Raw genomic sequence first — 72089 nt, 5'->3', positions numbered from 1 at the left:
TAACTACCCTGAATTACTGGAATGTCGATTTGTCCTGTCCATCCTCATGATCATGGAGCACTATATTTGGTTTTTGCACTAATTCTACGTTGGTGTGCCTTGTAAGAGCGTGGTGTTGACACGACATGCTGTCCACCACCGTGAGCGATGAAGACGTTATTATGGTCCCACTGTTTGGTGTACCTAGTGTACTGCCAAAATGAAAACATGGAACATTATCACGACAGTTCAGTGTCTTGGCTACGCTGATAAATTCTGATGGGAAAAGAACTTCAAATTGTGTCACTTGGTGTTGTACTTCTGTGGAAAGATATGGACTTTCAGAACAGCTGTGTGCAATCTAAAGTGCTACAACCATGATGCAATCCTTCCCTTTCCTATCCTAATAGTGAAAATCATTTTTTGCTAACATCATTTATGTTCATGGGTTACACATTTTCTCTTTCGATTCGCTGAACTCCAGTGCGAGTACACTTATGGCACTTGTCAACATGATTTTTTTGCCATTATGTTTATTTGTTGTGAAAATGCTAAAGACATTTTTTCGATTTGTTCTGAAGTACAGTATATGTGCACTCTTGTCTTTTATATTGTATATACATTTTTATTTTGATGATATGTTCTGAACTACAGAGCATGTGCACTTATGTTATGTGTTAATATGTTTTCTACTGAACTTCAGTGCCTGTGCACTTTTCTCATTTTTCAATATGATTTGTACTCATTCTGCATGTTCAATATTTCAGTGCGTATGCACTTATGTCATTTGTTACTCATTGTATATACATTTCGTCATTTGCTGATATGTTCTCAACTGCAGTGCATGTGCACTCATGTCACTTGTCAACATGATTTTCTGCCATTCTGTTTATTTGTTCTGAAAATGCTACAGAATTTTTTCAGTGCGTATGCACTCTGTTATCTGTCAAATAATTTGTATATACATTTTTCTGATTTGCAACTATGTTTTGTACTCACATTTTGTCTTTGTCTGATATATTTTGTACTTGGTGCGTGTGCACCACATTTAATTTATGTACTACATTTGAATATTCTGTAAATTCCCGGCAATAAGTTGCAACAATTATGCATATAATAAGTTGTTGAAAGTCGTTTGTCGTGGAAAAAAATACTTGAAATAAAACACAATATCACAAATAATATTCAAGTGGATACAATTTACTGAAAAGTTCGGTATACACCCGCACATAATTAACAATTAGTGACCAGAAGTAGCTGGAGAATCACACGAACCAGAGTGATAGTGCATGGGGGCTTAATTATATAAATATGAAATGCAAATTCTTTTTTAAAATTTTTAGTAGCTGTATGTCCGATTACGAAGTCTCGTAAACGGTTGGCCCTGACTATTTTAAGTACGCAATCTGACTGCATAGAATAACAACAAGGAATGAAAGAAAATTTTCGTTAACACAATTAATTAATTAATTAAGTCCCCAGCAACTATAAAACCTACGAAACCAAAACACAAGTGTAATTGTTCTGTGTGTGGAAGTGTGATTCAACGTACACATCTGGCACGGTTCTTCTTCAATAAGACAAGAAATTTTAAATACCATTTATACTGAAGTAATTAAAAAAAATAGAAATACTATAATTGCGCAAGAAAACCAGAATTACACTGTAATACAAGAACACAAGCCACATGCTTTGTTGACTGAACCTGTAATGACGCATTATTTAAGACACTGAAATAATGAAAAAAACAGGGAATATTTTACCTTCATATATATTGACGAAAAGCACTTTGATCATTACAATATCTCCATTCGAACAACATCTGCTGTCTAGCCCATCAAACAACTGCATAAAACATGGAACAAGCACTCTCCACTACGACATCTCAGCAAGCACTCTCCACTACGACTTCTCGACAAGAACTTTTCACTACGACATCTCAACAAGCACTGACTACTACGAGTTCTCGACAAGCACTGCCAGTGGAGGCGGCGGAATAATACTCTTTGGCGCAATCTCTGGCGCTGTGGCTCAGTGTAGCCACCTTTCAATAGTTATCACATAAACATGGAGAGCAGAAAACGGCACGACATCGAGCACATCTGATAAACGATGCGTTTTTACAATAACAATTGTTTTTCAAATTGTCTGTTGGGAAACACACCTGATTGACATTCTGAAAAATTGTTCTATCATTCGTCAGGTTTGATGCATACCACGCGTATCATATCATATCGGCAAAAATCGGAGAAGACAATTTGTGGTGGACGATGGATTGGATTTTTATGCAATCGTCTCTGGAGTTGATGTCACGGTTTCGCTCGATTAAAAAAGCACAATTTTGAAGGCGCTTGATCAAATTTTTTACCTGTCGCTAAAAATACACGTCACACGGTTGGACGAGAGGAGTGCACTTTGGAGGAATGACTTTTATAGTTCACGTTGGTAACTTCTTATCGTCCTGGAACATCTCATTGTATAACGCCGGGTTCGTTTGCCCGCCCCCCCCCCCCCCCCCAAGAGTCGATCAGAAAGTGAAATTCTTTCTTTTGTACGTATGGTATATACATTTGAATTACAAAAAACAAATAATAAAAAAAGTGGCACGGCGCGAGATTCGGTCCGGCGACCATTGCGCCACGAGGCTGTAGGAAATTATTAATCGTAGAGAGTATTTCACTGTAACGGTTTCTTTTAACTGTCGATTTTCTCGAGAACGGCTAAGAAGTGCGTCTTGGTGCTTTGCCACATTACACCTCTGGCCATGAGCTTTTATTATTCGCAGTATGGATAGAATCTGAATTTCACAATTGCCGGCCTCCCCTTGTAAGTCTACAAATGCTAGAAACGTAGGTTTGCCTTTCCTTAATCTTTCTTCTAAGATAAGTCGTAGGGTCAGTATTGCCTCACGTGTTCCAACATTTCTACGGAATCCAAACTGATCTTCCCCGAGGTCGGCTTCTACCAGTTTTATCATTCGTCTGTAAAGAATTCGCGTTAGTATTTTGCAGCTATGATCTATTAAACTGATAGTTCGGTAATTTTCACATCTGTCAACACCTGCTTTCTTTGGGATTGGAATTGTTATATTCTTCTTGAAGTCTGAGGGTATTTCGCCTGTCTCATACATCTTGCTCACCAGATGGTAGAGTTTTGTCAGGACTGGCTCTCCCAAGGCTGTCAGTAGTTCTAATGGAATGTTGTCTACTCCGGGGGCCTTGTTTCGAGTCAGGTCTTTCAGTGCTCTGTCAAACTCTTCACTCAGTGTCATAGCTCCCATTTCATCTCCATCTACATCCTCTTCTATTTCCATAATATTGTCCGCCAGTACATCGCCCTTGTATAGACCCTCTATATACTCCTTCCACCTTTCGGCTTTCCCTTCTTTGCTTAGAACTGGGTTTCCATCCGAGGTCTTGATATTCATGCAAGTGGTTCTCTTTTCTCCAAAGGACTCTTTAATTTTCCTGCACGCAGTATCTATCTTACCCTTATTGAGATAAGCCTCTACGTCCTTACATTTGTCCTCTAGCCAACCCTGCTTAGCCATTTTGCACTTCCTGTCGATATCATTTTTGAGACGTTTGTATTCCTTTTTGCCTGTTTCATTTACTGAATTTTTATATTTTCTCCTTTCATCAGTTAAATTAAATATTTCTTCTGTTACCCAAGGGTTTCTACTAGCCCTAATCTTTTTACCTATTTGATCCTCTGCTGCCTTCACTATTTCATACCTCAAAGTTACCCATTCTTCTTCTACTGTATTTCGTTCCCCCATTCCTGTCAATTGTTCCCTTATGCTCTCCCTGAAACTCTGTACAACCTCTGGTTCTTTCAGTTTATCCAGGTCCCATCTCCTTAAATTCCCACCTTTTTGCAGTTTCTTCAGTTTTAATCTACAGTTCATAACCAATAGATTGTGGTCAGAGTCCACATCTGTCCCTGGAAATGTCTTACAATTTAAAATCTGGTTCCTAAATATCTGTCTTACCATTATATAATCCATATGATACCTTTAAGTATCTCCAGGGTTCTTCCATATTTACAACCTTCTTTCATGATTCTTGAACCAAGTGTTAGCTATGATCAAGTTATGCTCTGCGCAAAATTCTACCAGGCAGCTTCCTCTTTCATTTCTTAGCCCCAATCCATATTCATCTACTATGTTTCCTTCTCTCCCATTTCCTACGCTTGAATTCCAGTCACCCATGACTATTAAATTTTGGTCTCCCTTCACTACCTGAATAATTTCTTTTATATCATACATTTCATCAATTTCTTCGTCATCTGCAGAGCTAGTTGGCATATAAACTTGTACTATTGTAGTAGGCGTGGGCTTCGTGTCTATCTTGGCCACAATAATGCGTTCACTATGTTGTTTGTAGTAGCTTACCCGTACTCCTATTTTTTTATTCATTATTAAACCTACTCCTGCATTACCCCTATTTGATTTTGTATTTATAACCCTGTATTCACCTTACCAAAAGCCTTGTTCCTCCTGCCACCGAACTTCACTAATTCCCACTATATCTAACTTTAACCTATCGATTTCCCTTTTTAAATTTTCTAACCTACCTTCCCGATTAAGGGATCTGACATTCCACGCTCCGATCCGTAGAACGCCAGTTTTCTTTCTCCTTATAACAACGTTCTCCTGAGTAGTCCCCGCCCGGAGATCCGAATGGGGGACTATTTTACTTCCGGAATATTTTACCCAAGAGGACGCCATCATCATTTAATCATACAGTACAACTGCATGCCCTCGGGAAAAATTACGGCTGTAGTTTCCCCTTGCTTTCAGCCGTTCGCTGTACCAGAACAGCAAGGCTATTTTGGTTAGTGTTACAAGGCCAGATCGGTCAATCATCCAGACTGTTGCCCCTGCAACTACTGAAAAGGCTGCTGCCCCTCTTCAGGAACCACATGTTTGTCTGGCCTCTCAACAGATACCCCTCCGTTGTGGTTGCACCTACGGTATGGCTATCTGTATCGTTGAGGCACGCAACCTCCCCACCAACGCCAAGGTCCGGGGTTCATGGGGGGGGGGGGGGGGAGGGGGGGAGCACAGCATTATGATGATGATATTTGGTTTGTGGGGCGCTGAAAGGCGTCGTTACATCGCTTGTACAAATTGCCAATCTTTTAGCTGTACGGACTCGACTCCTTACGACTGATAATGAAATGATAAGGACAACGCAAACACCATTCCCCGGGAGCAGAAAACCCCCCGCCCCTGCCGAGAATTGAACCTGGGACCGCGTGATCCAGAGGCAGCACCCCTAACCACTCGCTGCAGACAACAGCATTATCTTAGCGTATTACATTGCAGAACCAACTTCAACTGATAGTCATGAGTCTAATAGTTCAAAATAGGGAAATGATCACAAAGGACGGTAATACATGATCCGCAACGTATTCCCATGCCAATCACAATATTGGTAAGAAGTTCTTCCTGTATGCCGTTCCATTCCTCGATAAGAGCGGTTGACAACTGCTGGATGCGTCTTCACACTATAAACACGCAGCTAGATAACCAATTTCAGTTTAGCTGAAGTAGGTTACCTAGCAGCTTCTTTGTATTGCAATCAACACAAATACATATGTAGTTATAATCAAGTCTGAAATATAAATACACTGGAAACAAAGGAACGGATGATGAAAACAGTCATTGGACAAGCTGCTACAATCATTAAACGTTATTTATTTTCAACTGTTATTCTTTACGTCTTTGTCGTTCCATAACCTTATTTAATACTGTTCGCTACTGTATCGTTTACTGTTTCTGTTGCATAATTATATCTTCTGGTAGCCCTCAACAAAAGCTACACCAACCGGTCACAGTCGTTGCCGTTTCTCTCTCTCTCTGTCTCTCTTCCTCTCTCCCTCTCTCCCTCCCCCCCCCCCCTCCCCCCTCATCTCTCTCTCTTCACAGTGTGTCTGCTTATACTAACTCCACTGGGAAACTATCTACATCGTTGTTTACGATTTCAGGAGAGTTCACGTATTTTTCCCGGCTGAGTTGGAGATATTCACCGCTTGGGGACTGGGTGTTGTGTTGTCCTCACGTTCGTATCGTCATATTTGACATTCCACTGTTGAGCTGGCTGAATGGGCACCTCCCGAAAGCCAATAAATTAAAAAAAAATCACATTTCATTTTCATACAATCCCAGAAAACGTTTTCTTAGTTACTGGCCTCTGAAACATCAGTAGATCACATCTAATGAAATTGCGTTAAGTAAGCCGTTCTGCAACTTAATTCTTCATTACTTTGGCTTTATGTGCTAACATACAAAAAAAAAAAAGGTTCAAATGGCTCTGAGCACTATGGCACTTAACTTCTGAGATCATCAGTCCCATAGAACTTAGAACTACTTATACCTAACTAACCTAAAGACATCACACACATCCATGCCCGAGGCAGGATTCGAACCTGCGAGCGTAGCGGTCGCGTGGTTCCAGACTTTAGTGCCTAGAACCGCTCGGCCATTCCGGCCGGCAACGTAGTAGTTTTTTCTTTTGATTTTGCTATTATGAGCAGAGCAGACACAAGACTTAAATTCACTGAGTTACTCAGGAAGTACATTTTCGAAGCTCGCCACTAAAAAGAAACAGTTCGTTATATCGATAGTTGATTACTGTTCTTCAGCGTGGGAACACCACCTAGTTGACATTCAGGAAGGAGTATATTTCAGAGAAGATCATCTTTGGTTGTTACAATTTTGCTGAGAGAGTGTGACAGAGTCAGAAAAATACTCGTCTCCAAAAGTAGTCGTTACACGAACGCTGTTGTAAATCACTTGGTTTACTCTTGCGTTGCAAGATGAGGCAAAAAACACATTACTTTCCCAAAATATATTTTAGGTACGGTAACGATCGTGATGAAATCGGAGAAATTTCGGTAAATCGAAACGTTTACACCTAAAATACTTCAGAGCAGCGAGTCTTAAACCAGTTATTAAGAGGCAGCATCATATGGACTAAACTGAGTTTTAAGAGCCCGTGTCATCTAGCTGTAACGTCAAACTAAAGTTTTAAGCACCTTCCACCGATTCGAGAGGTGCGAAGTAAGTGAGAAACCAAACAAGCGAAATTCAGTCTGGCTTTTTTTTTTTTTTTTAAAAAAAAAAGGAAGAAAGAAAAATTGCACTTGCTGGCAATGGACATTTCAGTGCTTTCGACTTGCGACTACGGCAGACGAGCCTTTGATTCACTGAGGAAAATTGCAGTTCGCACTGATTAATGCGCCGATTCGACTTATAATGTCGCAAACGTGTTACGGTAAATCAAAGGCCCCATCAGTCACGACGATTGTCCCTGCGGCAAACAAAACAGCGCAATTACTCGCCCTTCATCGTACCATTTAGTAGGGAACAACAGCGTCCGTTGAATATTCCACACGAGCACCAGGCTGTTGGTGGTTAGAGCGTCCGCAGCGGACTGTTTTCCATTAAAGTATTTTAATTTTGAAGCAGGACTGCCGTCAGAGGAGGAGAAGAGGAGGATCTTCCTTTTTTCCAGAAAGGCACTTACATAAATTGTCTCGCGGCGTTTGGCCGTCAGCGCTGAGGAAACAAATGACGCAAAAGTGGTTTACAGAGACGTGAAGGCTTCTTTGTTCAATTGTTCTCCCTCGAGGGAGAGTGGCATTGTTAGCCGTCAGTCCTCGTCCCTCTGCCGACTCGCTGGGAGACGTAGCCATGCATCCCATCTCATCAAACACACGGCATAACGAACACAGTAATTGCTAGTGATAGCGCGACGACAGTGTTATTCCTTCTGTCCGTCCAGTGGTAAACAGTTTTTAAACCTTTCCGACTTCAGACCTACCACACTCAGTTAATCATAAGAATAAACCTGATGTAGACAAACACAAACGCAATGATTGATCAGAAGTCGTAGCACACGTACGTTGCTGTTGTTACTGGTGTTGTTACGATCTTGGAAGTAGGTCCTACTTATGTATTAGATTTATTGTTACTAAGCTATGTTAAATGAAACTTTAAGATATCCAAATGCATTAACAGCCATCAACGTTTTCCTTCATCACGCTGTAGCCATGTAGTTTTTGTTTAAAACATTGTTTACAGTCACAGGCTCTGGTTTGTTGTACTCTGATTGTCGTGATGTTAGTGAGCAGTATGAAAATGGCTGAGGCTCCTTCGTGTTCCGTAGTGAAGCACGCGTGTGGATCAACGTTAAAAATACCGAGAAATGGGTTGTTCTTAATGTTTTCCGTAAATTTACAGAGATGGTCTGTTTTGAAGTTTTTCGAGGGACTGTATTAAATACAGGGTTATTACAAATGATTGAAGCGATTTCACAGCTCTGCAATAACTTTATTATTTGAGATATTTTCACAATGCTTTGCACACACATACAAAAACTCAAAAAGTTTTTTTAGGCATTCACAAATGTTCGATATGTGCCCCTTTAGTGATTCGGCAGACATCAAGCCGATAATCAAGTTCCTCCCACACTCGGCGCAGCATGTCCCCATCAATGAGTTCGAAAGCATCGTTGGTGCGAGCTCGCAGTTCTGGCACGTTTCTTGGTAGAGGAGGTTTAGACACTGAATCTTTCACATAACCCCACAGAAAGAAATCGCATGGGGTTGTCGGGAGAGCGTGGAGGCCATGACATGAATTGCTGGTCATGATCTCCACCACGACCGATCCATCGGTTTTCCAATCTTATGTTTAAGAAATGCCGAACATCATGATGGAAGTGCGGTGGAGCATCATCCTGTTGAAAGATGAAGTCGGCGCTGTCGGTCTCCAGTTGTGGCATGAGCTAATTTTCCAGCATGTCCAGATACACGTGTCCTGTAACGTTTTTTTCGCAGAAGAAAAAGGGGCCGTAAACTTTAAACCGTGAGATTGCACAAAACACGTTAACTTTTGGTGAATTGCGAATTTGCTGCACGAATGCGTGAGGATTCTCTACCGCCCAGATTCGCACATTGTGTCTGTTCACTTCACCATTGAGAAAAAATGTTGCTTCATCACCGAAAACAAGTTTCGCACTGAACGCATCCTCTTCCACGAGCTGTTGAAACCGCGCCGAAAATTCAAAGCGTTTGACTTTGTCATCGGGTGTCAGGGCTTGTAGCAATTGTATACGGTAAGGCTTCTGCTTTAGCCTTTTCCGTAAAATTTTCCAAACCGTCGGCTGTGGTACGTTTAGCTCCCTGCTTGCTTTATTCGTCGACTTCTGCGGGCTACGCGTGAAACTTGCCCGCACGCGTTCAACCGTTTCTTCGCCCACTGCAGGCCGACCCGTTGATTTCCCCTTACAGAGGCATCCAGAAGTTTTAAACTGCGCATACCATCGCCGAATGGAGCTAGCAGTTGGTGGATCTTTGTTGAACTTCGTCCTGAAGTGTCGTTGCACTATTATGACTGACTGATGTGAGTGCATTTCAAGCACGACATACGCTTTCTCGGCTCCTGTCGCCATTTTGTCTCCTGCGCTCTCGAGCGCTCTGGCGGCAGAAACCTGAAGTGCGGCTTCAGCCGAACAAAACTTTATGAGTTTTTCAACGTATCTGTAGTGTGTCGTGACCATATGTCGGTGAATGGAGCTACAGTGAATTTATGAAATCGCTTCAATCACTTGTAATAGCCCTGTATATATATATATCGCATGTAAAGCGGAACTGGTAGCGTGAAAAACTGTAATTCTTATTACAGTTCGTGGTTCTCTAGTTCAAATCTCGTCTCAGTCATTGTTTTTTCTCGTTCAGTTTGAAATAATTACATATCGTAATTGTGAAAAAGTCATGATTTTTTATGAATAATGCACGTCTTCTTGCTGCTAATTATATATTGCACGCGAAATTACTGCTTTCATTTCGAATACAAATTCTTATTTACCGATATTTTATGAAAGACTGTTACTAAAAGTTGGTTGAATTAAGGAAACATAACAATTTAATTTTTAAGTCAAAAATGAAAAACCAAATACGCTTTATTTGGACTATGTCCACCGTTTTATACCACAGATGTAAATAAGTGTCATAGTAGCATGAAAAACAACGATTTTCGCAGCATCGAGAACTCCATAGAAATGCTGCACTTTTACATTTTCCACTGTAAAATTACATATGAGCCCAACAGAATTGATCTGGAACCAAGTTACGGGATTTGGGTTGAGAAGTAACGAGACTGTTAAGCTGCCAGACGTACTAGAGCTAACGCACGCAGGTTTTTCACGTGTCACTGCCGAACGCTGGCGGGGTATATAACGGCTCGTCATAAAAGAAGAGGAGAAAATGCGGCGCCTGGTTGGCTTCGTGGAGCCTGTTGTTGATAGGCTCGTATCAACGTAGCAGGTGACACTTCCCGACTGAACTGTATTTCCCCGATTCGGATAAGGAAGGAGCTAAGAGATTACCAGACGACTGACTGTCATTGAAATGGAAATGAGCGTTTGGTGTCATTGGCTGGGAGCCCCTTGCGGGGCAAGTCCGGCCGCCTTGGTGCACGTCTTATTACAATCTACGCCACAGTGGGCGACCTGCGCGCCGCATGGGGATGAAATGATGATGAAGACAACACAACACCCAGTCCCTGAGCGGAGAAAATCTCCAACCCAGCCGGAAATCTAACCCGGGCCCGTAGGACGGCAATCCGTCACGCTGATCACACAGCTATCGGGGCATTGACTTAAATTAATACCTTCAGTGGCTTCAGTATTCAGCAGTACGATAAAAGCCCTGTAGTATGCTTTTACAGCGCATTCAGAAAAAAATTACCCTGTGCTTACGTTAGAAATTTTTATCACTCTTGTTTGTAATTAGAATAATATGTCAGGCTGGAACGAGAGCATTTTATGCTTTCGTCTAGTCGCCTAAGAAACGTGTGGTAGTGCTGGAGTTTTGCCGAATATTATTTCATTCTCTTTAAAAATTGAATGACGTTCGAAGCTATATTGCTTCTTTATTCGTCTCTTTTTACGCCTGAAATGCAATTGGTCACATCATTACAGGTTAGTTGGACCGCAAGCTGGCCAGTGCTGCTCGAAGTTTAATGCGCCTTTAAAGCTGTTGTCCCGCGTTATCGCTCAGTTTATGGGCGTGTAACACAGCATAAAACGTGTCCTGATTATCGTACTTGACTGTACTGATCACAGCTTTGCTGTCGCTCCACGTGAAACGAAATCCAATGAGATTCAAGCAGACGTGCAAGAATACATGGCGTGACGTTTCCATCAGGTTTATTCTTATGATGAACAGGGTATAGTAGGTAATTGGTATTCATACTTGATTGATATACAGAGCGCTTAAAAAAGTACGTATCCGATTCTTACACGAGAAAGTATTGGTAAAAACATTAACAGTGGGAATGACAAACGTTCTAAGTGCCTTTTTTTTCATAAAACGCGCTATAAGTGCTGTTCTCGGCACCTCCTTCATGTCCTTAGATTTGTTGCAGGTGCCAAATCGTGGACAAAATGTTTCATTCGTTACTAGAAGGTGCATGATCTTTGTGCCAAGTAGTGCATTCGTCTGGAGTTTATATTTTATTCGTCACCAATTAGTTGATACAAGTTTTGTGGGAAACAGGGTGCATGTATGGTTTTTATGGATCAATAAAACATTTTTGTAATTTAACGACGTGATTTTCCTTTCAAAAATATTAAAAAGGGTAGTAGGAATCAACAGACAAAATAACATTATTGTATAAAATGTAATTTAAATGCAGATAACTGACTCCTTAGATTTTGAATATGCTTTTGAAACATTGTTGAAAATGCAGGCGAGCCAGGTCTCCCAACGTAGTATGATCAAAGTGTCTCATACTCATTCATCTCAACCAGCAGTTAAAAATTCTTACTCCGAAACAGAAGAATGGAAAAAGTTATCGGTACATTCAAAAGAGGAACATGTGTGCCATGTTGTACTTGATCTGCAAGACCAGCCATGTATATCATAAGCAAGCATAGCGAGCTCTACAGTAAATTTTGTAACTTCTGGTAGTAAGTTGTGTAGGAAACATAACACACTACTGAGAGAGTTTTTCTTTGATGTAATTTTGTTATCACGTAAAAAATTAGTGTGTTGTTCATTTATTATAGTGTTGTTCTGCCTAGTAACGACAGATGATTGAGTTAACATGATATATGAAGTGTTTTTTTTTATTATAGTTCTATTAGTTGAAACATTACTGATGTGTTTCTCTTCTTATATTGTCACAAATAAAAGCTTTCTTATTGGAACATAGAACCAGACAGCTCGTTGGTATGACACTTAGAACGTTCTTAATAAATTATCGTAAGTTGTGTAGAAAAAGAGATACATTGTCTTTCGATTCTCCTGACGAATGTGGGATTTGGCGCTTTTAACTTCCGATATTTCCGCTCTCCATCTGTTGGGAAAGAAATACCTATTCATATTGAAAGGTGGCTACACTGAGTCACAGCGCCAGAGATTGCGCCGCCTCCACTGGCAGTGCTTGTTGAGTTGTTGTGGTGGTTAGTGCCTGCTGAGAGGATGTTGATAGCTGTACTATTTGAGGCCAGTCGTGTGCAGTTGTTTTGATGGGCTAGACAGCAGATGTTGTTCGAATGGGGATGTTGTAATGATGAGAGTGTATTTTTCGTCAATATATGAAGGTAAAAAACATTTTTTTTATTTTTTTTTAAATTTCCTAACTAACAATGTCTCTTGGTCACAGGTTCAGTCAACAAAGCATCTGGCTTGTGTTCATGTATTAGACTGTAATTCTGGTTTCTATGTGCAATCATAGTATTTCTGGTTTTTTTTAATTACTTCATTGTAAATGGCGTTTAAAGCATCTTGTCGTATTGAGGAAGAACCGTGCCAGATGTGTACGTTGAATCACACTTCCACACACAGAACAGCTACAGTTGTGCCTTGTTGTTTCGTAGCTTTCATAGTTGCTGGTGACTTAATTAATTAATTGTGGTAAAGGAAATTTCCTTTCATTCTTTGTCGTTATTCTATGCAGTCAGATTGCGTAATAATACTAGTCAGGGCCAACCGGTTACGAGACTTCGTAACCTGACAGCTACTAAAAATAAAATTATTTGCATTTTATATTTAATTAAGCCCCCATGCAATATGTGGGTCGCTATGTCACATGATAGCTACCTGTTGACGCTCTACGACGTGCTCACTGTGATTAATTCACATTCTTGCAAATCTTTCAGGTATCTTTCTCAAACGGTCATTTTTTTTTCCAACATACCTGGTGCCCTCGTACTTGGTCACTTGCATAAGAGAAGCGATTCTGTACCATGTGTACCAAGCGTACATCCACGTCTTCACACTGCGTGACAGTTGCTAAGGAATAACTGCCACTAGCTGCGGAAGAACCGACAGTTGCTGTGGAACCCCCGACCAGTGTCATTAAAAGGAAATGCAGACGGCGTATGGTGTTAACTGCAGCGAACCCCATGCACGAACGCTCTGTATGCATTCGACAGTTCACGCATCACGGTGTTCGAGGAAGTTTGTTGTGAACCGCTTAGTGCGACATTCCGTGTGGTGCGGCAACAAGTCTGCTAAGCATCATCTGAGTGATTACGATAATGGACGAGCACTTGGGCGGGTGGAAAAAGGTCACAGTGTCACTGCTATGGCCAGAGTAATGCGCGTGTCGAAAAGCGTCGGCTCGCGACTAGAAAAGGACGCTGAAGGTAGAAATGCTATGCGAAAGCGTGCCGGTGGTCGTAGACGGAGGCCGGTCGCTGTGGCCGAGTGGTTCTAGGAGCTTCAGTCCGGAACCGCGCTGCTGCTACGCTCGCAGGTTCGAATCCTGCCCCGGGCATGGATGTGTGTGATGTCCTTATGTTAGTTAGGTTTAAGTAGTTCTACGTTTAGGGGACTGATGACCTCAGTTGTTAAGTCCCACAGTGCTTAGAGCCATTTGAACCATTGGCAGACGGACCACCACAATGAATAGAGGACCCATACGTAGCCCTATTGGCGAAGAGGAATAGAGATCTCACTCCTAGGCAAGCTGCTGATTGGTTCCCACTTCTACCACGCCATAGACAGAGTTCGCTGGTATAGGGATAATGTTAGTTGGGGTCAGCGACAGTGATCCAGAGTGATGTTCTCCGACGAATCCCTCTTCACAGTGGTAAGAGATTCTGGACCATCAGTTAGTGTGGAGAGAGCCGGGACACGCTACATCACACGGTGATGATGAATGTCATCGTTATGGCCTAGGCGTTACGGCCAGTCATTATGCACAATGGTGGATCACTGCTACGTGTCTTTGCACGAGGTACCGTTAAAGCACAGCGGTATTGCAGGGGAACTATTCTGCATCATTGCCGACTGTTCAGCGATGCGGCAGGTTCCGACTTTCTCTTTATGGACGACAATGTCCGCTCACACACGACCGCTGAGGTGCCGGACGGACTGGAAAGTGAATATATTGGACGTATCGAACGGCCAGCCTACTCGCGGACCTATACCCTGTGACGCATGTCAGGAATGCTCTCGGCAGATGTGTTTCTCAACAAACATATCCTTCCCCATCCGTGCAGGAACTGAAAACTACCTTGGCAGGGCAGTGGGACAATATCACCTTACGACTTCACAACAATTTGTAGGCAGCATAACGACAGGTGCAAAATATGCATTAGGGTCCGAGATGGGCGTATTTCTTTCTAAGAGTCTGATGTCGAACATTATGTGGGGATACACGAAATGTGAAAATTACCGAACTGTCAGTTTAATAAGTCACAGCTGCAAAATACTAACTCGAATTCTTTACAGACGAATGGAAGAACTGATTGAAGCCGACCTCGGGGAAGATCAGTTTGGATTCCGTAGAAATAATGGAACACGTGAGGCAATACTGACCTTACGATTTATCTTAGAAAATAGATTAAGGAAAGGCAAAACTACGTTTCTAGCATTTGTAGACTTAGAGAAAGCTTTTGACAATGTTGACTGGAATACTCTCTTTCAAATTCTGAAGGTGGCAGGGGTAAAATACAGAGAGCGAAAGGCTGTTTACAATTTATACAGAAACCAGATGGCAGTTATAAGAGTAGAGAGGCATGAAAGGGAAGCAGTGGTTGGGAAGGGAGTGAGAGAGCCTACCCCGATGTTATTCAATCTGTATATTAAGCAAGCAGTAAAGGAAACAAAATAAAAATTGGGAGTAGGAATTAAAATCAATGGAGGAGAAATAAAAACTTTGAGGTTCGCCGATGACATTGTAATTCTGTCAGAGACACCAAAGGACCTGGAGAACCAGTTGAACGGACTGGACAGTGTCTTGAAAAGGGGATATAAGATGAACATCAACAAAAGCAAAACGAGGACGATGGAATGTAGTCGAATTAAATCGGGTGAGGCTGAGCGAATTAGATTACGATATGAGACACTAAAAGTAGTAAATGAGTTTTGTGCTATCTGTGAAGCAAAATAACTGATGGTGATCGAAGTAGAGAGGATATAAAATGTAGGCTTGCAATGGCAAGGAAAGCGTTTCTGAAGAAGAGAAATTTCTGAACATCGAGTATAGATTTAAGTGTCAGGAAGTCATTTCTGAAAGTACTTGTATGGAGTGTAGCCATGTTTGGAAGTGAAACGTGGACTATAAATATTTTAGACAAGAAGAGAATAGAAGCTTTCGAAATGTGGTGCTACAGAAGAATGCTGAAGATTAGATGCATAGATCAGATAAATAATGAGGAGGTACTCAAAAGAATTGGGGAGAAGAGAAATTTGTGGCACAACTTGACTAGAAGAAGCGATCGGTTGATAGGACATGTTCTGAAGCATCGAAGGATGACCAATTTAGTATCGGAGGACACGTCGAGGGTATAAATCGTAGAGGGAGACCAAGAGATGAATACACTAAGCAGATTCAGAAGGATGTAGGTTGCAGTAGGTACTGGGAGATGAAAAAGCTTACACAGGATAGAGTAGTACTGAGAGCTGTATCAAACCAGTCTCTGGACTGAAGACCGCAACAACAACAACACGAAATGTATTCGCAGTTGCAAATATGGACAACCATCAGCTGTATAATGGAAAGACTACAATGAAAATAGTTGTCGAACCAGGACTCGAACCTGGATTTCCTCTTTATAGTGGTCGGTCGCCATTTTACTTGAAAGTCGATTGCCAGACGTCGGCGGATAAATATGATATTGCACTGCATATGTTATCCAGAATTACGATGCAATGCGCCTTTGGACTTGCATCGCATTCATAAGCCGACACCGGGCAAGCCCTTTGAAGTAAAATGTCTACCTGTTCGGGAATTACATGATGGACGTACGAGTACAAGTTAAACACACATGATGTCGATATAAGGAAGTTTGGGTCTCGCCGTGAGTCGACCTCGGATAACCAAATGGTAAGTTGATTGCTCGCGATAATCGGGAAATCCGGGTTTGAGTTCCGGTCCGGCACAAATTTTCATTGGTGTCTTTCCGTCGTATAACTGATGGTTGTCCATATTCGCAACTAAGAATACATTTCGTGTACTTCATAGCTGCTGTAGTCGCTGCAATGTTCGTTCCTTCGGACTTGCATGCATATCCGAATTAACATTGCATCTTAAGTCGAAATAACACAGACACTTCAATATCATATAATGTTCGGAGTCTGATCTGTGTCGAAAGTGAACGTCCTGCTTACCCACGTGGTGAAATCTGTGTGATTTTTTGTTATAATTATTCCATTCCACCTCTATTACATATGTAATGTGTTTCATGTCGTCCATTATTGCCTGTGACTATTCCTGTTCAACAACGCCTCTGCTCCTTAGCAATTGGAAAGCAGAATATAGGGCGCAAGCCACTTCATGAAGTGTGCCGGGGCGTTTCTGGTACCATCATTCCCCCTTCCCCGCTCACAGTCAATAAACCTATCTTTTACCACTAATTTCTTTGATTTCCTCGTAGTCGTCACGGGAGCCGTACATAAGAAGAAGTAACATATTTACCGACACTTCTCAGAATTTTAACAGTAAACCCCTCCTTGGTGCACAACGGTACTCTTGTAGCAGTTACCACTGTAGAATATTGTAACAGTCTCGTCCTTACTAAACGATGCCATGACGGAACGCCCCACGCTTTGTTTGATTTTTTCTGAGCTCATCTATTAATCCAGTTCGTAAGGATACCACACTAATGTGCAATAGTCAAGAATCCGTCGAACATGTGCTTCAATTGCATTCTCTTGAGCTTACGCTAGCGCATCTCAGTCTGGTATCTGCTTCCCTACAATTAATTTTAATTGATCATCCCACTTTAGGTTGCTCCGGACAGATTCCAGAGATTCTTCAGTAATAGTGTAGTCGAGTAACGGATCTCTTCGCCCATTTACGGGAAATAAGTCGCATTAATTTACGTTCAGGGTCGACTGCCAGTTCCTGCACCAGCCATGCATCGTATGTCCGGTCTATCTGCATTTTACTTCCGTCTTGTGTCGTTGAATTTATGGATCATCCGACATTATCAGCTACATCATTTTTATGTATTGTAAACAGGAACGATCTTATAACACTCCCTAAGATCTATTTCGAGCTCTGTAGATTTTGTCCAGTTAAGAACAATGTATTGGATTCTTGTCTGATAGGATTTCCTGAATTTGATGACAAATCTGATCTGATTCTCTGTTACGTTCGTATTTTGTCTACTGCACTGTCAGTCTCATGGACGAACGGAGCCTGTTGTGTTTCGCGAGATTTCTGTTTGCAGAATCTATGAGCCGGCCAGGGTGGCCGAGCGGGTCTGGGCGCTACAGTCTGGAACCGCGCGACCGCTACGTTCGCAGGTTCGAATCCTGCCTCGGGCATCACACGATGTCCTTAGGTTAGTTAGGTTTAAGTAGTTCTAAGTTCTAGGGACTGATGACCTCAGAAGTTAAGTCCCATAGTGTTCAGAGCGATTTGAACCATTTTCAATCCATGATGATTTTTATAGAGGAGCTTTTCGCTTCTTGTTCTCCCAAATCGTCATAATGTGTGAACATAAAAAATGTTCCGTAGTTGTACAACAGATCAGCGATATCTACCTATACATGCCACAAATTAAACTCGACTGCCGCGTTCTTCTGTCAGTGTGTGAAGGGTAGTCTCACCAACTACTATAGGGGCCTTCCAATGGTTTTCAGTAAGTGACTGATTCATGAGAAAGGGTTTTGTATTCGGCATGATTTGTAATTATAGTAATGATGAGTGCATAATACTACGAGCTGGTCAGCCACACACGAGAGGGTCTACATCTGCATCTACATCCATACTCCGCCAGCCACCAGACGGTGTGTGGCGGAGGGTACCATGAGTACCTCTATCGGCTCTCCCTTCTATTCCAGTCTCGTATTGTTCGCGGAAAGAAAGATTGTCGGTATGCCTCTGTGTGGGCTATAATCTCTCTGATTTTATCCCCATGGTCTCTTCGCCAGATAAACGTAGGAGGGAACAATATACTGCTTGACTCCTCGGTAAAGGTATGTTTCTCTGACGGGAAAGGCAGTAAACAGCTGCCGCAACTTCAGTGAGCGGCAAAGCTTGAGCGGAATCCATAGATATCTATACATCTTCACTACATATAAATTAAAGTACCCTCGTTTTTTTCTGTCTGTATGCAAAGACGCACCCGTAGTCTAGGGATAATATCTTTGATTTGTAATCAAAACATCCTCGGTTCCAAGTTTCAACACCGCCAGCGATTACATATTCAGTAGCAGCAATGGCGGCCGAAGACTTCCGCCATAAGAAGTCACCCTCATTCATCTAACGGTCAAAGAGGGTGGAGGAGGGGACAGAGATGCCGGCCACATTTTTGCCTTTGTGGTGGGAAACTGCCCCTAAAGGCTAAAGAATCGGCAATAATCATGAGGATGCAGAAAGCAATGGAAACCACTGCATTAAAGACACGTAACGTGTATCCAAAGGGCATGCGACCTGTAATTGAAGAAGTGTCAGGATGATTTCTCCATTGGCAAAAGATTCCGAAATAGTCCCCCATTCGGATGTCCGGGAGGGGACTGCCAGGTGGCAGGTTACCATGAGAAAAAGACTGAATGAAGCTTGAACATGGTAGGGAAACTAGAAAATCTTGAAAGGGAAATGCAAAGGCTCAATCTAGATATAGTAGAGGCAGTATAGTCGACAAGGGTTTCTGGTCAGATGAGTATAGGGTAATATCAACAGCAGCAGAAAATGGTGTAACAGGAGTAGGATTATTTACTATCAAAAACACCTTGATCACAATTTATTTATTACGGTTATGAAACGTCCCCTTAGAAAAATTATTGAATTACTGTGCTGATAAATCTCTTACATTATTTGATATTCAAACAGCTGAGCAAAACTGAATGTACTCAGACTTTTCGCTCTTTACCTATTCTGATCGACACTAAACTGATACACAATATTTTTTTAGCGCAACGCAATCTGACTTTCAATAATCCCTACAAAACAATGGCCCTGACTGACATTAACCTATACCTTTCACAAATCACTTACCTCACAAAAATCTTCGTTACTCGAACTACTGCAATACAGCGAGCGCCACTACTGCCAGCTAAATAAAAGATTCAAACTACTGAAGGCACTAACTACTGATAGGCATAGTTAGCAAATGAAAGATTTTGATAGAGAATAAACAATGTAGTGTTCAAAAGTCATAATATATATAGCAGTTCATGACATCCATTCTTACGGATGTACTGTTTCTGATGGACACACGTCCAGATCATCCGCTCTCAAAAGTCCGCCATCTCACTTTCCCACATCCACCACTGCTGGCGGCTCACCTACAACTGCGCAACGCTACGCGCCGTTAACAGCCAACAGCCCAGCACTACAATAGCGAATATTACAACAATGCCACCCAGCCACAGATTGCACACAGCATATCCAGTGACTTTCATACAGAGCGCTACGTGGCGTTATCAATATAAAAACCTAAACAGCCTACTTACACGGTGATCGGTTTCGACCACTACTGTGGTCATCACCTACGTATTAGAGGGCTACATACATTAAAGAAAATACATAAAGTTATAAAGCTATAAAACGATGAATTACCATCTCCTTCTGGTGGTAAATCGCTACTGGAGAAACCAGTACACGCCTTACTGTATATAATGGAGGCTACGCCCACTTCTGACGGAATGATGTCATTACTAACCAGTCGTTTATAGGTCGAATAACAAAGTAAAATTTCTTGGTTAAAAGAACATTGTCAAGAAAGGAAAATAAACACACACCAAACTTAGCTTGTTTAACTGCTATTGTCAATTAACAATATTTAAACATATGGGATAAATGAACTTCGTTTTGACAGTACATGGGTTGCCCTCTCAAGGCCTGTTAGTGAACCATTTGTAACCACTGGTTGCCATGGTGAAGTTGGACGCCGTTCCAAAGATGTGGCAGCAGGCTTCTTTCCGCTGAAGTTGTAAAGTCTATAGGCAAACTAGTGGTTGCCATGGTAAGGATAAACGCCAGTCCAAAGATGTGGTAGCAGGCTTCTTTCTAACGAAGTTGTTGCGAAAGTGGAATGGCAAAGACTGTCATGTCAGACGATGTACTATTGAGCAGCAACATGTCTTTTTAAAACGATTTTCAATGAGTGGGCTGCAATAATCGTTAACTGACATGTATGGTACATGGTTTCTCCAGCAGCGATTTACCACCAGAAGGACGTTCTTACTCATTGGTAATTCATCGTTTTATGGCTTTATAACTTTATGTATTTTCTTTAATGTATGTAGCCCTCTAATTAAAGCTTTGTATACGACTTGTAGGTCTGAAGATGACCACAATAGTGGTCGAAATCGGTCACCGTAATAAATAAATTGTGATCAAGACTGTTTTTTATTGTAAATATTTGTAACACATTGATCACTGTTTACTCTCACAATGCAATTAAAAGTAAAGAGTAGGATTGGCTATGAACAGGTAAGTAGGGAAGAGAGTGTTTTCTGTGAAAAGTTCAGTGACAGAGTCGTTCTTGAGAAAGTGTATGAAGATATTGAAAGGGTAATGCAGTATGTAAAGGGGGATGAAAATCTAATAGTCATGGGGGACTGGAATGCAGTTGCAACGGAAGGAGTAGAAAAAAGGTTACAGGAGAATACGGTCTTAGGACAAGGAGTGAGAGTGGGGAAAGACTAACTGAGTTATGTAACAAGTTTCAGCAAGTAATAGCGAACACACTGTTCAAGAACCACAAGAGGAGGAGGTATACTTGGAAAAGGCCGGATGATACGGGAAGATTTCAGTTTGATTACATCATGGTCAGACATAGATTCCGAAATCAGATACTGGATTGTAAGGCGTACCCCGGAGCAGATATAGACTCAGATCACAATATAGCAGTGATGAAGAGTAGGCTGAAATTTAAGACATTAGTCAGGAAGAATCAGTACGCAAAAAAAAGGGATACGGAATTACAAAGGAATGACGAGATACGCTTGAAGTTCTCCAAAGCTATAGATAGAGCAATAAGGAATAGCGCAGTAGGCAGTACAGTTGAAGAGGAATGGACATCTCTAAAAAGGGCCATCAGAGAAGTTGGGAAGGAAAACATAGGTACAAAGAAGGTAACTGCGAAGAAACCATGGGTAACAGAAGAAATACTTCTGTTGATTGATGAAAGGAGGAAGTACAAACATGTTCCGGGAAAATCAGGAATACAGAAATACAAGTCACTGAGGAATGAAATAAATAGGAAGTGCAGGGAAGCTAAGACGAAATGGCTGCAGGAAAAATGTGAAGACATCGAAAAAGATATGATTGTCGGAAGGACAGACTCAGCTTACAGGAAAGTCAAAACAACCTTTGGCGACATTAAAAGCAACGGTGGTAACATTAAGAGTGCAACTGGAATTCCACTGTTAAATGCAGAGGAGAGAGCAGATAGGTGGAAAGAACACATTGAAAGCCTCTATCAGGGTGAAGATTTGTCTGATGTGATAGAAGAAGAAACAGGAGTCGATTTAGAAGAGATAGCGGATCCAGTATTAGAATCGGAATTTAAAAGAGCTTTGGAGGAACTTAGATCAAACAAGCCACAAGGGATAGATAACATTCCACCAGAATTTCTAAAATCATTGGGGGAAGTGGCAACGAAACGACTATTCACGTTGGTGTGTAGAATGTATGACTCTGGCAACATACCATCTGACGTTCGGAAAAGCATCATCCACACAATTACGAAGACGGAAAGAGCTGACAAGTGCGGGAATTATCGCACAATCAGGTTAACAGCTCATGCATCGAAGTTGCTTACAAGAGTAATATACAGAATAATGGTAAAGAAAATTGAGGATGCGCTGGATGACGATCAGTTTGGCTTTAGGAAAAGCAAAGGCACGAGAGAGGCAATTCGAACGTTGCAGTTAATAATAGAAGGAAGACTAAAGAAAAATCAAGACATGTTCATCGGATTTGTCGACCTGGAAAAAGCGTTTGACAATGTAAAGTGGTGCAAGATGTTCGAAATTCAGGAAAAATAGGGGTAAGCTGTAGGAAGAGACGGGTTATATACAACATGTACAACAGCCAAGAGGGAATAATAAGTGTGGATGACAGAGAACTATGTGCTCGTATTAAAAATGGTGTAGGACAAGGATGTAGCCTTTCGCCCCAACTGTTCAATCTGTACATCGATGATGCAATGGTGGAAACAAAAGAAAGGTTCAGGAGAGGAATAAAAATTCAAGCTGAAAGGATATCAATGATACGATCCGCTAATGACATTGCTATTCTGAGTGAAAGTGAAGAATACATGATCTGCTGAACGGAATGGACTAATGAGTACACAGAATGAACAGAGGGTAAATCGAAGAAAGACGAAGATAATGAGAAGTAGTAGAAATGAGAACAGCAAGAAACTTAACATCAGGGTTGATGGTCACGAAGAAGATGAAGTTAAGGAATTCTGCTACCGAAGCAGTAAAATACCCAATGATGGACGGAGCAAGGAGGTCATCAAAAGCAGACTAGCTATGGCAAAAAAGGCATTCCTGGCCATGAGAATTCTAGTAATATCAAATATCGGTCTTAATTTGAGGAAGAAATTCCTGAGAAAGTACGTCTGGAGCAGTGCGTTGGATGGTGGTGAAAGATGGGCTGTGGGAAAACCGGAACAAACGAGAGTCTAACCATTTGAGATGTGGCGCTAGAGACGAATGTTGAAAATTAGGTGGACTGATAAGGCAAGTAATGAGAAGTTCTACGCAGAATCGGAGAGGAATATGTGGAAAACACTGATAAGAAGAAGGGACAGGATGATAGGACATCTGTTAAGAGATGAGGGAATGACTTCCATAGTACTAGAGGGAGCCGTAGAGGGCAAAAACTGTAGAGGAAGACTGAGATTGGAATACATTCAGCAAATAATTCAGGACGAAGGTTGCAAGTGCTACTCTGAGATGAAGAGGTTAGCATGGGAGAGGAATTCGTGGCGGGCCGCATCAAATCAGTCAGAAGACTGGTGCCAAAAAAAAAAAAAAAAAGGGTATCCACAGGACATCCGACCTGAAACTGAAAAAGTGTCATGATGATATCTCCATTGGCAAGAGATTCCGGAATAACCCTCCATTCGGATCTCTGGGAGTGGATTTCTAAGGGGGAGATGACAATGAGAAAAAGATTGTAAAACCATCGAAAGGGTAACGTTCTAAGAGCGGAGGAGTGGAATGTCAGAAGTCTGAACGTGGTAGGGAAGTTAGAAAATCGGAAAAGGGAATGCAATGGTTCAATCTAGATTCAGTGGGGGTTAGTGAAGTGAAATGGAAAGAAGACAAGGATTTCTGGTCAGATAGGTGTAGGGTAATATCAACAGCATCAGAAAATAGAATAACGGGAGAAGGATTCCTTATGAGCAGAAAGGTAGGGCAGTGCATCTGTACTATGTACAGTTCAGTGATAGGATTGGTCTCATCAAAATAGGTAGCAAACCAACACCGACAAAGATATTTCAGGTATATATCCCGATGTCGTAAGCTAGAGACAGAGCATGTATATGATGAATTTGAAAGAACATTTCAGTACATAAAGGGAGTTGAAAATCCAATAGTGATGGGGGACTGGAATGCAATTGTATAGGAAAGAGAAGAAGAGAGTGTTACAGGAGAATATGGGCTTGCTACTAGAGATGAGAAAGGACTTTTTAGTCAATTTCAGATAGTAATAACGAATACTCTGTTCAAGAATCACAAGAGGAGGCGGTATACTTGGGAAAGGTCGGGAGATGTTAGAGCGTTCTGACCTAATTTATTGTGCATCTCTGCTCCCAAACAACAGCGATAATCACAGCCACTGCAGTCACCGGCCTGCTTCTCCGCGTATCGTCAGCTAACGGTGTTCACGCTTCAGCTTCGTTATAGTGACGACCCCATCGACTAACTGTGGTGTGCGTACTGTAAGAACTTCGGTACACACACCATCAGATTATTTGACTTGTCGCTCTAACGAAGTAGGCGAGTGTCAGCAATATGTCTCGTGGTCTTATCATGGCGTGTTTATCTTCTGCCATTAGGTCAGACGATAGAAATGCCACTTGCACGCTTAGAGTAGCAGATTGACGGTGACCAACTTTAAACAGAACTTGATTACTTTTCACACACATTTATTAAAATAATAAAAATCATAGATATTACGTAACTTGATTCTGGATGCTGTTTACAATTGACAATCTGAAGTTCCTTTGGTCTTGGTACGTTAATCTTATTCTCACATATCTCTGATACTTGACAAAGTGTCTAGTCATTTATCTTCATGGCTATGTACAGGAATATGGTAATCTTATTAGGCGCAGGCTGAAACTTGACTACAGACTAATGCAGACTAATGCAGACTGGTACAGACTAACGCAAACTGACAAATCAGAGGTCTGTACACTCGTTATGATACCTCGAGCGGTCAGGTATCACTGCTTGAGTGTGATCCTCGAGGAGAAAAGGTTCTACGTTAGCAGCAATCTCATTGGCTGCGTTACATATTAATACGCGGATCGGCGGAAGCAGAATTTGGTCCGTCTCTAAGACAGCGCCATCTCGTAGTGCGGAGACGGACGAGCACTGCGCCTGCGCTGTTGTGCGCAGCGGGGCGCGCTCTAGTGGTAAAGTTGTGTACGCGCTGACTATGCGGAACTATGTACACAACACAAACAGTGGTGATATTGGCTGTTGCGTCACCGTACACGTTCATTCTTTCATAAATGCGAGTGGGTGTTTCATCTTCAGCTTTCAAGAATTCTATCACGGTGCGCTGTCTAATAAGAACATCGATGTCAATCATTTTGCAAGCGACAGCAGTACTAGCATCTATTGACACAGACTGTTTGTTACTACTGCAGTGGATTGAAGAAGTAGTATTGCGCAGTAGCGCAGAATTCAAATTTTTGACGTAAAAACTATATTTAAGGAGAAAAAAATAGGAGACACTACTTTTTTACTGACTCTCGTATTTAGCTGCAGTTGAATTCTTCTAATGATGACTGATAAACAGTATTTCCAAATTTTTAATGCTATTCTGCGCCATGTGGAGCGTTAATATTGTTTTCCTTTCATTATTTTATTTCCAGCAATGTAGTTAGCCTGCTTAATATGATTTTAGTGCTTTTAATATTTGACAAAGTGAACCCGCAAATCATGAAAAGGCACACATTAATTTAATTATATATTAGTACGTGTTATTACTTTTGCACGCTAAAATGGCGTTCTGCTAACTAACATGCTCGAACACTGTACCAATACGGACTACAATGGCAGCTCGGCGTAACCGTGTTATAATACGGTGATGTCGGAGACACGCATTTCTTTAAATTGTTTATTCACTAACGCAACCACACAAAACTACAACAGAAACTACCGTTTTCGGCCGTCTTAATATTATAAAGAAGCCATCACGCACGAATATTGCCGAATATTGTCGAAGAAGCCACATTGTCAAATCCAGTTTTCTGTGTGACCTGATGATGATGTACGACAGCCAAAACAAGTAATTTCTGTTTACTCATGTGCAAATGCGCCAAGCGAATAAAGAAATTTAAAAAAGTTTTCATCGTTCTCCAAAAGAAAAATTTTCTAGCGCGGTTTCCTTCATTTTCCCGCAATCGCCCGAGAGCGACTTTAAGTGGAGTGACCACATGAAACAAATAGTAGGAAAAGAGGATGTCGGACTGAGGTTCATAGGAAGAATCTTATGGAAATGGCTTGCAACGCTCTTGTTCGGCCAATTCTTGAGCGTTATCCATCAATCTGCAACCCTTACGAGATGGGAATAATTGAAGAATGATTGAAGACATTACAAGGGAGACGTTGGGCGCCAGGAAGAGATTTACTATTGAAATTTCAAGAGGCACTTTACGGGAAGAGTGGGACAACGTCTTACTTCGTTCGATGCACAATGAAGGTATTACACGAATGACACGGAAATGGGTAGATGTGATGTACATGCACAGCTAGACAAATGATTACAATGTCAGAAAAATTGGACTATTTATTTAAGAGAAAGAGCTCCACAAATTCAGCATGTCAATAACGCGTTGGTTCACCTCTGGCCCTTATACAACCAGTCATTTGGCTTGGCATTGGTTGATAGAGTTACTGGATGTTCCCCTGAAGGATATCGTGCCAATTTCTGACCAATTGACGCATTAGATCGTCAAGATTGAGAGCTGGTTAGAGAGACCTGCCCATAATACTCCGCCGGCTGTGGTGGCCGAGCGGTTCTAGGCGGTACAGTCTGGAACCGCTCTACCGCGATGGTCGCAGGTTCGAATCCTTCCTCGGGCATGGATGTGTGTGATGTCCTTAGGTAGGTTAGGTTTAAGTACTTCTAAGTTCTAGGGGACTGATGACCTCAGCAGTTAAGCCCCATAGTGCTCAGAGCCATAATGCTCCAAACTTTCTCAGTTGGGAAGATATTCACCGACTTTACTGACCAAAGTAGGATTTGGCAGACTCACCGTGTGCAGACGGGCTGCTGAAGTGTAAGCCCAGGATGGTTTGCCATGAAGGCCAATGAAACGGGGCGTAGAATATCGTCGACACACCGCTGTGCTGTAAGAGTGTCGCGGGTGACAACCAACAGAGTCAGATCATGAAAAGAAATGCACCTGGGACCATCAACCTTGGTTGTCGGGCCGTATGCCGAGCAACAGTCGATATACCACCCCTCTCTGGGGCACCTCAAGACGCGTCTTCGGCCTCAAATCTCATTGACTGGAGTAGAACTGTCTTCGGTAATGAGCAGTGCTACAGATTGAGCTGGTATGACCCTACCTTGGGCAGCAATTTCGTTGGATCTCTCCACAATTGAGAATGTCTGGAACGTTGTATGAGGGCGCTCCAACCAATTCGGGATTTTGACGATCTAACGCGCCAATCTGATGGAATTTGACACGATAACCTTCAGGAGGAATCCAACAACTCTGTCAATCAGTGAGAACTCGAATAACTGCTTGCATAAGGGCAGGAGGTGGACCATCACTTGCTCAGTTTGTGAAGTTCTTTCTCTTGAATAAGTCATCAAAATTTTCTGCGGTTGCAGTCATCACGTCTACCGACCTCCGACCCATTTGGATATTTAATTCGTGTCTACGTGCTTAGCTGAGTGGTAACGTGCTTGCCTCCCATACAGCGAGCCCGGGTTCGATTCCCGGCCGGGTGGGAGATTTTCTCAGCTCGTGGACTGGGTGTTGTGTTGTCCTCATCAATATTTCATTCTCATTAACGGCAATCAAGTTGTACAATGTGGCGCTGCCTGATATAAGACTTGCACTCGGCGGCCGAAATTCCCCTAATTGGGCCTCCCGGCCAACAGTGCCACAAGATCATTTCATGGACTGTGAAAAGACCGGCACAGAAGAGAATCGAACCATTTGAGATGTGGTGCCACAGACGAATGTTGAAAATTAGGGGAACTGATAAAGTAAGGAACGAAGAGATCCTGCGCAGAACTGGAAACGAAAAGAATAAATGTAAAACACTGACAAGATGAAGAGACAGGATGGTAGGACATCTGTTAAGACCTGAGGAAATGACTTCCAAGGTACTACAGGGAGCTGTGCCGCATCAAACCAGTCAGAAGATTGATGATAAAAGGAAAACGGTGGGGATCTCGATACGGCTTCCAGTAACAGACTGCTTCCTGAAGAAGGTTTGTGTGTATAAAATACAAGACGTCTAGTAGTAGGAAGTTAGTGCCAACCGGTCGAAGCTGAGCTGGGCCACTAGCATCTTTATAATTATGTGAACCTGAACGACAGGCCTACTTGCAAACGGTAATGACTTGCAATGCTTTCCAGTCAATTTGTACCGTTCTCTTCATCCGCTGAAAATTCTATTCAGTTTCCTCATAGGCAGAAATGCGAGGAATTAAGGTCAGGTGAATGGTGAGACCTGGTTACTGGATGTTCTCAGTTACCCACCACTCAATAACAGTTTGTGTTGTGCCTGTTATACGAGGCATAGAGAATGCCTTTGGCTTTGGTACTCCATCGTGCAGAAATCACGTCCCTTTCTTATAGGGTTACGCTTGAAAGGTGCCTCACTACATTTTTATTTTGAGCGTGATCACGTAAATATCATAGCTCTCCAGTGTTAATAGCCTCAAAATATTCTCCTTTTTTCCAAAACTTTACGTATTAAAAGCAACGCCATATACCTTCTCATGATGAAGAATTAGGAAGACCCATGGGGGCACAGAAAGCGATGCGCATAAAGCAACGTGTTTTCTGAGTTGTGCGCATGACGTCACGGTGGAAGCAGCTGTGCCAAACAGTACACAGTTCGAATTGTGTGTGATTATTTTTCTTGTGTTGTTTTGTGTTTTAAGGAGTATTTTGATTGAGTTCTTTCTTCTGTGGTACTCAGTCAACAGCGGAAACATTCGGAATTCGGGGGTGTTAACGGTTTTTGCTGTAATCGATATCTGATTCGGAAATGAAATAGTTAGCGATAGTGGACAGCGGGATCAACATTGTGTTCGCCAGCTCTATAGTTCGTCCTGTGAAATTCTTATTGGAGAATCTACAAGTGAGGGAGAAAATTAATTTTTACAATACCAAGCTGTGCTGTTACGGGCTGTTTTTCCTACAACCGGAACACAAAGAAAACTGACGTAATGTATCACAGTTTCCCGCGTAATGAAACTTTACAAAAACTATGGTTGTTGAAATGTTGTAGGAAAGACAGTGTAAATGTTGCGCATGCACGAATATGTTCTCGCCATTTCGCAGTAACAGATTACTTAAGGGATTTACAGTCTGAATTGCTTAATTTGCCCCGAAAAAGAATGCTCAAGCCAGATGCAGTTCCTTCGTGCAATTTGCCGTGCAGTAGTGCGACTGTCAATGTGTCACCCGTAACAGAAGACAGAGCCAAACGGCATAAGAAACGAGAACTACATAAGAGATCTCTGGAAACTCTGGAAAAGCTGTCACCAAATAAGAAACATCATAATAAGAGCACATGTACAGATGACAGTTTTTTTTTCAGACACAGATAAAGTTACTTTGATGAATACTATAGCGGCTTTAGAAAGAAGGAATGCTGTTCTTACAAACAAATGTGTGCAGCTTCGAGCTCCTAAGTAAATTCATTTCAATGCGATTAAATGAATAGTTTCTGATTTATTTGATCCAAGGTTTCGAATTTCAAGTGTGTGTCAGTGTGATTGTGATCTGATATTTTACCGATGTGTGAGGCATAAGCTGCGAAAGAATATAACTCATAAGTTTTAACTGTAATATTTTAGCAGCAGAAAAGCAGTTTAGACATCTCAGTTCTGGTATAAACAAAATCTTCCGCCAAAAACTTGACGTAAACGCGCATGCCGTGTCGTCTGCTTGTGAGCGCTTGCTTCCACGCTGACGTCACTAGGCCAGCCAATGGCAGAGCAGAGCGCTTACTGCCCAACTTTATTATTTAGTAACCTTGAGGAAGACCGCAGATTTTCATTGCACATGAGAATATGAGAGTGGGCTCCTAATATAAGTTACAGTAACCCAAAATGAGGACAAAGATTTTCAATTATTACTACACGAACTAGTAGTGTTCTTCTCTTACTGAGAAAATGTGTTCTATGCGGATGTAGCCTGCACCTTGTATTACCTAACACTTAGGAAGAATTAACGACAAAATAACCAATTTCGACGTCTCCAGAACAGCAGCACGCATCTAAGTTGATAGCAGCTCAAACCTGCATTATATGCCCTCAATAAAAATCGTAAAAATTAGCCTTTAAAATAAACACAGCTACCTTGGCAGTTAGAAGGAAGGCCACGCACAAAAACCCTCCCAAGAAGACAACAAAGTAGACTAGAATATATAAAATGTTTTAAAGACTACCAGGCCTGTTAAAGAGAAACACGACGAACAGCAAATTGTGGGAAGTGATTTCAGAAGGGAGTGGCCTTAATACTAAGCTGCACAAAGTTGTAGTCTTCCACAGTCAAGCAACAGCAGAATGCAGCCCGACCACAACCCGCATACTGCTTAGTATAAGCAGAGTGGCACACAACTTCACTAAGTTCCACAATACGGTGTTCACCCACCACAAATACCTTTCCGGTTGTACAGTGACTATGTAGCTTTGTTAAGACTCACAGTGCGACCGTACCCACTTCAGTAATTAGTGTTCTTTGATAATTTAAACAGCCAAGTACCGTGGTGCAGCACTACTAATATACGAGAAACTAGTACACTACTTCTCGGAAAGCTTCCACTTGGATCTCGCCACAGAAAACGACGCAGCCGTACTGTATCTGCACCTTTACATCAATAGACCAAACGAACGCCAATCAATGGCAACCAAAAGCCTCTTTTGCAAAATTCTTTTCCACATCAACTTCAGAAGCATGAGGTTATTACAGACTGTAATGTCCGCTGGCTCATAATCAACCCGAAACAAAAGAAAATACGCTATGTAAAACGTACCCACATAACCAGCAGAAACGGTTAGAAAAAAGAAGTCAAAAGTATAAAGCCCTGTTAGCTAGCAGGTGTTAGTAACGTTTTAACGTGGGTACCGATGCTCAGTCGCGTGAGCCACTTGTTAAATGACAATTGGTAGCAAGGAACAACTAAACTATAACCAAACTGTTAGTCACTGGTTGTGGAAATAGACCGTAGCGACGCATAGCAGACTCCTTATTGCGGCGGTCTGCCATGTGTCTTTCATCTTCCAGTACTGGAAGTGCTCAGTTGCTGGATCGTAACTCTGCAGTTACCCTTTCTATGCATAATCGATACTGAAGAGCCAAGGAATCTGGTACACCTGTCTAATATCGTGTAGGGCCCCCCGAGCACGCAGAAGTGCCGCAACACGACGTGGCAAGGACCCGACTAAAGTCTGAAGTAGAGCTGGTGGGAATTGACATCATGAATCCTGCAGATTACGACTTAGTGGAGATCTCTTCTGAACAGAACGTTGTAAGGCGTTCACATGTGCTCAAAAACGTTCATTTCTGGGGAGTATGGTGGCCAGCGGACGTGTTTAAGCTCAGAAGAGTGTTCCTGGCGCCACTTGGTAGTAATTCTGGACGTGTGGGATGTCGCATGGAACTACTCAAGTCAGGCCGGAATGTACAGTGGACATGAATGGATGCAGGTGATCAGACAGGATGTTTACGTACGTGTCACCTGTCAGAGTCGTATCTAAACGTATGAAAAGTCCCTGATTATACCAACTACACACGCCCCACACCATTAAAGAGCATCCAACAACTTGAACAGTCCCCTGCTGACTTGCAAGGTCCGCACATTCATTAGGCTGTCTCCATACCCGTACACATCCATCCACTTTATACAATTTGAAACGAGACCCGACCGACCAGGAAACATGTTTCCAGTCATCAACTTTCCATTGTCGGTGTTGACGGGTCCAGGTGAGGCGTAAGGCTTTGTGTCGTGCAGTCATCAACTGTACACGAGTGGGCCTACGGCACCGAAAGCCCGTAACGATGATGTTTCGTTGAATGTTTCTCACGCTAACCCTTACTGGTGGGCCAGCACTGAAATCTGCAGCAACTTGCGAAAGGGTTACACTTCTATCACTTTGAACGATTTTCTTCAGTCGCTGTTGTCCCGTTCTTGCAGAATCTTTTTCCGGCCGCAGCGATGTCGGAGATTTGATGTTTTACCGGATTCCTCAGTACATTTGTGAAATGATCATACCGGAAAATCCTCACTTCATCGCTAATTCGGAAATGCTGTGTGCCATCGCTCTTCCGCCGGCTACGACACCAGGTTCAAATTCACTCAGATCTTGAGAACCTGCTGTTGTAGTAGCAGTGACCGAGCTAACAGCTGCGCCAGACACTTGTCGTAATAGGCGTCGCCGACCGTAGCACCGTATTCTGCCTGTTTACATATCTCTGCATGCCTATACCATGCCTCTGCATTTTTACGTAATATCTCCGAATGCCTATACCAGTTTTTTTGGCGCATCTGCGTACATCTTTTGCACATTTACATATCCTGGGTCCGTTGCACCCATTATGTCTAATACGAGATTTAAAATTGGAAACATGTATTACTGGATATTTTCATGCACGAATATTTTGTTTTAAGGTTCGTCAGTGTAACGTAAGACAGCTGACATTATTTTTAACAGTTTTCTTGAATTAAAAAGGAAATGTTTCTAATCCTAAATAATTCTCTTTGGATAAAGTTCATGACGAAAACAAACATAAACCACCAGTATTATTTATCACAAACTGCTCACAGATTCGTGATTACAGTACTGACAAAGAAAAAATCATTAGACAAAAAAGTATCACATTTATTTTTACAGTTGTTGTGCACGACACTGTTGTGGTCCAGGCACACATGTATTGAGCATTTACAGCACACTGTCTTTGTTTTCCTGTCCTCTGAAGCAGGTAAAAACGAACACATTCTCTTCTGACGATCCAACTTGTTGTTGCTGAAGCTACTGTTGTTTTTTGGTTACGATATAGTAATGATCTTCTGCATATTCAGGTAAATGGATTTCTGTAGAAAGGGATTAGAAAATCTTCCGATCATAGTCGGGTGGATCAACTCAAGTGAAAGTTCCTTCATGAAATACCTCCTCCTGTGAGAAAGCCTTTCCTGATATGTGGAATGTAGTGCTGTGTGGTGAAAAGAGTAAAGCCATTTAGAGACCATACGTCCATTATGTTGCATCCCACGTGCCAGCGTTTAGTTTGTCTTTTGCATGCAAAATGGCGGACTAGCTTATCCATAACATCCACACTACCCCTCCTTAGTTATGTCATGATCTCAGGCTTCCGTTTCGGATTTGTTCATCTGTAGACTTATGATGGTGCATGTACATAGCAGGATTACACACTTGTTTTCCTTTGGCGAAAAACCAACAACTGACATTTCTTTCGTAAATTTATTTGTTACCTACTATCTGGCTTCATCTCATTTCAAAATTTTTCTTCTCTTCATCCTCTCTGTCCCCATAACATTTAAGTTTTACTCAAGAGACATGTTACCAAAAGTGCTCTTGTAAAACGATTATCTACAGGGGCATACTCGTTTCAGCTTCACATCCAAGATGTTTTCATTCTATAGTTTTCAGGCTTGTCTGGCATATCCTGCACAAATCGTAAACGGTCCCTATACGGAACTATTGTAATAATAATTTCAGGTATCACTAGTTTCCCGCCCTGTCCTGTAAGTATTCCCCACACGTAGGATAGCAGCGAGCTTGCCAGTTCGTAACCTAGCCTCTCTTATTCTTCTGTCTTCAAATCTAATGAATCGTCGTATTGGCTCAAACCGACTCTCAGACACTGTTGCTCTATAGAATAGATTGGAAAACTTTCCCAGAAAAAGTTCTCTGAATGGAAGATCCGGCTAACATTTCATCTCTAGTTATATAAAGCCTGTTTACTTTTCTTGCTACACAAACTCTTCGTGATTGTAGGTCTGTGCATCTCACAAATTCATCCACAATGGTTAGAGGAATAATTAAATTCCAATCATATTTGGAGGTTTAAGTGATTATGCCTCTTCCTGGTTCTGGTATCAATTTCACCAAGCTGTTCACAGGCGTTTTATTATACACAGGGGAGCTTTTTCCTCACAGCACACCATTTGGAGCAATATATACGTCAGCAGTTTCACTGTTATGTGTGTAGAGGCATTATATATTATTCACCTTCATCATCACCGTCACCACACCACTACCATCATCATCAGCACCACTACTTTCTTCTTCATAAAGAAAGTTGTTTGCTGCTGTCTAAGGAACAACTTCATGATTTTTGTGAAAAGTATGGTCTCTTGTTTCCTGGTCTTTTTTTTTTTTTAGATGTAGCTCCAGACATGGTAATTAAAATACAATAACATGAAGACATAATGTAGGTGCTCTTCCTCTGTAGACTGTAGGCATATAACTACTGTTCACGTTATCATTCGTTGTTACAAATGATCCTTACCTGTCTTTCGAATAAGTATCGAACGTCAGACACAGCGTGCTGCATAAAAAATTCTTACAACATTTCTGTTCTGTTTCATTCACTCGTAATGATGTACCACAATATTTCGCCATCTTTCACAACACGGGAGTCCGTTAGCTGACAGCTTAACAGAGCTGCAAGTTACAACAATGTGTTTTCTGCAATCACAATAATGCATGGGTTTACCAATAGTGTTCCCTCTGAATTCCAACGAAATGTTATTGATTACAACCCAGTCTAATTTAATAAGATTACAACATGAACTGCAGAGTCCTTCGGACCAAGGTTATGTGAATGTTTGGTATAAAGGAGAACACATAAGTAACACTTAAGACTAATGAAACAGATTTCTAATAGCATCATTAACGTGTAATTGAATACAGCAAGAGAGCACACCTAATGACTAGGGACTCAATTTTAAGCCTTTCATACACAAATTAAGGGTTAAATTTCTCTTTGGATCCATTGACTGAGGGTATGCACTCTAGCGTTAATAAACCCATAACCACTTCCTTGACAATGGTATCGTGGTCTGGAAACACCGCAGTGAACATTCGGAACCGACAGCATCACCCAACAACTTATTATACAGGCCTGTAATACGTCGTTGGGTGATGTTGTCTAGGTTCGAAAACGTGAATATCGCAAGTACTTGTGTCTTTATCACAAAACGTGGAAATTTTCGACAAACTCCAGGCGACCAGATTGCGACCACTTCCAAAAGAATCAAGGGAATCACCGCACAACAGCAAGTCAGAGCTGGATATCGCCACAGCAGAACCTCCAGACGTTGCTGTTTGCGCTGACTGCCGGTAAGACACTTGACAGCTCGCCATCAGTCCTTCTGGCCACGTCATCACTCCTCCCGTTCACAGCACCACCCAATATCTGCGTGCAAAACATAACTGACAAACAAATCTTGAAGTAGGCAATGGAAGTACTAGGTGCGTGAGAAAAGTAATCAGACTGGTTTATTACATACCAAATTGTCTTTTTTTAATAGCATTGTTGCCACTATGAAACTAGTTCCCTCTGGCAGCTATACATCTGTGGAGTCATTATTCTCAGCCTTGGTAGGAGTGCTGAAAAGCTTCAACCAATAGGGCCTTTAACATGTGGGTTAACAGAAAGTCCACTTCCACCTCCACCACCTGAAACCCCTGTCTGGCCAGACTTAGGGCTTACGTCCTTACACCATCCTCCACACCTACAAATCCCTCATCTGTCCTATCCTCTATTATGCCAGCGTTTCTTGGATCTCTGCTCCCCCCTTTTATAAGGCTCTCCAAATCCTAGAACGCCACGCACTCTGCCTTGCCTTCTGTACCCACTTTCCTTCTCCTATACGACTCCTGTATGACCTCATCCCCTTCCCCCACATCCTTCTTTTCCTCCAACACCTCCACATCCTTTACACTGTCTGCAGCCTTGACCCCCTCCCCACCCCCTGGTTTCGTTCTTCCTCACAACCCCCCTCCAATTGCCACCCCTCTGTTGCTGTATCCCTCCTCTCTCCACCTCCACACCCTCCATCCCCTTTATCAGAGCAATTTTCAGCACCTCCCCCTCCCAGATGCTGAACTTCGCCGAGACATCTATCTTTCCTTCCAACTGTAACCTGGCCTTGTTCCCCCCTCCTCCCCAGGGCCCCCCTTTTCCTCTACCCTCCTTCTTCCAGAGCAGATGCTCCTGCTCCCCCCCCCCCCCCCTTGAGTCCCTACACTCTTTCAGCTGTTTTCCTTTCCTGACACTTCCCGATTCCCCTTCAGCGCGCCCCCACCTTGACCCCCTTTCTCCCCTCCTTCTCATCTCCTTTTCCCTTCTCCGTTGTCTCCACCCCTGGCAGATTCTCCCACGGTTTTTATTCATTACCTCATGTGTCACATTAGTGTTGTGTTCGGTGCCATTATACAGTGTCATCAACTGATGTGGTTTTAAATTGTGTCCTCGACATGTATTGTTCATGTGATTTTCTCCTGTTGCCGACTTTTAGCTTGTATTCGACTCCAATGATTTTAAGTGCACAACAAAATGCCAGCTGTGTTCTTTTAACTTTATGTCGACTTTTTAACTGTCCCCCTGTGCATGTCCCCATATTAGTGTATATTTTAACTCCCATAATCTCCATTTATTGTGTTTTTATGTTACCCTTTTATCCCTCCATATTTTTTTCTGTAATCGTTCCCATTTCATGTATTTTGTTAAACTGTTTGGCTGAAGAGCGGTGGGCTGTGACACTGCCAACGCTCCCTTGCCTCTATGGGGCAGAGGAATGAAATGAGAATAAAAAAATAAACACGTGGGTTAAATTCTTTTAAATGTTCTCCATGGTCCCAAAATGAAACATTTTTCAGTTCCAGCAAAACAACAAAGATTCAGTTGAACAGGGGGGGGGGGGGGGGGGGGGGCTGTCGAACAACAGGAATAACTTTTGAGGTCAAAATTCCATGACGGAAGTGGCTGTGTGATATGGGGCATTGTTATGATGCAGCAACAACTTGTCTGCAATGTCTGGTCTCAATCGATTCACCCTTCTCCTGAGCCTTTCAAGGACATCTTTGTAAAACACTTGGTTGAGAGTTCGACTTGGAGGAACAATCCCACAAGGGCATACCCAAGTTCGTCGGTGTTTGAAGTTGAAGGTCTACCTGAGGTTCAATGTATTCTTGGCCTTCCAAAAATGGTTCGTGTTCTTAATAGGGGATGTTGCCCATGCACCTGATTTAAGTTTTGTGAGGTCACTCTTACCGATTGCCCAAGTTTGACACAAAACTTGAGGCTACCGTTGCTCTAAGTTCCATTGTTCCATTTTCGTAACACACAGCAAAAACACATATTCACTGATAGCGCTCTTGGAACTCACGAGATGGCTCTATGGAGGTGAAACTCGAACGGAGCAGGGATGAACACACCGGTCTACCGACACAGCGTTGTCAGATCGCTCTAGAGTTGTCAGTCTCATTACCTCATATTTCCATTAGTAGCTGTGGCGCGAATTCCAGCACACTATGAATGGGGACAAAGGATAAACAATCACATATCCGTATAACATGACAGTTGGAAGATTTAGAAATACTTACATGAAAAATAACAGTAAAACCAGACTTGAAATTATATCATTCATTATTCAAAAATGTAAACATGAAAAATTATAATAAAATATATGTGTCACCTCCTTATGACATCAGGGAAGTGCATTACCACGGTCTCAAAAAATTACCAGGTGGAATTAAACCTATACTTTCTCATATCACTGTAAATTATGAAGTGTCACTTAATGGAAAACAGATACTGATTCTTATTCTTCGGAAAAATCCTCGCTTGGAACAAGAAAAACTAATCTTGCATACAATGAGAACACATCTACAGGACTGGTAAATCTATATAAATAAAACTGTAAATGTTCGTTTGTTCAGAATCGTTCTTGACCGATTGCTTTGAAATTTAGACACAACATTGAATTCTAATAAGGGCATGTTTTTAGTACTGATGGTGTGTGTAATATACAGGATGAGTCACTAACTATTAACACCTACAATAACCCCGAAAGTAAGATAGCAGCTCAAAAGTTTGAGGGACAAAAGTTGCATGGGACAGCGGGGGCCATAATATGATGTTGGTTTTTTGTTGCTAGTTGGGGTCACTTCAGAGATATGAAGGTCAACTTTGTTTCTTTAAATTGTATGCTAGATTTTGGCACCTATTTTCTGATGGCGGCTATCGAGACGAACCCAATGATGTGTAGCAGTAAGGTGTTTGAAGGTCAGCGAAGGTCACAAAGGTGGCATGACGTCCATTTACAGAAGTTGTTCGAAGTGATGACCATTGGTATCAACACAGCGCTGCAATGTTCTTATCATGGATTGAGTGGTATCCCTCATCACATCGGCACTTATCGAAGCACATGCTCTGACAATTCTCTCCCGCATACCTTCAGATGTAGTTGGAACGTTTTTATAAACAATGTCTTTTATGAGTCCCCATAAGAAAAAATCCAGAGGCGCCAAGCCTGGCGAACGAGCCGACCACGACACATCTCCTCTGCGTCCAATCCAACCATTTGGGAATTGTCTCTGCAATACGTTTCTGTCTATCGGCGAAAAATGTGCCGGACACCAATCGTGTCGATACCACATCCTGTTCCTTGTTCCTAAAGCTTTTTCTTCCAGTAACAGACCTCATGTTTCTTGCAGGAATGTGTTGTACTTCCTTTCATTAAGATTACCTTCGATGAAATAAGGGCCTATAATCTGTCCTCCAGAATCTTACACCATACATTCACCGACCACGGTTTTTGGTGTGCAACTTGCCGCAGCCAACATGGATTTTCAGTTGCCAAATAATGCATGTTATGCAAATTACCTTTTCCATGGTTTGTGAATGTATCCTCGTTAGTAAATAAAATCAGATTAACAGAAGCGTTATACCTCTGAATCTGAAGTTGAGCCCATCGGCAGAATTCAGTGCGACGCATACAATCCATACTAGTTAATTCTTGGTGGAGATAGCGATGCAGAACGCTAACAACGCCACTCTGCTTCATGCCAGATTCCTTTGCGATTTGACGCAAACTAACACAAGGATCTCGAACCACAGTGGCAAAAGTACCCATTTCCGTTTCCTCGATAGTAACTTTCCTTTGCCGGATATGTTTCCAATGCGTTTAAGATCCAATTGTTCTCAGTTTATCATACACATATTTACATGTGCGACGTGTAGGGTGAGTACGTTGAGGATATCTTTCTTGAGTATAAGTCTCTCGTCTCACTGAATTTATTTGGCATTCTCCGGAAATGAGAAGCATATCGATTTGTTCTTCGAAGGAATACAATCATTCACATTCGCTTGATTCGACGATACTAGTCTTACCGTTGTACTGCGAAACCGTTGAATGATTTTTATATGTCAATGGCACGTTATATGGGTACGGCGTTTTCGGTGGAATATTTACTAAGTTGACGGATCTACGAGAGAGAGTTGTCAGAGTATGTGCTTCAATAAGTGCCGAACTGATAAGGAATACCACTCAAACCATGATTGCAGTACTGCATTGATACCAATTCTCATCACTTCGAACACCTTCTGTAAATGGACGTTCGCGGCCACCTTTGTGACCTTCGTTGACATTCAAAGACCTTACTGTTACACATCAATGGATTCGTCTCGATAGCCTCTATCAGAAAGTAGGTACCAAAGTCTAGCATACAATTTAAAGAAACAAAGTTGACCTTCATATCTCTGACGCGATCCCAGCTAGCAACAAAAACCGACGTCATATTATGGCTCCCGTTGTCCCAAGCTACATTTGTTCCATGTGGATATTGTATCACAGACACAGTCCCTTTGACTGTTCAGAGACGTCACTAAAAACCCCCAAAGACGTAAACACCCATGCATTATCAGCGCCTATTGGATTGTGTCCGACAGCCGATCAGACCCAGTCATTCACCAGGAAAGAAGTACGGCTCGTGTTGTCTGTGGTACTACCATGCCTAGACGGTCAATACCACGATTCTCAACAGGAGAAGTGTCCAGGCGTCCTCGAAGGTGAACCAAAGCGATGTTGTTCGGACATGGAGGAGATACAGAGACAGAAACTGTTAATGACTTGCCTCGCTTATGACCTAGGGCTACTATGCAGTGGATGACCGCTGCCTACGGATTGTGGCTCGGAGGAACCTTGACACCAATGCTACCGTGATGAATAATGCTTTTCGTGCAGCCACAGCACGTTATGTTGCTACTCAAACTGTGCGCAATAGGCTTCACTCTCGACGTACATGGCGAGGTACATCCTTACAAGCACGACACCATGCACCGCGGTACAAATGGACCAAAAAAACATGCTGAATCAACCGCTGACGATTGGCATCACGTTTTCTTCACTGAGGGGTGTCGCACATGCCTTCAACCAGACAATCATCGGAGACGTGTTTGGAGGCAACCCTGTCAGGCTGAACGCCTTAGACACACTGTCCAGCGAGTGCAGCAAGGTGGAGGTTCCCTGATGTTTTGGGGTGGCATTATGTGGGGCCGATGTGGCCGTGTAAGGCTCCGTAACGTCTATACGATACGTGGGTGCCATTCTCCGACCGATGATACAACCATATCGGCAGTATATTGGCGAGGTATTCGTCTTCATGGACAATTCGCGACCAAATCGTGCACATCTTGTGAATGACTTCCTTCAGGATAACGACATCACTCGACTAGAGTGGCCAGCACGTTCTCCAGACATGAAACCTATCGAACATGCCTGCGATAGGATTGAAAGGGCTGTTTGTGGACGATGTGACGCACCAACCACACCGAGGAATCTACGCCGAATCGCATTAGGACAATCTGGACCTAGAGTGCCTTGATGAACTTTTAGATGGTATGGCACGACGAATACAGGCATGCATCAGTGCAAGAGGACGTGCTACTGGTTATCAGACGTACCGGTGTGTACAGCAGTCTGGAACACCACCTCTGAAGGTATCGCTTTATGGTGGTACAACATGCAATGCTTGGTTTCCGTGAGCAATAAAAAGGGCAGGGATGATAATTATGATGATCCCTATTCTAATTTCCGGAAAAGGTTCCGGAACTCTTGGAACTGAGGTGAAGGATAACTTATATATCCCTCTGAGCAGTAAATATACAGAGAGAGAGAGAGAGAGAGAGAGGGGGGGGGGGGGGGGAGAAGCGTGTGAAATATGTAACGGAAAAACATTGTTACCAAAAACCTCAGAGATTATCTGTCCAGTTTACTTCAAATTTTTACACGTTACTCTAATAAAAGGTTAAACACATATACACTATTAGTATATAAATGTATATCTAAGATACAGAACAGTTAAACGTTTTTAGAAAAGAGGAAAATTTTACACTACTGGCCACTAAAATTGCTACACCACGAGGCTGACGTGCTACAGGCGCAAAATTTAACCGACAGGAAGAAGATGCTCTGATATGCAAATGATTAGCTTTTCAGAGCATTCACACAAGGTTGGCGCCGATGGCGACACCTACAACGTGCTGACATGAGGAAAGTTTCCAACCGATTTCTCATACACAAAAAGCAGTTGACCGGCGTTGCCTGGTGAAACGTTCGTGTGATGCCTCGTGTAAGGAGGAGAAATGCGTACCATCATGTTTCCGACTGTGATAAAGGTCGGATTGTAGCCTATCGCGTTTGCGGTTTATCGTATCGCGACATCGCTGCTCGCGTAGGTCGAGATCCAATGACTGTTAGCAGAATATGTAATCGGTGGGTTCAGGAGGGTAATACGGAACGCCGTGCTGGATCCCAACGGCCTCGTATAACTAGCAGTCGAGATGACAGGCATCTTATCCACATAGCTGTAACGGATCGTGCAACCACGTCTCGATCCCTGAATCCACAGATTGGGACGTTTGCAAGACAACAACCATCTGCACGATCAGTTCGACGACGTTTGCTCCAGCATGGACTATCAGCTCGGAGACCATGGCTGCGGTTACCCTTGACGCTGCATCACAGACAGGAGCGCCTGCGATGGTGTACTCAACGACGAACCTGGGTGCACGAATGGCAAAACGTCATTTTTTCGGATGAATGCAGGTTCTGTTTACAGCATCATGATGGTAGCATCCGTGTTTGTCGACATCGCGGTGAACGCGCATTGGAAGCATGTATTCGTCATCGCCATACTGGCGTATCAGCCAGCGTGATGGCATGGGGTGCCATTGGTTACACGTCTCGGTCACCTATTGTTCGCGTTGTCGGCACTTTGAACAGTGGACGTTACATTTCAGATGTGTTACGCCTCGTGGCTCTACCCTTCATTCGATCCCTGCGAAGCCCTATATTTCAGCAGGATAATGCACGACCGCATGTCGCAGGTCTTGTACGGGACTTTCTGGATACAGAAAATGTTCGATTGCTGCCCTGGCCAGCACATTCTCCACATCTCTCACCAATTGAAAACGTCTGGTCAATGGTGACCGAGCAACTGGCTCGTCACAATACGCTAGTCACTACTCTTGATGAACTGTGGTATCGTGTTGAAGTTGCATGGGCAGCTGTACCTGTACACGCCATCCAAGCTCTGTTTGACTCAATGCCCAGGTATATCAAGGCCGTTATTACAGCCAGAGTTGGTTGTTCTGGGTACTGATTTCTCAGGATCTATACACCCAAATTGCGTGGAAATGTAATCACATGTCAGTTCTAGTATAGTATATTTGTCCAATGAATATCCGTTTATCATCTGCATTTCTTCTTGGCCAGTACCGTATTTATGGGTTACTAAATTATGATTAGAATACGACTACAGAATTTGAAACAATAACAATAAATAAGGTTCAATGTCAGAGAAAGGGGAAAGCGAGATGGACAAAGGGATGTGAGGAAATGGAGATGGGAAGGGAGTAGTTGGACAGAGAGAGGAGGTAGGAGGCGTTACAGGGGGAGTGGAGAAGATGGACAGAGAATGTGAGGAGGAGACGATGGACAGAGAGAAGTAGGAGGATGGGGTGGACAAAAAGAGAGGGATATGGGCAGAGAGAGGGAAGAGAAGGAGATCTGGACTTATATCCAGGTCTATATACATTAGAAACGATCTCTTTCTGTTATCTTTCTTTTCCATTTAAGCAGACTCAGTCAAAACAAAGCGTAGCTGGATTCTGCTAGTCATGTAATATATAATTACGCCGTGCGACGCCAGCACGCTGTACAATGCCAGCAAGCAACGCTTCCGACAACACACCTGATTACTGCACAGTACAAACACCCATCTCAGTAATGCACAAGATGCTACGTCTGAAATTAACACATAGTACAAGATAGCCGCCGCAGTCGCCAACAGTGCGAAGAATAGCACCATAGGCAAGAGTGAGCACTGAGCATCAGAGATAGCGAAAAAGAAGTGTATCTTTGCGCATCCACATGGTCCAAGTGCAGTCAGATCCTGGCCGATTCTCCACCTGATTCGTCAACAGGGTACTGCGTTCGAAGAACAGAATTCAGATATGGTTCACTAAGAGTCCCACGGCGGACGAAAACAGTAAATGTGATAGATATAAAGCATATGAAAGATGTTTCTAACACACAGATTTCACGCTCTCCAAAAGCGCGAGAAATCTGTCGGAGAGAAATTGGTGACTCACAGCACCAGTTAATTTGTTAAGTATAATGTTAAGTATAGCGTTTTGAGTCTGTCACGAACGGTTACTGACCACAGAGTGTCAAAGAAGCGAAACTAATACCTTGTTCCTATGATCGCCCGAGGATCTGCGTGCGCAAAGGCTGTGTATCCCACTTTGTGAGAATGCCACCTCATTACTAATCTTGTTCTGACGCCTGCACGATCTTAAAACGATACGTACACAACGGCTGAATCAGAAGACAGCTGTAAGTACTATCTCTGACAACATCACAGAGGGCTAAGTACAGACACAATCACAATGAACAACAAGTGAACAACGAACATCAACAGGACTAAAGCCTTTCGCCACCGACTGCTGACGGTTCTAGGCGAAAGTAAAATCGCCCACACGTAAACAAGTATTTATTTCTGGACATATTTGATCGGACTTTTTTCCCTAGCTTCCCTACCTCGTGTAAGGATGTGGACCCCTAATTTTTTTTTAAGCAGCTTGCACGCACGCTTCAGAATCAAACGGTGTCATACATACCGAGGAGATAGTAAAGCCCCTGAGCCCACTGTAGAATGAGCTTTTTATAACACGACTCCACAGATTTTATAGAAACTGTAAATGACGTCACGTTGGACTTTAGCTCCAACTATTTCATTGTGATAAATCCGACATTTATCCCATTTTCAAGCATCAACAAAGCCGCAATTCAACGCAATAACAAAAACATAATACGAAAGTAGCAGCTTGTAGTTTGTAGTTCGTTAATATTAAGATACTTACAATATTTGATGTTATATTACGGCTTAGAAATAGATTAAAAGTAACGTTCTTGTAGGGTTGTGACACACCTTATGCTAATATAGTAAATTGTTGTTATTAATGACATGAATAAGCGTATTATTTGCATACAGGTTTAAGGCAGTAAACGTGGGGCAGAGATGACAACGTAAGATGCATGTGTATTAAAGAGAAACTTGTCAGTTGCACGTTAGCATGACACTTCATTTTATATAGTTTAATTCTGAGTCCTCGTACATCACAACGGGGCCTTACGTAACTAGAAGTTTGTACTTATAGGGCATCACAGTAAATGCCTACAAGAATTTCTTATTTCAGAGGTCCGTTTATTCATTAAGTGCATTATCTGGTTGCCCTACGGCTTCGCTATAAATCTGAGTTTCCTTCTAGAACATCCATTAAGTTACCCTTCATTAACCTGCGCAGTATTTTCAAGGATTCCTCAGCGCTGCTAGTGTTAAATTCTAATTTCGCAGATGTGAACTAAATAAGAATTTATAGTTCTACCTTACGTTTGCGTGTTCTGTGGATCTGCGGGAGAAAGACATACCCGTCTGCCCCAATAACTTGTGTAACATATTTCAGATGTATTATGCCGAGAAATGTATTTTGTTAAATCACTTCTTCTTACGCGTTTTTGCCGCTGGTCATCTCCAGAGGCCTGTTCAATAAAAGGAAACAAAGTACAGAAAAACAAACAACTATGTGAGTAAATATTATAAGTGAAATCTTTTCTCATACTTTATTGTTGTTGCATACTATTTTGAAGGGGGTCACTGGCCGAAACTTTCAAGGAGAATTTATTCAATAAAAACATTTTGTGGTCAGGACTGGACAATTGTGTTATGCAAGTGCAACGAAGACTGCTGCTTCTCTTGTCGCTTTTATGACTACATTTCTAGAAAACCTTAGCTTCATACTCGCGCTTTATCAGGAGCAGAACGAGAACCATATGTATACAATCCGACTGCGCCAGGATTAAATTTACTTTACCCCCCCCCCCCACTATCCTTTCTCTACAGTTCTTATAGACCTAATAGTAAACTAGTTATTTACTGACACGTAATATTTGTTAAATTAATTCTCGGGTCAATTTCTTACCCAAAATGTTGCATCCTTACGCCGCTCAGTATCACATTATTTCACGTCAACAGAATCCCGTTATTTATTCGTTGTTTGGCAAAATGCTTTTCGCTGTGGCGTCTGCTTTCTGCAGGTCTTTGCCGCTGACAGTTCGTGACGACTTCTTTTTGGTGCTCCCCCATGCGACGGAGCGATGTAGATCAAGGTGGGAGAAGAAAGCCACTATGAATTCAAGAGTGCTGCATCCCATTGTCTCAGCAAATTACTGCCTTTTTATGCTCCTATTGTTTAATTTATTTCTCGTTTGTTCCGGCCTGCTTCTTCTTTTGTCTACCATTACTCCATTGTTTGTGGTTTCCGGCGGAGCAGCCGCTCAAGACAACAGCCTTCTCGCACAAAATCGTCGCCGTTCTTGTTACTGGACGTCCTGTTTTCTGTAAGTAGTGGTGTCCATCGAGAACAATAAAATGAAGGACTGTTGCGACGAAAAATGCAGTGGGAATGATTAATGGGAAGCAAGCCAAGAGGTCCGCACTCTCAGTGCTGTGCACTAAAATAAAATATCGTCTCTCAATGTAAGAAGCGAAATGTCATGGCGTATTATTCGTCTTTTCTGGACGTTTTGTGTGCCGTGAACCACACACAGGGCATTCTCGTAAGGAAACCTGATGAACGCAAGTCATTTTAAAAGTAAGGAAGTCTAGCAGATTATTTTGTAGTTAGGACAACCACAGCTTGGGTTGTACATTGTTACCGCAAATAAATTTCCAAAAATTCTCCGAAGTAATCTCAACACTTGTTTTTTAATGAATGAAATTTCTTCAAAACAGCATTACCTGTACACAGGCTCCTTTATTAGCCAACAAACCCGACTTCACACAATTATAGGATAGGGATGGGAGAAACAGACTGGTTAAAACCGATACCAGTATTTTAATTCTGAATAATCTGTAGGTTATAACAGGTCTTTGTAATTTTTTACTAATAACCAGGTGAAAAACCGGCGTATAAATTTTCAATAGCAGCATTGCTAACATTTTTGGTTTTTAAATTATTTCTTTACAAACGAGTTGATGTTTACTTCTAAAACTTCCATTGCTTTGATATATTCGGTTATTACAGAAACGGGAAAAGTCATTAATGCTATTTTGAAAACAACGCCAACAGAAACGAGCAACAAAGAAGACAAGAATCGGTGCAGCATTGGTGAGACAATAATGTACCTGCTGCCGCGAGGGTTGGTCTGTTAGACGTTGCATGCGCATGTGCAGTACGGATGGTTTGCCCCCGCTTGGTCTATACGGCAGTTTCTAGCTGTCGTCTCCTCGGGTCATCGGTTTTACTGCAGAATGGCGCCAACGCTGAATTGGAAGAATGCAATTCTCCACTTACTTCAAAGATTTAGAAACGGGATGAGGCACAACAAACTTGCATCATATAGGGAGAAAACATCCACTACATCTCTTGGACGACACGGTCAATTTGATTGACATGCACTATACTTTTATAGACGTGCCATAAAGTTGGGATAACAGCTGAACCCTTAATTTTGTGGTTGCTTCAGAATAACGAACTGATTCGATAAGAAAGCGGCGATGGAGGAAAATTCAACAAATTGAGACCTTTCCCTCTTGTCGTTAATACGCCTCTCTCCAACATCGCCTTCTTTACTGGAGACACCGATTTCTGGGACAGCCTCAGCCTCATATTGAACGAGTCTCCTACTACATCTTCATTAGAATTTTTCAGTCTTTGTTCGATCTAAGTTTATTGTTAGAAATGACAGCAATAAAAAAAAACGAAAATAAGTTATTTCATAAATGGGTTTGAAAGTCGAGAGCTCTTTCTTCTTATCTCGTGTTTTCTACTGAAAATCTCTTGCTTGTACTCTTGTTAACTTTACTATTACAGAGATCGCCTAAACTTTTTTTTTAATTGGTCCTGTGCGCAACAAATAACTTACTTGGTCTTTCTGCTGCCACTGCTTGATTTAACAAAAACATAAAAAAAGTATTATTCATGCTGATTGAAATGCATGTTCTGTATGGCGGCTCCTGCTGTCGCTGCTGCTGCTTACTACAACTACATATAATTCAAGAGAAAGGGTTTGGTCAAATCTAAACTCGATAAATGATAACCCAAACACGTAATTCCTTTTTTTTCCAAAACTATATTCTGAAAGCGACTCTTTCTCATTCAATTAACAAAACGCTAGAAGCTCTTTGAACAATCGCTCTTAGCCACAAACAATCCAGAGCTGATATAGAGCATCATGACTGATACAGGGATTACGACAGGGATTAGTGATTACAAGGTCATTGTAGCTAGGCTCAATACCGTTTCTTCCAAATCCACCAGAAACAAACGCAAAATAATTTTATTTAAGAAAGCGGATAAAGTGTCACTAGAAGCCTTTCTAAGAGACAATCTCCATTCCTTCCGAACTGACTATGCAAATGTAGACGAGATGTTGCTCAAATTCAAAGATATAGTAGCAACAGCAATTGAGAGATTCATACATCATAAATTGATAAGAGATGGAACTGATCCCCCATGGTACACAAAACAGGTCCGAACGCTGTTGCAGAGGCAACGGGAAACGCATTCGAAGTTCAGAAGAGCGCGAAATCCCGAAGATTGGCTAAAATTTAGAGACGCGCGAAATTTGGCACGGACTTCAATGCGAGATGCCTTTAATAGGTTCCACAACGAAACATTGTCTCGAAATTTGGTAGAAAATACGAAGAAATTCTGGTCGTATGTAAAGTACACAAGCGGCAAGGCGCAGTCAATACCTTCGCTGCGCAGTGCCGATGGCACTGTTACCGACGACTGTGCCGCTAAAGCGGAGTTATTGAACGCAGTTTTCCGAAATTCCTTCACCAGGGAAGACGAATGGAATATTCCAAATTTGAAACACGAACAGCTGGTAGCATGAGTTTCTTAGAAGTAGATACCTTAGGGGTTGCGAAGCAACTCAAATCGCTCGATACGGGCAAGTCTTCAGGTCCAGATTGTATACCGATTAGGTTCCTTTCAGATTACGCTGATACAATACCTCCCTACTTAGCAATCATATACAACCGCTCGCTCACCGATAGATCTGTACCTACAGATTGGAAAATTGCGCAGGTCGCACCACTATTTAAGAAGGGTAGTAGGAGTAATCCATCGAACAACAGACCTATATCAATGACGTCGGTTTGCAGTAGGGTATTGGAGCATATACTGTATTCAAACATTATGAATCACCTCGAAGGGAACGATCTATTGATACGTAATCAGCAAGGTTTCAGAAAACATCGATCTTGTGCAACGCAGCTAGCTCTTTATTCGCACGAAGTAATGGCCGCTATCGACAGGGGATCTCAAGTTGATTCCCTATTTCTAGATTTCAGGAAAGCTTTTGACACCGTTCCTCACACGCGACTTCTAATCAAGCTGCGGGGCTATGGGGTATCGTCTCAGTTGTGCGACTGGATTCGTGACTTCCTGTCAGGAAGGTCGCAGTTCGTAGTAATAGACGGCAAATCATCGAGTAAAACTGAAGTGATATTAGGTGTTCCCCAGGGAAGCGTCCTGGGACCTCTGCTGTTCCTGATCTATATAAATGACCTGGGTGACAATCTGAGCAGTTCTCTTAGGTTGTTCGCAGATGATGCTGTAATTTACCGTCTAGTAAGGTCATCCAAAGACCAGTATCAGTTGCAAAGCGATTTAGAAAAGATTGCTGTATGGTGTGGCAGGTGGCAGTTGACGCTAAATAACGAAAAGTGTGAAGTGATCCACATGAGTTACAAAAGATATCCGTTGGAATTCGATTACTCGATAAATAGTACAATTCTCAAGGCTGTCAATTCAACTAAGTACCTGGGGGTTAAAATTACGAACAACTTCAGTTGGAAAGACCACATAGATAATATTGTGGGGAAGGAGAGCCAAAGGTTGCGTTTCATTGGCAGGACACTTAGAAGATGCAACAAGTCTACTAAAGAGACAGCTTACACTACACTCGTTCGTCCTCTGTTAGAATATTGCTGTGCGGTGTGGGATCCTTACCAGGTGGGATTGACGGAGGACATCGAAAGGGTACAAAAAAGTGCAGCTCTTTTTGTATTATCACGTAATAGGGGAGAGAGTGTGGCAGATATGATACGCGATTTGGGATGGAAGTCATTAAAGCAAAGACGTTTTTCGTCGCGGCGAGATCTATTTACGAAGTTTCAGTCACCAACTTTCTCTTCCGAATGCGAAAATATTTTGTTGAGCCCAACCTACATAGGTAGGAATGATCATCAAAATAAAATAAGAGAAATCAGAGTTCGAACAGAAAGGTTTAGATGTTCGTTTTCCCCGCGCGCTGTTCGGAAGTGGAATGGTAGAGAGATAGTATGATTGTGGTTCGATGAACCCTCTGCCAAGCACTTAAATGTGAATTGCAGAGTAGACATGCAGATGTAGATGTAGATGTAAATCTGGCTCCAGTGGCATTACAAATTAATCAAACTCTTGAGACAGACTGAAATACTTCTCAATTAAATACATAGTGAAACAATTCGCTGACAATTACAAAAGAAATCAATGACGAAAATCAATACTTAATCTAACAATGGTTTCCCTTAAGAATTCAACTCCTATCATTATCAAAATTACCGTCTGCTGCTACGCACATACACAAACACTTTTCTTAAAATTAGTAAGCGCGCTGCAAATTATAAAGAAATATCAGCTCACTACCAAATCCTGTGTCGCTGCTGGCGGACCGGACACAGCAGTACGGCAGCTCGGCGACGACCCCTCACCCAACACACGTGCGCACCACAGCAGGCGGGCTCCTACATTGGCTTCAAAACTGCCACTAGTTAATCCGTGCGCTGCGAAGCGCGACAACAAATCTTAGATTCCACAGCTTGGGTATGCGTGCTGTAGCCAATCTTTAAATCTGCCTCCAGTGGCATTACAAATTAATCAAACTCTTGAGACAGACTGAAATACTTCTCAATTAAATACATAGGGAAACAATTCCCTGACAATTACAAAAGAAATCAATGACAAAAGTCAATACTTAATCTAACAATGGCTTCCCTTATGAATTCAACTCCTATCATTATCAAAATTACCGTCTGCTGCTACGCACATACATAAACACTTTCCTTAAAATTAATAAGCGCGCTGCAAATTATAAAAAAATATCAACTCACTACCAAATCCTGTGTCGCTGCTGGCGGACACGGCTTCAAAACTGCCACTAGTTAATCCGTGCGCTGCGAAGCGCGACAACAATATCTTAGATTCCAGAGCTTGTGTATGTGCGCTGTAGCCAACCTTTACATCCTAAGAGAGTATTGTCAACTCAGATTATTTTGAGAGGTTTTAACAGTCACGTTAAACAGGAGACGAAAGAAACCTGTGTAATCGAAAACCACTTGTCAGCTGTAACGACCGTCTCAGTTATAGCTACATTTTCAACTGATAATAACTTTTCACTTCATAAGGCTAGACAGAATGTACGACGTCCCAATGTTCAAACTGTAAACCAATTAATTGCCTAGCCCCTTAAAACGCTGATCGCCGTAAGGGTAATGTAAGCGTCAAAACTCATGCTCCTGTAGAATATCAAAGCTGTGTCATACCAGACCCAAGGGCTGAAAATTTAACCCCTTTTAAATGCCATACAGTCCGCATTAAAAGATGAGTGTAGTTAGGACATACAAGATCTGAGCTGGGTGGGCAGAACTATAGTTCATGTAGCTCACCAACAAAACTGTATTAAGAGAGGGGTGAAGGAACTACGAAATTTTGTCATCTGGTGGTAGGTTCTTGCAGAATTCTAACAACACTGAGATGTTCTACTGTATCGTGGGCTTGTTTTACGCCCCGGTTTTATACACGACTGCAGAGCATTAAGAAAATTTATTGATCTTAGACAATGTAAGGAATAAGCATTAAGAAACTAGAGGCCAATACTAATGAATATGAATTAATTCTTTCTCAGCTTCTGGGGTATTGTTTCTTTCATAATTAGTTTCTGCATCTTCGAGTTCATTTTTACAATTTCATCGTACGTTCGACACAGCTCAACGTAACAGGAAGGTTTCATTCAGAATAAACAGACTATAATCTGGCACTACTTTACAACATACACTACAATACAAAAATATAAGCCATATTCACGTGTTGAGCACCTAAGATAGATATCCTGACAGTAGTTCCACTGCATTCCTCTCATTGATATTCTGTTTCGCTGATAACATTTTTCTAGTCCCTAAAACGTTGCATGGGGGCTTAATTAAATAAATTGAAAATACTTTTTAGTTTTTAGTAGCTGTAAGTCCGATTACGCTGTGTCTCGTAATCAGTTGGCCCTGACTAGTATTATTACGCTATCTGACTGCAAAGAACAACAACAAAGAATGAAATGAAAATGTTTGTTAACACAATTAATTAATTAAGTCCCCAGCAACTATAAAACCTACAAAACCAAAGCACAAGTATAACTGTTCTGTATGTGGAAAATACAAATACTCAACGCACATCTGGCACGGTTCTTCTTCAACAAGACAAGAATTTTTAAATACCAATTTTACTGACGTGATAAAAGAAAATTACAAATACTATAATTGCGTAAGGAAAGCAGAATTGAACTCTAATACAAGAACACACGACAGAAGCTTTGTTGACTGAACCTGTAATGACGCATTATTTAGGACACTGAAATAAAAACCAACGGAGTTAGTTACCTCATTTATATTGATGAAAATCATTCTAATCCTTACATTATATCTCAACCAGAACTCTCCAATATCACATCTCAGCAAGCACTGCCTAATAGCACATCTCAACAAACACTCTCTGCTACAACATCTCAGCACTGACTACTACGAGCTCTCGACAAGCACTGACTACTACGAGCTCTCTCCAAGCACTGACTACGAGCTCTCGACAAGCACTGTGTAGGCGGCTTAATAATACTCTTTGGCGCAAACTCTGACGCAGTGGCTCAGTGTAGCCACCTTTCATATGCCCCTCCTCCACAGGCCAGAATTTGATGGTATTTTTGCCAGCATTGGTGGTGAAAATACCACCAAATTCGTCCAGAAAAATACAGACAAAAATAAAAGATAATATTAATACCTAAATATCACATAATTAGTTAAAATTTTGGCTTTGCACTGACCTTTCAATAACCTAATATATAAAATACAGTAGGCAATACAAATTCTTTTCATACATGTGGCTTTACATAATAGTTTACACAATACATAAAAAATCAGTTTATACAAATGTTCACATAAAATACTTTTAATTATTAAAAAAAAAAATACAAATAGTTGATAATTCCAGCCCAGCAATGGTCAACAGATGCAAACACCAACAAGTGACATCGTTTCAGCAGAAGCAGTCCATCAGTTGCACCCAGCAATGTTGAGCAGGTGCAGACACCAACAAGTGACATCATTTCAGTAGAAGCAGTCCATCAGTTGCACCCAGCAATGTTGAGCAGGTGCAGACACCAACAAGTGACATCATTTCAGTGGAAGCAGTTCCATCTGTGGCACCCAGTAAAGTTGAAGAGGTACACACAGCAACAAGTCACATTAGTTCAGTAGAAGCAGTCCATCAGTGGCACCCAGCAATGTTGAGTAGGTGCAGACACCGGCAAGTGACATCATTTCTATAGAAGTAGCTTCATCTGTGCACCCAGCAATGCTGAGTAGGTGCAGACAGCAACAAGTGACATTATTTCAGTAGAAGCAGTTCCATCTGTGGCACCCAGCAATGTTGAAGAGGTACACACAGCAACAAGTCACATTAGTTCAGTAGAATCAGTTCATCAGTGGCACCCAGCAATGTTGAGTAGGTGCAGACACCGGCAAGTGACATCATTTCCATAGAAGTAGCTTCATCTGTGCACCCAGTAATGTTGAGCAGGTGCAGACACCAACAAGTGACTTCATTTCAGTAGAAGCAGTCCATCAGTTGCACCCAGCAATGTTGAGTAGGTGCAGACACCGGCAAGTGACATCATTTCCATAGAAGTAGCTTCATCTGTGCACCCAGTAATGTTGAGCAGGTGCAGACACCAACAAGTGACTTCATTTCAGTAGAAGCAGTCCATCAGTTGCACCCAGCAATGTTGAGTAGGTGCAGACACCAACAAGTGACTTCATTTCAGTAGAAGCAGTCCATTAGTTGCACCCAGCAATGTTGAGTAGGTGCAGACACCAACAAGTGACTTCATTTCAGTAGAAGCAGTCCATCAGTTGCACCCAGCAATGTTGAGTAGGTGCAAACACCAACAAGTGACATCATTTCAGTAGAAGCGGTCCATCAGTTGCACCCAGCAATGTTGAGTAGGTGCAGACACCAACAAGTGACATCATTTCAGTAGAAGCAGTCCATCAGTTGCACCCAGCAATGTTGAGTAGGTGCAGACACCAACAAGTGACATCATTTCAGTAGAAGCAGTCCATCAGTTGCACCCAGCAATGTTGAGCAGGTGCAGACACCACCAAGTGACATCATTTCAGTAGAAGCAGTTCCATCTGTGGCACCCAGTAATGTTGAGCAGGTGCAGACAGCAAGAAGTAACATCATTTCAGTAGAAACAGTTCTAACAGTGGCACCCAGCAATGTTGAGTAGGTGCAGACAGCAACAAGTGACTTCATTTCCATACAAGTAGTCCATCAGTTGCACCTAGCAATGATGAGCAGGTCCAGAGAGCAGTCCATGATATTCACTATCACCGATCACACTGTTCATCAGAGTATATAAGCACAAATTAAACATGTCCTAGTGACACCAATCATGTAGAAAAAGTACAAGTAACAGTCCATAATATTCACTATCCCTGATCACACTGTTCATCAGCAGAAATTAAACATGTCCTAGTGGCACCACTCATGTAGAAAAAGTACAAGTAACAGTCCATAATATTCACTATCACTGATCACACAGTTCATCAGCAGAAATTAATCATTCCTAAGTGTCACACATTATGTTGAAAAAGTGCAGGTAACAGTTCATAATATTTACCCTCACTAATCAGACAGTTCAGGCATGAACAATAGTTTGAATGCACATACAAATGCTTTTACACTAAACATACAAATCATAACAAACACACAAATGATGTCAGATAATTTTCATATTAACTATTACAAATACTCAAATATCAGTAAACCTATAATATTTATGGGTGTCAGTGCAAGCCACTACAAACAAATAAAATAATATTTACGAGATGGGTGGGTAGGATTAGGAAAGGAAAACACACAAAACACACTCATTCATCTTTCATCCACATTAAGTACTACTGTGTAATTGAATAGTGTTGACTGTGTAAATGTAATCCTGTCAAAATCTGATGTTCATCATGTGTATCAAGTAGTAGTGGCAGCAATGTATAACAGTCAATAATAGTTAGGTCAACGTCATAGTCATCATGTCTAGACCAATGTTTGCCAAGCCAGATCAAATGTACTGTTGTTGAACAACTGTCAGTGAGCCAAGATATGCAAATACTTCCTCTCTTCAAAAAAAAAAAGTATATACTGCTTAGTGATTTAACAACGTATGTTTATAGACTATCTTCCTTCTACTTTAGTGTTCTAGTCTGCTATCTTCATCCTCCTTGTTCCATAAGACCAACAAAAAAAATATGCTCCTCACTTACTTTACCTCTTATCCACCAAAACTCCAATAATCATCAGCATCACATAATCTCTATACCTCAATAATACCTCAATAATACCTCTTCAATACGTCGATACATATGAACCTTATTGCCAATATCATTTCACTTCCATAACAACTCCTTCCTCCAGTCAGTCCCCCCGAACAAGTACAGATAAAATCCTAGTGCAAACTTCAGTTCATCATCCCATACAATCCGAAGACACATTGCCAACACACAACCTCTGTGTAATCCATCTGACCCAAATCTTCTGCTCATTATGAATTATAAACAAAGAAATGCATACATGACCTTTAACAGACTTAGTTCGAATAACTGTCAGTAATTAAGCACGATTACGGAGTGTGAATAATCATAATATTTCACAGTGTCCACACCACTTCAAGAATTATGGCAAACAGAAGCAAACATGTGGAGTATTTCTTGTGTCAAGTGTCACTTCCTATTTCAATTGCTCACGAAAAATGTAATAATTGTCAATGGTCTAAACCTATTTTTGGTATGTCATGTCGTTAGCCTCCTTCCTATTAGCATAAATTTATACAGCTTCCATAAAACCTCCAGCTCATGTGACTTCAACGAAGTTCTTTGTACCAATGTCGTTCGTCGAATTATAGCAGTTCATTTTCTTATCTTAAAAATATAAGGCACTGAGCGTAAGCAAAACAAGCACTAGCGAGTAAATATACCAGTAGAGAACAGAATGTCAATAAGTGGATGCAGCACAATTCCTACAACGAGGCTCTGCCAAGCGAACAATCTATAATTAATCCAATAGTGTGACCTAAACTCTCTGTTTGTACACAGTATATCAGCATTTCTATACACCAAATTAAAGAGTAGTTATGACAACAACAGATATGTATAAATATGCAATCCATACGCAAAGCAGTAAACATGTCATTAGCATCATATCAGCATAAGCAAATAAATGTTCATATGTCATCTTAATAAGTAAACATGAAGGCGCAAGCAGATAAATCACAAAGTATACTTACATACCTAAACACATCAGCACAATAAATCAGGTTACAATTATAATTTAAATAAATAAGCACAGCAGGCACATAATTAAAAAAAATATGACATCAGTGAAAAAGCATAGCAGCCAAGCGATGCATAATATATACAAATAACAATCCTATTCATTAATAAAACATTGACAAAAATCAGAAAATGTACGCAAGCACGTCGCTTCACACGTAAATTCATAGAACATGAAATTAGCACAAAGTATGAATCACGTAATCGCGAGCAGCAAATTACGTCTAAAGTACGTACCTAAGTGGAAATATGTTACCTGAAAAATAAACTCAGTTAATAGTTACCTTTTTAGTTTATTAGTTTCTTCTTGGAAATTACATTCTTCCTGAAAATTTCTCGATAGTAAGTCCTCTTAACGTCGGAGACATACAGAATTTACCTGAAGTTCTTAAATATTTTATAGAACCGTATCCTGAAAAATACTGAATGTTAATAACATAATTCATCAAGTCACTATAGCTTTATACTGAATTTAATCGGAGAAATTAGACTGTGTATTTGTTTATGGCTGTCAGTGCATTCGCACTGAGCACTCGATCAGCTGTAGGCGCGTGACGTAGGAAGCAATTGTTCGCGGTCAACGACTGCCTTGTGCGGCGCGCAGACTTGACTGTTGCTTTGAGTATGTGCCGCCGCCAAAACACAGCGCGGTTTCCTTGTACTCTCCGCATGTTTACATGTAGCTGTTAGTTTCTCACAAGTATATCATTCCACAAAAATTTTGGAAACTACGAACCTCACGTTTTGTGGTAGGTACAGCATAATTACGAATAGCGTCTAATTTTTATTTTTGATCAGGAAGAATACCTTCTGTACAAATAATGTGACCGAGAGATTTCACCTGTGAACGACCAAATTCAGATTTTTCTAAGTTCACTGTAATGCCAACTCTTGCAAAAATACGTAATAATGAATCCAAAATTTTGTTATGCTCACTCTAAGAACGTTTAGCAATAAGAATGTCGTCAACATATGAAGTAATATTGTTACGAAGATAAACAGGTAAAATTTCGTTTAAACTAGGAATGAATGCTGATGAAGATACATTAAGTCCAAACGGTAATTTCCGAAGTCACTTTTGGGTAACATAGTCATATCCGGTTAATGTTTATTTACTCTCTAGATAGATTGATAGTCGAAGAGTTGGTTTGACAGATGCAAAGAATAGTAAAAGATTAGGCAGCGGTACAGAAAACTAAAAGAGAAATAGCACCACTACAGCTCGGGGCCCTATGCTCGCTACGGCACATATTCACTTAGAGTAGTGAATCCCCTGAGGACTTTAATAGCCGCACATAATTTCAAGTTTGTGACTTAGTGGCAAATTTGGCGGAAGTGCGTACATAAATTGATCTAACCATGCACATGGATGTATGTCATTCTTAGAGTTGCGGAAGATCTTAAATTTCCGAACAGTCAAAAAGCGTTTACAGTCAAAGTTTTCGCCTCGTGGCGACAAAGACCTACCGCGTCTGTCCCAGTCCGAATGTCGATTATTGTAAAGTACGCGCGCCTGGCGCTCTCTTGTTGCATCCCGTAAATGAAATAAATTATTTTCTTCAAACCCTTCTGGTATTTGTGATTCTAAATTTCCTTTGCCCTCTTTTCCTACGATTTCGCCTTCAATTTGTTTGACTTGCTTTTTTAATGCCTCAACTTCCCTTTTAACGCGTTCATTAAATTTTCCCTGATTTTCAACAAGTTTATTTATGTTCTGACACTCTTCGGTTTCTGCAAATGGCAATGGTGCTGTATCATCTGAATCTTTGTCCCCATTTAAACTAAGACTTGTCAATTTGTCTGAAATCTCCTCAACTCTTTCCGATAAGTCACCTATTCGTTCTTTCTGTTTATTTACGTCTTCCGTAAGTGTCGCGACTCGGGTTTCAGTGTTGACACATTTGGTAGCTAGCTGTTCATATTGTTGTGAGGTTATTTAATCTGTCATTTGGCACGGATTCCTCGATTCTCTCAAATATTTCTTCCTTATCTTTTGCACGTTGTAAATTTAACTCTGAAAATTTCTGTACTATCACGCGATCTCTTTCTTCCTGTTCTCTATCCTGTTCCCTTTGTCTAATTTCTACTGCAATTAATCTATTGTTGTGAGCATTCAAAATTGGTTGTACTTCTTCTCTGATTTCTTTCTTCAATTCATCTTTCATATTTTTGAAACACATCCCTATTCGTGAATCTAACCGTGTTTCCATTGTTCCCATCTCAGTTTTAATTGTCCCTATCTCTGTTTTTAATTCAGATCCTAACTGTGATCCAAGTGAGTCTAACCGTGTTTCCATTGTTCCCATCTCAGTTCTAATTGTTCCTATATCAGTTTTAATTTCAGATCGCGAAGTTCCCATCTCTGTTTTAAACTTAGATTCCAACTGTGATCCCAGATTTAATATTGCACCCATCAACTGCTCCATATTAGCCGGTTCGAAATTCTTTTCGCCCCTAGCATTTCCCGCAAAACTAACTTCCTTCTGCATAGCCATAAAGCTATCTGTGTTCGATACTATTTCAGAATCTTCTATCGTTGATCTCGTATTCTGTGAATTTTCTGATTGAGAAAAATTTTGAAATGGTTCCGGACTATTTTCCCGACTTATTAAATTGTTTTCCACTTCATTATTCATCATACTGTTCTCCTCTGTTGGCGAGTTCGCCATGTGAACAATTTCGTCATTCTCACTATTCATCATTTTCGCCTTTTTCATTGATCGCGTAATCATTTACAAAACATAAAAAAATTCGTCACTGAGCGAAAATTACACACAATGTCTCTTTATCTCCAACAATACCATTTACATGAAATGTTTCCCTCAAACACGATTAATCGAACAATTGAAATAATTGCACTAAATTGTCAAACCCATAGACAAGACAACAAATTTAAATTTTGGAAAATACCATTAGAAGAATCTACACATGCAAAATAGACTATAATTACTAACTACAAATTACTACAACAATACTACCGTCTACTATTTTTACAATCAGAAGAATCCAAGGGACGATCCGAAGCAGCGGTCGCCACGTGCATGGGGGCTTAGTTAAATAAGTTTTGAAAATACTTTTTTGTTTTTAATAGCTGTAAGTCCGATTACGCTGTGTCTCGTAATCGGTTGGCCCTGACTAGTATTATTACGCTATCTGACTGCAAAGAACAACAACAAAGAGTGAAATGAAAATTTTCGTTAACACAATTAATTAATTAAGTCCCCAGCAACTATAAAACCTACAAAACCAAAGCACAAGTATAACTGTTCTGTATGTGGAAGGATGACTCAACGCACATCTGGCACGGTTCTTCTTCAACAAGACAAGAATTTTTAAATACCAATTTTACTGACGTGATAAAAGAAAATTACAAATACTATAATTGCGTAAGGAAAGCAGAATTGAACTCTAATACAAGAACACACGCCAGATGCTTTGTTGACTGAACCTGTAATGACGCATTATTTAGGACACTGAAATAAAAACCAACGGAGTTAGTTACCTCATTTATATTGATGAAAATCATTCTAATCGTTACATTATATCTCAACCAGAACTCTCCAATATCACATCTCAGCAAGCACTGCCTAATAGCACATCTCAACAAACACTCTCTGCTACAACATCTCAGCACAGACTACCACGAGACCTCGACAGGCACTGACTACTACGAGCTCTCTCCAAGCACTGACTTCTACGAGCTCTCGACAAGCACTGACTACTACGAGCTCTCTCCAAGCACTGACTACGAGCTCTCGACAAGCACTGTGTAGGCGGCTTAATAATACTCTTTGGCGCAAACTCTGGCGCAGTGGCTCAGTGTAGCCACCTTTCAACGTCCTAGTCTCAGCACTAAAAGTAACCTCTACAGAGATTTCAAAGCTTTATCTGCAGTGTGAAAATGGGACAGACAACGGGACATATACGTATTGAACAACGTTCAAGAATATTTTACATGTCACAAGAATAATGCAAATTCGGAGTGAATTACGGAAATTCTACTCTGGTAAAGAGTCTCAGTACACAGATTCTTAAATCGTTGTTTTCTTTAAAGATTCATGTAAGCATATCCATAATACACACTAAGACAAACTAAAACGAGGTGTGGGGCGGCGGGTGGAATTATGTTGTTGTTGTATAAATGTTTGAATGTTGAAACACTTCCTGGCCGATTAACCATATGAGGGGCGGCGGGTGGAATTAATTGTTATATAAATGTTTGGTTTGTAGAATGTAAAACCAGTTCCTATTATTTATGCTGTTGTTTGCCGTTCTCTACACTGGCTCTCTAACTACAATATTGGCAACCAGAAAGTGATTAGCAAAACGTGAAGCCTGTAATTAGAATTCCTAGTGCCCACTTCATCTGAGAAATACACTTATAACTACAGCTTATAGCTCTGAGGAATTAGGAGATTGTCTGGGATTTATGATCAAAAACGATCGTGAAAAAAAAACTTTCTCTATATTCTGAAAGTCACAGATGAAAAAACAAAAAAAGAATCCACACAATCTAACTAACAGAGCACTTCAGAGTCTAATGCGCTGATGCCACTATAACTGTCCAAATTAAATATTTAAATGAATGCTCGCCGTAATTTGATGATAATGTTCATCAAACGCCACGCTAAATAACGGTAGAATGTCTGTCCCGCGGCGGCACGTGAAAATACGACATACGCAAACTGAAGATATATCATTAAAGTCATCCCAGAATTAACACTTCTCTCGAAAATGATTTCATGGTTACGCGTATCCCGAGTAACTTAATACGGCATCCGAGGCTGTTTATAGCAATGATACCGACGCGACGCGACTCCTGACACAGATGGTGTGCTATTCAGCGTCTGGAGAGAACTGGGGCCTCCTTCCTCGCGCAGCGTTCTTATATATAAAGCCGCGGTGCGGACGGCTAAGGGAACGCCTGATCAAATCGGCTCTCCCGACTAGCCGCTGTACTAGTAATGCACCACATTACGTTATTGAATAAGTCATAGCTTCTTTTGTTGATGGCCGATGAAACTCTCAATTGAAATGTGCATTCAACACACAGGTAAGTAATCATAATAAAAGTTTGACGTGGCCAAGTTAAATATTTTGTGCGAGAGAATTAATTTAACTACACTGCACGCAGTAGACGAGCTCTGAACTTGCCCTTTGGAGATACGCTATCGCTATAGTTTTATAGTTATTCAAATGAAACTTCTCACATCTTTATGGTTATAGCGGATCTCCATTCTACTTAAATATAAACATCCTAGCCTCATTTATTAGCCTACTTAATCTATCTTGCTTCCTTAATTTTTAAGACAAAAACCAGAAAATTATGAATTTCAACTAAAATCTTATTTTGTGAGATCCAAAGTACTGTTTCTATTAAATTATTATGAAAAACGAATCTAAATATAAATTTTTAAGTCTCTAGCTCTTTTCTGTTGCGCCAATGATTTTTACAGAAAAACGTCCAAATTTTGAAAATAGTTAAAGTTATGGAACTGATATTCAGCACATATTAATTTAGTATTACTCCTGACATGCTAGAACCGTTTCAGGTTATTTGCTTAATTTTTAAAGTATTGTGCAACATTTATGACATCAGAGCTAGTTACAGCGGACTGCTGTGAATTTACTACGGCGTGAGTAGGCTGCTTCCCTACAGAGGTACCACATAGGAATTAGTCGAATGGGGCGGAAATCTGTGTATGTGGTGGAGCTGTGCTGTGGCTCATGTTGTTGCTGTTTGTCTGTTTCCGCCCTCTGTTAGAGGCCAGACGGTATCGTTTAGTTGGCATGTTTGCGGTTGTTGGTCTTCTTCTCGTGTTGACTGGCGCCACTCAGTTTCACAAGCGTTGTCTGCCCGCTATGGCAGCAGCGGCTGTTATCGATATGTAGTAACTGTTGCCCTATCTCTTGGGGCGTCGTCGTTCTTTTTCCAGGTCGTGTGAGTGTACCAGTTCGGTTGGGAACTCAGGAGGAGCCAGGTCCGCGAAGGGCCAGAATGCGCCGGGACCCCTGACGACGTGCATGGATTGGCGGATGTAAGGGCTGTGGTCACAAGGGTGCACGACCTCGTCGTAAACCGGATCCAGCAAGCCTTAAGATGAGTGCATTTCAATTCAAGTACAGAAACCTCCACCATTGTGACATATCGGATTCTCCAGTGACTTGGATTCGTGTTACTGACTGTAGTAGTGCCGAGGCAAAGAGCAGCGAGTGGAGTGCTTGGGGAAGGCGGATCTGATTACACTTTCCTCGACTTCTTGTTACTATTTACTGCGTTCAACTTGTTACAATTTGTTAAGTTCAACCAGCGGTTATTTTTCCTGCCTGGTGGCCGCTAACATCCAAGTTACCTGCCCTGGGGGTTAGTCTATGTAACGGCAGTGTACGTTTCCTCGCCTTGCCGCTGTTGTCCGGTAAGCTTTCTTGGTTGCAAGCTGGTGGGTGCTTCTTCTGCTCTGGTGGTAGTGATTCCTTTCTCGTTCCGGGCACTCTAAGCGCGCTATTCTGGGGACGTAGTGCACACCGCCAGTTCCGGCTATGGCGCATGGTTCCATTGTTGCATTTGGTTTATCGAACGTCAGGTAGCTTCAGCAAGATTGTCACTAGTCATTCGTTGGTCTGAGTTACCATCTTGTGAAGTGAATGCAACTTTTGGCAGCCCATCTCATAGCTCGCGAAAGTATTTTGTTGCCGGACCTTCTCAGAGGTCGATTCATGGAGCACCGTCTGTGGCCCCTTGGTTCTCGTAAGACGTGTGTTCAAAAAGGAGTTCTGATGGCTAATATTTCAGTGTAACACTGCTTCAGCCCTCGCCTTCTGCGGGTATAATCTGCCTCAGTACCCTTTAAGGAACATATGTACTGGTCCTTGTGTTTTATTACTGTATTATTTATCACTATACCCTTTAATGCCTACATTAAAGGTTATATATGTCTAGTTAATAGTTCTGGTCACCTTCTGGAATAAATCTAGCAGTGTAGTGTTCAGTGGATGTTAAGGGTTGTGTTACAGAGTTTACCATCATCTTATTTCACCCGTTTGGTGATCAGTTACTTGTTTTTTTTAATTAACCTTTGCTATTGTATTTGCTGTTTTAGAACAGGTTTCTAATTTATTATTGCCGTTCCTGGGGTGTAAGGCCTTCAGCCGTGATTATGGTCTTTTGCCTTAAAATTCTAATTTGGTACTGTATTTTAGCAGTATGCCTTAAAACCTTACTGCCATTCCTGGCGTCTGATGCCTTCTGCTGTGTTTGTGGAGACTTGCCATTAATATTTCAATACCTATAATTTGTAAGTTGCCACGAGTTTAAACAGTACTTAATTTATAGCCGTTCCTGACGTGTAATGCCTCTTGCCCAGATCTCAGTGGCTTGCTTTTAATACATTATCTGCTGTATCTGTATTTAATGATGATGTGCTAATTTGTATCTCACTGAAAACACTATTATTTACACATTTGTTTATTCCTTCATTAATAACGTGTGCTGTTTTTATTTATTGTTGAGTCTGGAATTAGTAGTTTAAAATAAATTGTGTGTAACTGTAAATGTGAACCAATAGTAACTGATGACGGCCCGCCGGCTGGTGTGGCCATGCGGTTCTAGGCGCTTCAGTCTGGAACCGCGTGACCGCTACGCTCGCAGGTTCGAATCCTGCCTCGGGCATGGATGTGTGTGATGTCCTTAGGTTAGTTAGGTTTAAGTAGTTCTAAGTTCTAGGGGACTGATGACCACAGATGTTAAATCCCATAGTACTCAGAGCCATTTGAACCATTTGATGACGGCCCCGTCCACAATCGTAACCGAATCCTGTCTTCCTTTGACTACCAGGTTTCAATGATGTACATGTATAGGCAAACAAATTGCTACATTTTCAATAAACTTGATGTTTTGTTCAAGAAAAAGAGCTTTTGTTCAAGATAAAGAGCTTCACAATAAGATGCTGGTCCACCTCTGGCCTTTATGCAAACAGTTGTTCGACTTGACATCGATTGGTAGTGTTCTTTGATGTCCTCCTGAGGAATATCGTATAAAGTTGTGTCAATTGGCGCGTTAGATCGTCAAAATGCCGAACACGTTGGATGGTGTTTCCCACATTGCTTCAAATGACCTGAGTTGGTGACAGATTCGGTGACATTTCTGCCCAAGACAGGGTTTGGCAAGCGCAAAGACTAACAGTAGAAACTCTCACCATGTGAGGACAGGCATTATCTGGTTGAAAAGTACTCCCAGAATGGCTTGCCATGAGGGGTAACAAAATTTGGTGTAGAATACCATCGATGTACCGCTGTGCTGTATAGGGGCGGCTGATGACAACGAATGGGGTGATGCTGTGATGTGAAGTTGCACACTAAACCATCACTCCTGTTTGTCGGGCCGTATGGCGAGCGATAACCAGCTAGGAGCCCCAACACTGAACGGGGCGCCACTTCTTCGCCGGTTATTGGTGCTCAGTTCGAAGCGGGACTCATCACCAAAGACAGTTCTACTCTAGTCAACCAGATTCCAGGCCTAATGTGGCCAACACCATTGCAAACGCCCTCGCTGGTGTGCAGAGGTGAACGGTAGTCAGCGCAAGGGGAGCGGTGAGCTATCCCCTTCCTGCGAGCCATCTATTAATGGTCCTTGTGGTCACTGAAGTACCACTCGCACGTTGGAACGATGACGTGATGAATTCGGAGCTCTTAGTGCCTCTCTGACGATTGCTCAGTCTTCACGTTCTGTCGTCTCTCTAGGTCGACCGCTTCTTCCACGACGCCGTGTTCGGTCATATGTCACCCATTTCTGCCAACACTGACGAACAGTGGCATCGCTCCTGTTCAAATGTTGAGCGATTCGCCGATCACTCCAACTGTGTTCTTTGAGTCCAACTGCACGTCCTCTCCGAGATGCGGGCATCTGCGTATATTGTTCATGTGCCTGTGTGCTTGGCGTTATTACTGTCCAACTGAGAACACGGTAACAAATTCGCAAAGACTCTATCGGCCGCCGCAGTTTACAGTTGTGCATTTTCCGTCGATATCTGTCTGAATATCAGTTTGAGACCAATTTGCATAACTCCTTCGTGATGCGTCGTTTTTTCTTTCTTTTTTGTGTATCATAGTATTTTAGACATTAAAATAAAGTTTATAATAGGAATAATAAGAAACGGGATAGTACGGACTCGGTAGTAAGGATGCAAATAATAAAAACTAATTGGAGCCTGCAATAAATTTCAATAAGTGCTGGATTACATCATAGGAATACAGAAATCCTGGAATAATATGTTGGATTTTAGGGTATGCACAGATGAAAATACAGACTCAGACCACAAGGTAGTGATGTAAAGTGTATTGACGCGTTAGAGAAAGGTAGAGGAAAAAATATGTATAGTCAGTGCTCTCACATTCTGTTTTTTGGCTAGACAAGTTTCGACACATACGTCATTCTCAATAGCTCTTAGACGATGTCAGTAGGTAGTGGAAGACCTGAGGAGATGCATGCTGTCACTGCACACTGACGCGGCTGACGCATAAGGGGCTCTTGAGAGTGAACATGAGTACCGAAAGCTGTCTGGCTAACAGTCTAGTCTCTATAGTCAAATTTACTGTCATCAATAATACTTCATGCCAACAATATGGCTGGTATGAACAAATGAGTAAAGTCGGAGAAGTGGGTACTAATATATTGGCATTGTTGGCCGGGAGACCCCATGCGGGGGAGTTCGGCCGCCAGTTGACGCCACTTCGGCAACTTGCTGAGTCAGTGGTGATGAAATGATGATGATAGACACACAACACCCAGTCATCTCGAAGCAGAAAAAAATCGCTGACCCCGTCAGGAATCGAACACGGGACCCCGTGCGCGGGAAGCGGGAATGCTACCGCAAGACCACGAGCTGCGGACACTGAAATATTGAAAACAATATTTAGTATTACTTGTGTTGATTTGTATGTGTATGTGAAAATAAGCTGTCTGAATGGTAGTGAACGTACCCCAACCTAACTTTCACCTTGCTTCTTTTACTTCGTCAGCTTTCAGTAGACAAAGTATCTGCTGAAGCAAAAATACTGTGTCATTATCGATATTCCTGGTCCGGGAAACTCTGTGGGTACTAGGATCACGTGCGTCTTTGCAGTGGCGCGGGGAAGCAGAAACTATGACAATAGGTAGTACACCGCACACGCTCCTTTCTCCGCCGTATTGATGTGTAAATCCAAAATCTAAGTCACGTGGCGAAGGGCAGGGATCCAAGTTTCTGTCATTACGGTCTGTGTGAAATGGAGCTGTCAGTTACAGTTTTTGTCATTTATAGCTGAGATCAAGTGCTGATTGCAACAGTTAAACAGACTGTCGTATTACTATTACATATACATTTACATGATTACTCTACAACGGAAAATTAAGTGCGTTGAAGAGGACTCACAGAAACGCCTTGGAGCTATTTCTCTACCGTTCCACTCTTCAAAAGCGCACAGGAAAAACGAACACATAAATATCTCCGTGAGAGCTCTGATTTCTCTTATTTTATTATGATGATCATTTCTACCTACGTAGATGGGCGCCAACAATATATTTTCGTACTCTGACGAGAAAATTGGTGACTGAAATTTCATGAGAAGATCCTGCCACAAAGAAACCCTTTGTTTTTATGACTGCCACCCCAATTCGCTTATCATACCTGTGGCACTCTATCCCCTATTTTGCGACAATACAAAACGGGCTGCCCTTCTTTGAGCTTTTTCAGTGTCCTCCGTCAATCCTATCTGATTCAGATCGCATACCGCTCAGCAATAGCCTGTTCCAGAATAGGACGGACAAGCGTAGAGTAGGCCGTCTCTTTTGTAGACAAGTGCATTTTCTAAGCAATAAATTCCAGTCTCTGGTTTGTTTAAAAAAAAATGGCTCTGAGCACTATGGGACTTAACAGCTACGGTCATCAGTCCCCTAGAACTTAGAACTACTTAAACCTAACTAACCTAAGGACATCACACAACACCCAGTCATCACGAGGCAGAGAAAATCCCTGATCCCGCCGGGAATCGAACCCGGGAACCCGGGCGTGGGAAGCGAGAATGCTACCGCACGACCACGAGCTGCGGACGGTTTGTCTTCCTCACAACATTATCTTTGTGGTTGTTCCAATGTAAGTTATTCGTAATTGCAACCCCTAAATACACTCCTGGAAATGGAAAAAAGAACACATTGACACCGGTATGTCAGACCCACCATACTTGCTCCGGACACTGCGAGAGGGCTGTACAAGCAATGATCACACGCACGGCACAGCGGACACACCAGGAACCGCGGTGTTGGCCGTCGAATGGCGCTAGCTGCGCAGCATTTGTGCACCGCCGCCGTCAGTGTCAGCCAGTTTGCCGTGGCATACGGAGCTCCATCGCAGTCTTCAACACTGGTAGCATGCCGCGACAGCGTGGACGTGAATCGTATGTGCAGTTGACGGACTTTGAGCGAGGGCATACAGTGGGCATGCGGGAGGCCGGGTGGACGTACCGCCGAATTGCTCAACACGTGGGGCGTGAGGTCTCCACAGTACATCGATGTTGTCGCCAGTGGTCGGCGGAAGGTGCACGTGCCCGTCGACCTGGGACCGGACCGCAGCGACGCACGGATGCACGCCAAGACCGTAGGATCCTACGCAGTGCCGTAGGGGACCGCACCGCCACTTCCCAGCAAATTAGGGACACTGTTGCTCCTGGGGTATCGGCGAGGACCATTCGCAACCGTCTCCATGGAGCTGGGCTACGGTCCCGCACACCGTTAGGCCGTCTTCCGCTCACGCCCCAACATCGTGCAGCCCGCCTCCAGTGGTGTCGCGACAGGCGTGAATGGAGGGACGAATGGAGACGTGTCGTCTTCAGCGATGAGAGTCGCTTCTGCCTTGGTGCCAATGATGGTCGTATGCGTGTTTGGCGCCGTGCAGGTGAACGCCACAATCAGGACTGCATACGACCGAGGCACACAGGGCCAACACCCGGCATCATAGTGTGGGGAGCGATCTCCTACACTGGCCGTACACCACTGGTGATCGTCGAGGGGACACTGAATAGTGCACGGTACATCCAAACCGTCATCGAACCCATCGTTCTACCATTCCTAGACCGGCAAGGGAACTTGCTGTTCCAACAGGACAATGCACGTCCGCATGTATCCCGTGCCACCCAACGTGTAAGTCAACTACCCTGGCCAGCAAGATCTCCGGATCTGTCCCCCATTGAGCATGTTTGGGACTGGATGAAGCGTCGTCTCACGCGGTCTGCACGTCCAGCACGAACGCTGGTCCAACTGAGGCGCCAGGTGGAAATGGCATGGCAAGCCGTTCCACAGGACTACATCCAGCATCTCTACGATCGTCTCCATGGGAGAATAGCAGCCTGCATTGCTGCGAAAGGTGGATATACACTGTACTAGTGCCGACATTGTGCATGCTCTGTTGCCTGTGTCTATGTGCCTGTGGTTCTGTCAGTGTGATCATGTGATGTATCTGACCCCAGGAATGTGTCAATAAAGTTTCCCCTTCCTGGGACAATGAATTCACGGTGTTCTTATTTCAATTTCCAGGAGTGTATGTAGTTGAAATTTACAGCCTTCGCCTTTGTATGATTATCGCGTAACCGAAATTTAGTGGATTCCTTTCTAGTACTCATGTGGATGACTTTATACTTTTCATTACAAGTCAACTTCAGCGTACACATGTCTTTTCTAAATCGTTTTGTAACTTGGTTTGCTTATCTGATGTCTCTGCAAGACAGTAAATGACTGCACCTATCTGCAAACAAACTAAGATGGATACTCAGATTGTCTCCTAAACCGTTTATGCAGGTAAGGAACGCCTTGGGGAACGCTACAGACTACTTTCGTTTTAGTCTATGGCTTTCCGTCAATTACTACGACTTTTGATCTTTCTGGCAGGAAATTACGAAACCATAAGCACAACTGAGACGATGCTCCATAGACATGCAATTTGATTAGAAGTCTCTTCTGGGGAACGCTGTCAGAAGCCTTCTGGAAACCTAAAAACATGATATCACTCCCTGACGATTTCACTCATTACTTCGTGGTAAAAAGAGCTAGTTGTGTTTAACAAGAACGACGTCAATAAATTGTTTCCTGCAAGGTAATTTATAACGTTCGAATGCAGAATACATTTCAAAATCCTACTGCAAGTCGAGGTTAGCGATGTGGGTCTGTAACTCAGCGGATTATTCCTATTTCCATTCTTGGGAATTGCTGTCACTTGTGCAACTTCCCAGAATTTAAGTACGCATCTTTCGACGAGCGACCGGTGGTACATGAGTGCTACGTATCGAACTACTGTATAAACATACTCTGAAAGGAACTTAACTGGTATACAGTCTTGCCTTTACTAAGTGATTTCAGCTGTTTCACTACACCAAGGATATCTGCTTCTAAGTTACACGTGTCGTAGTACAGTCAAACCAATCTCTCCTAAATTCATAATATTAATGTCATGATTATCGTTTTTACATGTGACCTGGTGAAGCATTTAGTTATAGTTCCTGTTACAAGCTAATAATTCTTTAAACATGTTCGGAGTAGTAGCGATCTACACTACTGGCCATTAAAGTTGCTACACCACGAAGATGACGTGCTACAGAAGCGAAATTTAACATACAGGAAGAAGATGCTGTGATATGCAAATGATCAGCTTTTCAGAGCATTCACACAAAGCTGGCGTCGGTGGCGACACCTACAACGTGCTGACATGAGGAAAGTTTCCAACCGATTTCTCATACGCAAACAGCAGTTGACCGGCGTTGCCTGGTGAAACGTTGTTGTGATGCCTCGTGTAAGGAGAAATGCGTACCATCATGTTTCCGTCTTTGATAAAGGTCGGATTGTAGCCTATCGCTATTGCGGTTTATCGTATCGCGATGTTGCTGCTCGCGTTGGTCGAGATCCAATGACAGAATATGGAATCGGTAGGTTCAAGAGGGTAATACGGAACGCCGTGCTGGATCCCAACGGCATCGTATGACTAGCAGTCGAGATGACAGGCATCTTATCTGCATGGCTGTAACGGATCGTGCAGCCACGTCTCGATCCTTGAGGCAACAGATGGGGACGTTTGCAAGACTACAACCATTTGCACAAACAGTTCAACGACGCTTGCAGCGACATGGAGTATCAGCTCGGAGACCATGGCTGCGGTTACCCTTTGTCGCTGCATCACAGACAGGAGCGCCTGCGACGGTGTACTCAACGACGAACCTGGGTGCACGAATGGCAAAACGTAATTTTTTTTATGAATCCAGTTTCTGTTTACAGCTTCATGATTGTCGCATCCGTGTTTGGCGACATCGATGTGACCGCACATTTCAGATGTGTTACAACCCGTGGCTCTACCCTTCATTCGATCCCTGCGAAACCCTACATTTCGGCAGGATAATGCACGACCTCATGTTGCAGATACTGTACGGGCCTTTCTAGATACAGAAAATGTTCGACTGCTGCCCTGGCCAGCACATTCTCCACATCTCTCACCAATTGAAAACGTCTGGTCCATGGTGGCCGAGCAACTGGCTCGTCACAACACGCCAGTCACTACTCTTGATGAACTGTAGTATCGTGTTGAAGCTGCATGTGCAGCTGTACCTGTACACGCCATCCAAGCTCTGTTTGACTCAATGCCCAGGCGTATCAAGGCCGTTATTACGACCAGAGGTAGTTGTTCAGGGACTGATTTCTCAGGATCTATACACCCAAATTGCGTGAAAATGTAATCACATGTCAGTTCTAGTACAATATATTTGCCCGTTCTAGTATAATATATTTGTCCAATGAATACCCGTTTATCATCTGCATTTCTCCGTGGTGTAGCAATTTTAATGGCCAGTAGGGTATATATTACCTTACTACAGCTACTTCTGGGGCTTTCATGTCAATTATCAGCAAACCACTGTCACAGCAATATGTGAACAGACAGAGCAGTCTTGCATAACGTATCCCAGAACTTCTCTCGTCTTCTATACAATCTATGGATGCCAGATTCAGTGTCTGCTTTGCGCTCGAGGAGGAGGAGGAGGAGGAGGAGGTGGTGCTGATGGTGGATGATTTCAGGGAGGGAACCGAACAGCGAGGTCATCAGTCCTGTCGGATTAGGGAACGATGGGGCTGGAAGTCGGCCTTGCCCTTTCAGAGAAACCATCCTGGCATTTGTCTGAAGCGATTTAGGGAAATCACGGAAAACCTAAATCAGGATAGCCGGATGCGGGGTTGAACCATTGGCCTCCCGAATGCGAGTCCAGTGTGGTAACCACTGTGGCACCTCGCTCGGTGCTCGTGCAGGCTACACCACATACTAATGTGGATGTTTGAGCATGGTCGATACCTGATACCTCAGATCCGCTTGAGGTATTGATCTGTAAATGTAATCATTTCATGTACTCCATAACAATTTTGCAAATATAAATCTTGAGTGAATTGAATACCTCTAAAAAGTTGTACTAACTTTTTCCGGCAGTGTACATTAAAGTTTCAAAAGTAGAGTACCCCACAGTGACCTGTGTAGACGATGGGCAGAGCTGTGTATATGTCGGGAGGCACCAGTCAGGTCAACTGCTGAGTAGCCTACAAATGCTGCGAGTTGTAAAAGAGGTTTTGCCTATCTGTGCATCGATTTAAATTGCTTGTACTGTTTTACAAGACACGTAAGCTCGATTAGTCTTATGCACTACCCATGGGTGGCAGTACATGTTATTCTACCCGTTATAACGGTTTTTTAATTTTAAATTTTGCCTTTTTAATAATTATAAATGTTTTTGAAATTCATTGTAAATTATGACTGATTTTTTTCGTTTCAAATTCGAAATATACTGTGTTTTATGTTATATATACGTTATTTGTCGTACTTAATTTCTCATTGGTTTCTACACTGTTCACGCGTGGAATGACTGGCTGAGCTTCTCTTTTATAACTGGT

This window comes from Schistocerca serialis, chromosome 1, assembly GCF_023864345.2.
Source record: "Schistocerca serialis cubense isolate TAMUIC-IGC-003099 chromosome 1, iqSchSeri2.2, whole genome shotgun sequence".
NCBI classification, from domain to species: domain Eukaryota; kingdom Metazoa; phylum Arthropoda; class Insecta; order Orthoptera; family Acrididae; genus Schistocerca; species Schistocerca serialis.
Note: the sequence above shows the minus strand (reverse complement) of the source record.